The 70,147-nt window shown below is 45.6% G+C and overlaps 5 protein-coding genes and 1 long non-coding RNA gene across 14 annotated transcripts in view; 1 reads left to right on the forward strand and 5 right to left on the reverse strand.

Annotated features, from left to right (window-relative positions):
• The window catches only part of Champ1 (chromosome alignment maintaining phosphoprotein 1), a 10,973-nt gene extending 6,483 nt beyond the window's left edge, over positions 1–4,490 (reverse strand). For both annotated transcript variants that reach the window (NM_001419089.1, NM_001107329.2), the window contains exon 1: positions 4,383–4,490. The gene's annotated coding sequence lies outside the window, so the exon portion shown is untranslated. The remainder of the gene's footprint in view (positions 1–4,382) is intronic.
• Positions 4,491–9,507: 5,017 nt separating this feature from the next.
• On the reverse strand, positions 9,508–11,081 carry LOC134482433 (ubiquitin-like FUBI-ribosomal protein eS30 fusion protein; the record flags this gene model as incomplete). Its single annotated transcript, XM_063275906.1, has 1 exon — positions 9,508–11,081. A coding segment is annotated over one exon (543 nt), but the record flags the coding sequence as incomplete, so codon positions are not given.
• Positions 11,082–16,996: 5,915 nt separating this feature from the next.
• Upf3a (UPF3A, regulator of nonsense mediated mRNA decay) lies at positions 16,997–28,032 on the reverse strand. Its single transcript, NM_001012159.1, has 9 exons — positions 27,804–28,032; positions 27,324–27,430; positions 25,887–25,993; positions 24,424–24,522; positions 24,197–24,307; positions 20,454–20,509; positions 20,206–20,361; positions 18,920–19,053; positions 16,997–17,499 (listed from the first exon to the last, which is right to left on the reverse strand). The coding sequence occupies exons 1-9, from the start codon at positions 28,002–28,004 to the stop codon at positions 17,253–17,255; spliced, it is 1,218 nt and encodes a 405-aa protein (NP_001012159.1). The 5' UTR covers positions 28,005–28,032; the 3' UTR covers positions 16,997–17,252.
• Positions 28,033–32,579: 4,547 nt separating this feature from the next.
• Cdc16 (cell division cycle 16) lies at positions 32,580–56,143 on the reverse strand. Of its 3 annotated transcripts, NM_001024744.1 has the most exons (18): positions 55,946–56,111; positions 54,733–54,787; positions 54,547–54,644; positions 53,322–53,360; positions 52,728–52,868; positions 51,286–51,445; positions 50,158–50,249; positions 49,456–49,589; positions 48,054–48,133; positions 47,180–47,229; positions 46,139–46,212; positions 45,264–45,389; positions 42,121–42,273; positions 40,479–40,542; positions 38,107–38,168; positions 36,511–36,646; positions 35,001–35,091; positions 32,623–33,129 (listed from the first exon to the last, which is right to left on the reverse strand). In NM_001024744.1, exons 1-18 carry the CDS (start codon positions 55,991–55,993, stop codon positions 32,870–32,872), a joined length of 1,863 nt encoding a protein of 620 aa, NP_001019915.1. In that variant the 5' UTR covers positions 55,994–56,111; the 3' UTR covers positions 32,623–32,869. The 3 variants fall into 3 exon arrangements, with proteins under 3 accessions (XP_038950338.1, NP_001019915.1, XP_063131324.1); XM_039094410.2 differs by lacking the exon at positions 54,733–54,787 and having other exon boundaries at positions 32,580–33,129; positions 55,946–56,143; XM_063275254.1 differs by lacking the exons at positions 32,623–33,129; positions 35,001–35,091; positions 36,511–36,646; positions 40,479–40,542 and having other exon boundaries at positions 55,946–56,136.
• On the forward strand, positions 33,128–35,001 carry LOC120097557 (uncharacterized). The gene is made up of 2 exons (XR_005495085.2): positions 33,128–33,651; positions 34,904–35,001. It is a non-coding gene; the product is annotated as an uncharacterized LOC120097557 (long non-coding RNA).
• Positions 56,144–61,822: 5,679 nt separating the features above from the next.
• Cfap97d2 (CFAP97 domain containing 2) overlaps positions 61,823–70,147 on the reverse strand; it is a 24,743-nt gene continuing 16,418 nt past the window's right edge. The window contains exons 2-5 of one of the 6 annotated variants that reach the window (XM_063275738.1): positions 69,836–69,916; positions 68,714–68,778; positions 66,184–66,344; positions 61,823–62,330 (exon numbers count right to left, since the gene is read on the reverse strand). In XM_063275738.1, coding sequence (XP_063131808.1) covers positions 62,263–62,330; positions 66,184–66,344; positions 68,714–68,778; positions 69,836–69,916 — 375 coding nt within the window. In that variant the 3' untranslated portion in view covers positions 61,823–62,262. Of the gene's footprint in view, positions 62,331–66,183; positions 66,354–68,713; positions 68,833–69,835; positions 69,917–70,147 lie in introns of all 6 variants that reach the window. The other 5 variants (XM_039094840.2, XM_039094841.2, NM_001346434.1 and 2 more) reach the window with 5 other exon arrangements.

The following is a 70,147-nucleotide window of genomic DNA, read 5'->3' on the forward strand; positions in this document are numbered from 1 at the left end:
TGACTTTTCTTGAATTACTACTTTTCTCTCCCCCTTCCCCACACAAATACAATCTGTTGAGCTCATTTTCGTGGTCCTTGTATGTATGTTTTTAGGGCTAGCCACTCCATAATGGGTAACCAACGAGGTTCTGGAGTGCTGTGAGCTGAACACAGGGCCAGCACTTGCTGGCAGATGCCCAGCCCTAAGCCCCATCCTTAGCCACATTTGCATCTTTAATCCGCCTTCTTACCCCAAATCAGCTGTGTTCACCTCTTGATTGTTCAACCCCTTTCTTTGCTTACTACACAATGTTGCATTTACATTTACTAAGCGTTATCTTTATTCTGAACGCTGGTTTTTCAGGACTTCTCTCCCCATTTCTCACCACTTCCACACCTGCTCTGGCAGGCTACCTCCCCAGCACAGGAACCAGTAACTGATAAAGCTGTAACCATGACAGTAAACTCAGGCATATTGCTGAATCTTCTCTCATCATCAAGGGTAGTGATATATGCCTGCAGGCTGGCAGGGATGGCTATTCAGGAAGCTAAGGGCAAGAGGCTCACTTGAACCTAAGAGTGAGTGTTGAGGCTAGCCCAGGAAACACAGTGAGACTGTGTCTCTAAAAATAAATCTAATTTCCCATTAAGTGATATTCTACCACTTAGCAAAAGTACTGGCCCCTGCTGAGCACATGAAACACGTTCTATGACAGAGGAGATGGTGCAACCATATTCCTCCCGTGCTCTCAGTGAGCTGCAGACTACAGCATCTAAAATCACAGGATCACCTTAATTTCAAAAACAGTCAACACAAGAATTTATAACATTTTTAATTTCTGTAAGTCCTATTTTAAGTTATTATTACTCGTACTATTGGTGTGTACCCCTGACTGTCCAGGAGCTGGCTATGTAGACCAGGCTGGTCTCGAACTCATGGGAATCTCCCTTCTTCTAGTTCTCATGGTGTTTTTTCCTCTCGTACAGTCCATTTTGTTACCTACCCAAAAGGCAACCCATTCATCCTTTAGAGGGGTCACCCTAAAGCACAGGCACAATCCTTCCAATTCCCTCAAACCTAGTCAGATGCATATTTCCAGCATCCTAGTCACCCCAGACATCTCAGTTCTCATAGAGCCAGGTTCACCCCTGCAACCCTTTCCTGTCCATGGCAGTGTGTGTTCAGAAAGTACTTGATCAGTCCTCATATTGCTCAGACTTTATAAGCAAAGGAGACCCGTGCGCTCATGTCAAAACATCAAGAGTCTGAAAAAAGATCAGAAGTTCAAGGCCACCCTCAGCTCCATACTATGCTCCCGGCCTGGGAAATAGAAGCCCTGTCTCAAAATTAAAGCATCAGCAAATGCAACCGAGCTCCGGAACTCAGCCCTCACAGTGAAGGGTCTGCTTGACATCAGGCAAATAAGGAGATGCTGACAAAGGACAGAAGCAGGCATGGCAGGGGGAAGTCAGTCCAGTCAGCCAGAGGAGCCCTATCAGGCGTCTGTAACCATACCAACCGCACAAACCTAGGGTATCCTTATAGTCTCCAGCTCTAGAGAAGGTGCTCTGTTAGGAGTGTGGGCTGCTACCGAGATGACAGTGACTAAATGAAAGACAAACAAGCTGGAAGGTAGATCGTCCCACCTCATTCTGTCAAGATAGGGTTTCTCTGTGTAGCCCTAGATATCCTGGAACTCGCTCTGTACACCAGGCTGGCCTTGAACTCAGAGATCTGCCTGTCTCTGTCCCAGTGCATATACCACCACCACCCAGTAGACAGAGTCTCCAAAGAGTTGTAGCTTAATGGATGTACACTTGCCTAGCATGGGTAAGGTCAATTAGCAATGGAAAGAATAGAAGAGGCAGGGTATCCTAGTACGCTGGGAAAACATGTAAAACACATGTTGACAAGCAGTATTAAAAATTATCACTTATGAATATAAACATGTCACAAAGGAAAACTTATGGATAGTACAGACGTCTTTCTTTTTTAGATTTATTTATGAGTGTTTTGATCACATTTATATCTGTGTGTCTGGTGCTCATGGAGGTCAAAAGAGGGCACTGGATTCCTTGAACTGAGGCTACAGACTATTATGAGCTACCATGTAGATGGTGAGAATCAAAGCTGGGTTCTCTGCAAGAACAAAAAGGCCTCTTAGCAGCTGAGCCAGCTCTCCAGCCCCAGCACATTTTATAAAATGCTTTATCATGAATTGGAACAAAGTGTTTGTCAGTGGCAGCACACTGAAAAGTTAGCAATCAACACAAGACCAAAAGGACTAAGAGCCCAATCTCTTCGTTTTACAATGGAGAAAAATGCTCAGAGAGTAATTTCTTTTTAAGTGTTGTATTTTTGAGGTTTTTCTTTTTGATTTAAAAAAAAAAAAAATGAGGGCTGGAGGGATGGCTCAACGGTTAAGAGCACTGGCTTCTTTTCAAGAGTTCAATTCCCAGCAACCACATGGTGGCTCACAGCCATCTGTAATGGGACCTGATGCCCTCTTCTGGTGTGTCTGAAGACAGCTACAGTGTACTCCTATACATAAAATAAATAAATCTTTAAAAAAAGAGAGGGAAGAAAAGGCTATCCTTTAAAAACAATGTTTTCAATACAGTACATTCTGATCTCAATACAGTGCATCCTGATCTCAACACAGTGCATTCTGATCTCAATACAGTGCATTCTGATCTCAACACAGTGCATTCTGATCTCGTCCCACGCCCCTATTCTTCCCAGGTCCTCCCCATCAACCCAACTCCATGCCCTGAGAGAAACTAAACTCTTCAAGGTCTTGACTCTGAATCTTTGCTTGACAATGTGCATAGACTCCCGTCTGGATTCCGGCACTTCTGACACTAACTGTAAAGACTAAAAGTCTGCACTGGTCACTGGTGCTGTCAGCTGGTGACCCATACTTTCCAATGCATCCGCACATTAGTCCACTCACTCTCTTCCTAGTTACCGACAGTTTCGTGTCTCTATGCAGCCCTAGATGTCTTGGAGCTCACCATGTAGATTAGGCTGACCTCCAACTCCCAGAGACCCACCTTCCCCTGTCCCCAGAGTTGAGCTCTTCGATGAAAGGCGTCCAATCACCATACCTGGCCGTGATAGCCTCCTTCACTTTGATATACATGTTTCATATTAAAAATTCAACATAGAATGCCTGTGAGCTCAGTGGATATGTAAGCTACACTGGTTGCCAATCTGACACACCTGGGATACTGGAGCCTCAACTGAAAAACTGTCTCCACCAGACTGGTTTATAGGCATCTGTGGGGCATTTACTTTGATTTATAATTGCTGTAGGATATTCAGCCCGCTATAGCAAGTACTGTCCCTAGGCTTGTAGGCCTATGCTGATTAAGAAAGGGAACTAAATCAACAGTACGCAGCTATAACTGTGTTTTCAGCTCGAGTTCCTGCCCTCAACAACGGACTACAACCTGTAAGATGAAATTAACCCTTTTCTCCCCAAAGGTGGTTGATCACAGCAACAGAAAGCAACCTAGGACGTTGGATCTATTAGTCTATTGTACATACTAGTACAATTGTTCTTTATGAATAGCCTTTTTTTTAAAAAAATGATATACATCTTGACTAGTTTTGTGTTTTAAAAACAACAACACAAAGCACAAATAACTGGCACGTTTCTACACGTTTTCCAATTCTATTGACAATTCGCGTTAGTGAGGTAATTTGTAACAAGTGACACTTTCTTGTTTCCAAGTGCTGGGACGGAACCCAAAGCCTCACTCTTGCTAAGCAAGGGCTCACCATCAATCCCAGCCTAATTTAGGAAGCCCACAGTTTACATGAGAGGCAGAGTCACCTGAGTGCCGTTAGGGTTCTCAGAGTAATTTTACTGCTCAGAGTTCCTTGTGTTCTTGACAAGCATGACCCGTTTACCTGGGGGTAAAACTTCTGGGCACCGAGCGATCTTTAGTTTAAATGTGAGAGAACACTAGATTGGCACGAGTTTACACTCCACAGCAAAGTGCCAAAGCGCTGGCCCTTTCTTGGAAAACACCCTACTAGTCTGCAGCCATCCGAAAGGCTCCCTGGACAAGGCTAACCCCATATATGGTCCACGTCGGGAGACCTTCTGTCACAGGTCACAGGTCTTTAGGACCTCAGGTCAGTAGCCCTAAAGCAAATTCCTGACCGATATTGCCCCCTCCCATCCTGAGCGACGCTACGCTACACGGACAGAACCAAGATTAAAAAAAAAAAAAAAAAAAAAAAAAGACCGGCCTTGGAGGCGGAGAACAGGAAGAAGCCACGGTGCGCTCCGGCCTCCAGGCCACGCCAAAGGCACTAAAGCCCCCGCCAGCACCACGGCGCCCGCCCACCCAACCCTGCAGCCCGAACCAAGGCGCCCGCCGGCTCCTCACCCTCCGGCAAGGTGTCCTGGAGTGAAGAGGAGGATACGCCCACAGGAAACGCTGGGCTGGCCGCACGGCCTCGGGAATGGCGGCTGGACGCAGGACTAGCCGGGAAGTAACGCACGCCCGCACCGGAAGTGCCGTCGCGTGCCTCCGGGTCGCCCCCTCCCCCGGCCCTAAGGTTCCCAGCTAGGCTGGGCTTGGCGAAGCAAGGACTGAACCTCTGTCCTGGGCTTCTGTCTCTTTGCTTCCCTCTTTTTCGATAGTTTGGATTTTTGTTGCTGTTGTATTTTGTGTGTGTGCGTTTGTTTTTGTCTTTTGATTTGATCCCTTCTCAGTAAAGACGCGTTCATTGGGACACTGTCTGTACTAGGCAATAACAAAGCTCTTAGAGGACAGTAAACGGGTTTCCTGTCTTCAAACTCAAACTCTAGAAATCGGCTTCAAGTACAATTGAAATATACTCACCTTTAGTTTTAGCATTAGTCCGTTTGCTTTGAAAGATTGGGAAGACCTATTTTACCTTACTTTATATACCTATGTAATTTCTTAAGCTTTTGCCTTTGGTGGTGGTGGTGGTTTGGTTCCTTGAGTTTTGGTTTTGAATGGTGATAGAAATGAACTCAGGGCCACCTTATTTAAGCAGCCCATGCTGTCTGACACATAAAGTTAGTGACTTTTGTTTGTTTTTTTAAGACAGAGTCTCTCCCTATGCAGCCCCGAGGTTCACCTGTCTCTGCCTCTCAGGTGCTGGGCTCAAAGGCACAAGCCACCATAAGCATCCCTAACCCACTTTTGAGACTCCATGACTGCTTGCACCAACAGCCACTATCCAAGGGTCAGCAAGTTTCTTTGTCCTCTTCACTGCCACCTTCTGCATGGGTTTCTCCGTGTTTGGAGTCAACTCTTGTCAACCATGGGGCTGGGAGATGCTTGAGAAGCCAGACATAGAGTTTGGAAGCCCATGGAGTAGAGAAGAAGAAGGACCTTTCTGGCAAGTCAGGGGAGTGAGATTCGCCCTGAAAGCCTGTGTGGTGGGGCAAAGCAGCGTCTACCAGAAACCAAGGAAGTGAGATTTGAGGAAGTAAGACCTATGAGGTGAAAAGGAACAAAGCCTACCTGGTGGTACATTGTTGTTAATTGTTATGATATAAAAACACAACTGATTTTGTGTGCAACCCTATACCAAGCTACTTTGCTAATTCATTCTATTAGCTTCTGAGAGTTCAGTGTGTGCATGTGTGGAATCTTCAGGGACACAGCAAATCATATAACCAGAAAGCAGAGACACTTTTCACTCGAATGTAATGTTCTTCAGTATCCTAGTTTTGCTTCTGTGTTGCTGTGATAAAACCTAACCAAAAAGAAGCTGGGCGGGAAAGGGTTTACTTTATAAGATACTGAGGAAACTCAAGGCAGGAACCTTGAGTGAGCAGAGACCTTGGTGCTATTCCTAGCTTGCTTTCCTCCCCTGGATTGCTCGATACCTTCCTTATACAACCTAGGCCCACCTGCCCAGGTATGGAACAGCCCACAGAGGGAGGCACTCTTCCCCCATAAGTTAGCAATCAATAAAATGCCCCACAAAAATGTCCACTAGCCAACCTGATGCAGAAAATGCCTTCCTTGAGGCTCTCTCTTCCCAGATGTGTCAAGTTGACAACAAAGAATCACATCATCATCACAACTGTTCAAGCCAGAGTTGTCTGAGTTAAACAGAAATTATAAAAGCAAGACTTCTTGCACTACCCCTCATGTGAGAAGAATTCAGTCTCTCACCAGTGGGCTGTGGTGGACTTTTTATATGTGCACCTCAGGGCCGAAGTAGTTTGTCTCTACTCCTAGTTTAAAAAAAAAAAAAGCGCTCATCATGAAAATTTAATTTTTATTCAGTTATTTCTGGATCAACTAAAACGATCAAGCGGCCTTTAAAACTCACTCTAACACTATGGTGCACTGTCGTGATTGGTTTTTATCTATGGAATCAGCCTCGATTACCAGAAGATGAGTCCCACTTAGTGATGTAGCATGATCGCCCAGTGTGCTGCTAGGTTAGCCATGCTAACACTTCACTGAGAAATTCACAGCAGCATTCGTCTTGTGCTATCAGGTTTTTGTTTTATAGTATGGTCATCTCTATTTGGTACCAGAGTAACACTAGCCTCCTAGAACTAGGGAGGATATGTTCTCTCCTCTTCACATTGTTTGTGAATTTAAACAAATTTAACACATCGTGAATGACACAATTTCCTTTCATGTTGCTATACCTGTTTGGCAGAATTCACCAATAAAATACTTGTGACTACAGTCGTTATGTGTTTGGTAGATTTATACTGATTTCGCCTCCTTTTTCTTTCTTTCTTTCTTTGTTTTCTTTTCTTCTTTTTTTTTTTTTCTTTTTGAGTCGGATTTCTCTGTGTAGTCTTGGCTGTCCTGAAACTATCTCTGTAGATCAGGGTGGCCTCAAACTCAAGAGATCCACCTGCCTCTGCCGCCTGAGTGCCCGGCTCACCTGCTTGTGCATGCACATATCCAGATGTTCCATTTCCTTGTGGTGCAGTCTCAGTAGGGTTTGTGTTTCCAGGAACTTGTTCCCCTCAAACATGCTCCTATTTGCCGATGTACGATTGATTTTTAACTCACCTATTCTTCGGAAATGGGCGACGTGGTAATATTTTCAAAGAATAAGTCTTTTGCTTATTGAGGTTTTTTTAAGTTCATTTTCACAGTTTTATTCTTTTTTCTTTATGCTACTTTACATCCCGATAGTTGCTTCACCTCCTCCTCTCCTCACCCTACCACAACCTCTCCCTTTCTCCTCAGAAGAGGAGAGCCTTCCCCTGGATAGCAACCTGCCTTGTCATATCAAGTTGCAATAGGAGTAGGCACATCTTCTGCTGAGGCAGCCCAGTTAGGAGAAAGGGATTCACAGACAGGCCACAGAGTCAGAGACAGCCCGTGCTCCAGTTGTTAGAGGACCCACATGAAGACCAAGCTGCACATCTGTTACATGTGTGAGGGGCTCAATTTTATTCTTTTTAGCTTCTACTTTGTTGTTTTGTTCATTCTTTTTCTTTCTTTTTTTTTTTTTTTTTTTTTTTTTTTTTTGGATAATCCATGAACTATGTACAGTGTTCTACCTGCATGTATGCCTGCATGACCAGAAGAGGGCACCAGGTTGCTGGGATTTGAACTCAGGACCTCTGGAAGAGCAGCCAGCGCTCTTAACCTCTGAGCCATCTCTCCAGCACAGTGTTCTTCTTTCTTCAGATACCAAAAGCTGTAGGGTTACATCATGGTTTCAGGCCCTCTCCTGTCTCCTGCGTTTGTGGCTGCCTGTTTCCTCCTTCAGCGTGGCTTCAGCAGCACTCACAAGTTCTGGGCTGTGTTCTCTTTTCCTTCATTTCGAGGCATTTCCTAAGTTATCTCTTGTACGGCTCGATTTCCACGTGCATTAAATCTCCTGTGTTACTTCCGTTAAGTCCATCTTTGCTCTGTTGTGGTCTGAGATGTGTCTAATGTTCTCTTTTTAAAAACCTTTTGGTATTTCATTTGTCACCGAACATGTTTTTCTTGGGAAAAGTCCCACAGGCATTTTTAAAGGATGTCCCATGCCTTTTAGATCTACTTCCTTCACTGGATGCTCTCTGTGCTCTAGGTCCACGAGTCTGCTGTTTTTATCCATTCTATAGAGAGGTGTTGATATTACAACTGGTTCTACCATTATTAGGCTTCCTATGTATTGGCAATTGTTTATACTTGTTATAAACTACTACTGGATTGAAAATTGTCGGTTTTACCATCTTTCTTAGTTACTTACAACCTCTCTCCTGGTGTTAAAATAATCTCTTTTGATTAATATTTTACTCATTCTCAACCTATGTGTCTTTGGGTCTATAGCTGTAGTGGCTATTCCTGGTTGTCAACTTGACTATATCTGGAAGGAACTACGATCCAGAATTGGAAGGCTCACCTTTGATCCCGATCTCGAGGCTGGGAGATACAAAGGTCTGACCCGGATCTTGGTATGGAGATCTTGAGGCGATGAATCCCAGGAGCTTAAGGCAAGGAGATCTCTGAGTTTGGGGTCACCTGGGACAAAGCAAGTCCCAGACCCAGGGGTGGTGGTACACACCTTTAGTCTGGGACACACCTTCTGCTGGAGATTGGAAGACATTGGGAAAAGGAAGAACCTCATTTTTTTTCTTTTTCTTTTCTTTCTTTCTTTTCTTTTCTTTTCTTTTTTTTTTTTTTTTTTTTTTTTTTTTTTTTTTTGCAGCTGGGGACCGAACTCAGGGCCTTGTGTTTGCTAGGCAAATGCTCTACCACTGAGCTAAATCCCCAACCCCAAGCCTCACTTTTTTGACTGCCTACCTGCCTTGTGGGACTGAGTCACTGCTAGATCCATTCACAGCTGCTGCTGACCATTGCTGGAGAGTTGGACTACAGACTAAGTCATTAACCAATTCTCTTACTGTATAGAGACTACCCATAAGTTCTGTGACTCCAGAGAACCCTGACTAAGACAATAGTGAATCTGTATTATTTTTAAATTTTTGTTGTCAATTTTTGAGGTGCTGGAAACCCAACCTTTGTTGTTCTAAGTGAGGATCTTCGGCACTTTCAAGGAACTTAGGGGAGCGCACAAGCCACTGGAAATAAGGCCAGGGTCCTGTGCTGACAGCATGCTGAGTCCTGAGGCAGGTCTGAGGAATCTAGCAAATTCCCAGAAGGCATCAGAGCTGCTGCTGGGTGGAGACCCCATTGTGAGAATTCCAGTGTAGTGGACAGAGGGTTTTGCCTGACTTAAGGTTTTGTGGAATATTAAACCACCAAGGACTCAAGCAGTAGCTCAGTAGTTAAGAGCATTGGCTGCTCTTCCAGAGAACCTGGGTTCTTTAATTCCTGGCACCCAAATTGTCGGGAGCCAAGCAAAATCCAAGGCTCCCTCAGAGGTCCCCACGAAAGGACAGGGAGAACATTAGTTCTGTGTCCTTGCCAAGGGGTTGACTTGGTAAGGTCTAGTCTGGGGCTGGGGCAGGACCTACAAAGAGTTCAAGTTTCAGTCCCTGGGAAGCCAGCATTGCCCTCCCCTTTGTCACCCCTCCCTTCCCTCCCCAGGGCTGTGGTCTTAAGGTGGCTGTGACTGAGGCCTCCCGTGTTCTCTTTGCCAACACTGATTTAGCTTTCTGCTGGGCTTGGCCCATTTCCTGCTATGAACAGCATATAAGACACTGTGCTTATTTAAAGACCGTGCTTGGCATAAGACACAGCTGTGCTAGATTTCCCAATTACAAACTTGCCTATCTTCTGGTCCTTCTTCTCAGGCTCCTGTCACTGAAAAAACAATCTACTGGTCCAAGTCACATATGGTAGCTCACAAACACCTGTAACTCCAGTTTCAGGGGATCTGACACATTCTTCTGGCCTCCTTGGGCAGCAGACAAGCACAGATATACATCCATACAGATAAAACAAACAAACAAACAAAAAAACCCAACAAAGCAACATCCTACCAGGAACCCAGGCTCTGGCCATTCCTAAATCTGCTGAGTGGAGACGTCACACCTCCTTGGTCACACTTAGGAGTGCTCCCTAGAATAATAAGAGGTCCTCCACCCAGTCCTGGACCAGAGACAGCCACCAGGCCAAGTTAACACAGAGTAGTTTGTGGTCAACACCTCAACTGATCTGGACTCCCTACCCTAGTCACATGACTACAGAGGGTGGGTCTATCAGAAAGCAGAGCCAGGTGTCCTTAAGACATCCACTTTCACTGAAGAGAGAATACATGTTCTTTTGTAAAAAGAAAAAAAATTGTATACACACAGCCTATGTGTGGAGGGCAACCTTTTAGGGTTGATTTTCTCCTCCCAGCATGGGTGTTCTGAAGATGAAACTCAGGTAGTCAGGCTTGTAGGGCAAAGGCCTTTACCTGATACAGCACCTCACAGGTCCGTGGTGCCTGTTTCAGCTGATAAAGGTTTTAATGTTGTTTGTTTTCTTCCTCTAATGTAGTCCCATTAATTTTATGTTGGAGGAATATTGATAGATAACCTAAGTTATCTAACTTTTTAGGCTGAGAACACACAGCCTTACTTTAAAGACGGGGATGGATTTGGGAACAAGCATTGGTATATGGCTATTAAAACCAAGGGAGTGCTGTCAAAAACCTACAAGAAGTTCCAAAAGGTAAGCCCTTAACATTTTTTTTTCTGGGCAAAGTGGCTTTATTAGCACAGTAGGATCACAACAGGACTTAGGAATAGAATTGGGGCCCTTCTTATTGCCTAAGGTGGGCACGACATTGACAAAGCGTCGGTTGTACTGCATGTGCCTCCTGGCCCGGCCTGTCTTCCTCCTCTTCTTTTCCTGTTTGGCCACCTTGGGAGTCTGACCTCTCACTTTTCCAGCCAGCTGCAGGACACCATGAACTTTACCTCCCAGCATGCAGCCAGCTACCTCCAGACTGGTCAGGGCCTCTACACCACACTGGGCTAGGGTGGCCTCATCCTCCAGCGTCGAGCCTGCCAGAAGCACGACTTGATCTTCAGGGGCAACGCCTTCCAGTGAGGCCACATGAGCTTTGATCTGGGTGACCGTCTCCTGGCCGGTCACCTCGGGGGTGGGTAGTTCCTGAGAGTGGACAAGAGCTGCATGTTGGCTACTAACTTGAGGACGCTGGCTGCTGCTACCGTGAAGATGGAGTCAAGAAAGAGGACGCAAAAAATTTTTTTTCGGGCTGGAGAGATGGCTCAGCGGTTAAGAGCACTGACTGCTCTTCCAGAGGTCCTGAGTTCAAATCCCAGCAACCACATGGTGGCTCACAACCATCTGTAAAGAGATCCGATGCCCTCTTCTGGTGTATCTGAAGACAGCTACAGTGTACTTATATATAATAAATGAATAAATCTTTAAAAAATTTTTTTCCTTGTTAAATTATCATACAGAATTTCAAATTGGAAGGGAATGGTGTAGAAAACCTTACTTTCAGGAAAGGGGTGTAGCTCAATGGTGAAGTATTGTTTTTAGATGTTGTAGGTTCAATATCTAGCATCAAAAATACACTTAAAATCAAAAAGCTGGTTGGGGATTTAGCTCAGTGGTAGAGTGCTTGCCTAGTAAGCGCAAGTCCCTGGGTTCGGTTCTCAGCTCGGGGGGAAAAAAAAAAGAATGAAAAAAAAACATTAAAAACAAAAAGCCAGGCAGGATGGCCCATAACTTTTTTTTTTTTTTTTTGGTTCTTTTTTTTTTTTTTTTTTTTTTTCCGGAGCTGGGGACCGAACCCAGGGCCTTGCGCTTCCTAGGGGATGGCCCATAACTTTAACCCAAACCTTAAGAAGGCAGAGGTAGGCAGATCTCCGGGAATTCAAAGCCAACGTGGTCTATACAGTGAGTTCCAGGATAGCCAGGATTGCACAGAGAGACCTCATCTCAAAAAAAAAAAAAAAAAACAAAAAAAAACCAACAAAACAAACAAAACCCCCAAAAACCTACCAAAAACAAAACAAAGAAATACATTTTAACTCTATTTGCATATACTTTTGCTGTTAACTTATGACTAAAGGAATTGGTTATCTTGAGAAGAAATAATGGCATAAGTAGGCATAGCATTGTAAAAAGGCTGGGTGCTGTGGCCCATACCTTTAATATCAGCACCCAGGAGGGAGTTCAAGGCCATTCAGGAAAGTACAGTGAGACCTTGTCTAAAAAGTAAACAAACAAACAAACAAACAAACAAACAAAAAAGACCCCACCTATGTCGTTTATAAAGCATAGAGGGAAGGAGGGTTAGCCTGAAGCAAAAGTAATTACAGAAACAGAGTGTCTGTGGGTCTGAACTCAGGGTAAGCTGGAGAGTAAGGGACAGAAGGAAAAGATAACACGAGAACTGTAAGTGCAGATTTCCTGTGCCCTTCTATGAGGATAGTAGAAAAGCAGAGGATGCAATCCTACTGTTGAATAGTAGAAAACTGGGGAAAGACCAAGACTTCTGAGCTTTGCACTGGGCAGGTGTCGCTGAGTTGTGGATGCTTTAGAAACAACGTCCATTTCTTTGCTTTGTCTTTGTTTCAAGTTTGGAACAAAATACACTGAGAAACAAGGACAAAATTCATCCTGTTCATTCCTTTAGCTGCCCCTGAATGCTGGTCAATTTCTTGCCGATATTTTTCCTAAAAGCTTGAATATTTAAGAAATAACGGGGCTGCAGAGATGGCTCAGGTGCTCTTCCAGAGGACCTGGATGCTTTCCCTAGCATCGACATAGAGCCTCACGATTGTGTGAAGTTTAGTTCCAGGGTATCCAACACCTTCTGTCTTCTGCAAGAACCAGACTCAGAATGCTACACAGATAGACATGCAGGCAACACACACACAAAATAAAAATTAATAAAAAAAAACCTCATATGCCACTCGTGGTGGCATACAGATGTACACATCTGGAAACCTAGCTCTTGGGACATAAGGCAGGCGATCAGTCCAATGACCTCTTTGGCCACATAGCAATTTCAAAGCTAACCATGCATGAGACCCTATCTCCACTCACTATTACCACTCACAAAATTTCACTATGGGGCTGGAGAGATGGCTCAGCGGTTAAGAGCACCCAACTACTCTTCCAGAGGTCCTGAGTTCAATTCCCAGCAACCACATGGTGGCTCACAACCATCTGTAAAGAGATCTGATGCCCTCTTCTGGTGTATCTGAAAACAGCAACAGTGTACTTATATATAATAAATGAATAAATCTTAAAAAAAAAAATTTCACTATGGCTTAAGTGGTTTCAAATTACATAACCAGGGCTGGAGAGATGGCTCAGTGGTTAAGAGCACTGGCTGCTCTTCCAGAGGTCCCTGAGTTCAATTCCCAGCAACCACACGGTGGCTTGCAACCATCCGTAATGAGATCTGATGCCCTCTTCTGGTGTGTAAACTGCTACAGTGTACTCATATACATAAAATAAATAATAGAAAAAAACATAACTAAAGACATCCAGCTGGTGGGAAATTCTAGAGGAAACCCACAGTATTTTCAAGACAGATACTGCAGATTTCCTCATTCATGCTCAGGAAGACATTGTGTTTTTGCTTGTTTCTGCACTTCCCGTTAGCTATTACCATTTCTCTACGTACTAGATACCACGTGATGACATAGCACTCAGCAACGGAAAAACCCCGAGCCTACTTCATGGAGTTTACTGAGTTCATGGACCGGCTATACTGATGAACTGTGCGCCACAGAAAATAAACAAGCTATTACGGAGGGACACTTAACCTAATCTACGGACCAGAGGAGACTTTGGGCTCCGGGGCCTTCTGGACTCGATTGCTGAAGTAAAGCTTAAGTCTCCACGTAGAGAGGAGCGGTGATGGCTAGTGTTAACTCTCCACCTGGAAGGATCTAGAATCACCTGAGGGACAAGCCTGTGAGGGATTTTGGTTAGGTAACGGAAGTGGGAGGATCCACTCGGTTCCCAGGGACTGAGCCTCAGTCCGGATAACAAGGAGAGTGGTGTTAGCTGAGCACAAACTCATCTCTCTGTGCTTCCTGACTTGCTGCCTCAAGATCCTGCCCCCTCCCCCCTTCCCCCGAGACTTCCCGTGTGATAGGCTGTATCCTGGAACTTCGAGCCAAAAGAAACCTTTAAGTCATCTTGGTCACAAACGACACCAATATAGGCGGCTAGAGATGGGGGAGGAGCACAGAGACTCCCCTACCGGACATGACCGGGCTCTGCTGCAGCTGCAGGGAGGGGAGGGCACCCCATGGCAGCCAGAGGGGAGCAAACTCGCTCACACATTCGGAAGGGACACACAGACCTCTAAAATGAGAAAGTTGGGGTTTTTCCAGTGAGGAATCTGTGAGGCAACTAAGGAAACAAGTGGTTATCTAGACGCAGAGGTCAAAGGGTGTGTGGGTGCTTAAACTGTAACTGGGGACTGTGGCACGGGCCACGGATGTATACCACCATTCAGGATGACGGTGCTAGAGCAGGGAGGTTGCCGTTGGGACAAACAGGGATCAGCCTTGGGGATGTAAGAGCATTGTCATGTGACCCACATGAGGTGGAGACCTGCCGTAGTGGAAGAGCAGGAGAAATGGGCTCACACTGTGGGAATACAAGGAGATTCAATAAGCTCACATTGCCATAGCAACAAGCCCCTAGGCCCAGGTGTGTAGTCAGCTGCTGTGAAGGACGCTTTATACCCACGAACTCATCACTGTAGCTAGACACACCTTTCAAAGCTTGGGCTCCAAGCTCACTCTGCACTTTAAACTTTATCAGACCTGAGACACTGTCATGTGAGCATTCCTTATGGTGGAGTGCAGTTAGCCATCCCAGTGACCTTCCTTCCTGTGTACACGGGTCCGTACTCAGTGTGTAGGGCCAGAGGCTCCGATGCCAGCTCAAAGACATTCCTGCTCTGTGTTCTGGCAGACGCAGCCATGCTCTTACAATACAGTGCAACTGTATCTATTGAATACCAGAGATGCAGTCCAAGGAGTAAGGAGCAAAGACCTGGGAGATCTCTACTTACTATGACATGAGCGATCAACCAGGCAGGGCCCACTGTCCGAACTCCCGAGCTAAGCAATTGACGTGGATAGCTCATAAGGGTTCACCTTCATGATGCTTATGCTTAGAATTAAATTATTGATACTATCAAGGAGTCCAAAGACCAGAACCCAAAACAATGACCGACAGAAGACTTTAGAAAAACACGTTGTGAAAGAATTACTGAAAATGAAACATGAGGCCATCTCCTCCTAGTTCTGTGAATTCAAATGTGAACCTGCAGCGTCTCCCCACACACTCTGTAATTCTCATCAAAAGGGCCAGAAAGCAGCTGCTTCAGGGTGCAGAGACACCACAGTTAGAATAGCAGTCTCTGAAGTCAGTTAGCTTTGAAGGAGTGGCGAAGGGAGGCAGACTCTACTCCCTGGCAGCCAACAACTTTGGGGTAGCGCCTCTGCCCAGTGTTCTCCTCGTGAGGACTTTATTGGCACATCCTGCTAGGGGGTCAGCTTAAGATTCTTTGGCCAAAAAGAAGAATAGAAAATGCCTGTGGTAGGAAGTGGGCACTGGTCTGAATCTCTGAGGCAGTTACCTTAAGTGACTCTTGGAGCCTGACTCTCATTGAGGTGACATCTGCTTGTATGCAGTGGAGAATACAGTCTGATCTTTCTAAAGAGCCAGGCCTCTTAGGGAAGAGGGAACTGTGTCCAGGGTCTTTCAACAGCTCATCTGGAGCAGCGAGCGCAGTTGGTGGGCCCCACTTAAAGTTAGAGTGCGCCCATTGCTCAAACAGAAGCAGCTAAGGGGAGGGGTCAGGTGCATGTACATCTCCAATACACCAAGGTTATGCTCAGTATCCTCTAGGTTACAATGACCACAGGAGTCTTTGGGACACTAAAAGGTAGTGAGTCATCTCTTTTGGTCGTTCCTGGAAGCATTGAAAATGGATGTCACTATGGGAAACAAATAAAAATATACACTTTTTACAAGGTCATCACCTTGAATGGATCTGAAGGCTATCAATAAGTGAAAATAGCCAGCCTCAAGGGTCACATGTGGTATGGTCCCATTTAGTCACGTCCTTAAGATGCTCCAATCACAGAGGCTTGGTGAGGCTCCCAGGCCTGGTGAGCATGCGTGTGAGTGAAGTTAGCCTCAGTGGAGCTCCTTCCCTTTGCCAGCATCTTAAACAGAAGGGACAGCTCAATGACGAAGACATAAACCGCTAACTAATCTTCCTTTAGAAGAATTCCAGAAACAGAACACTGGCTGCCTTCGGAGAACTTCAGAACACAGAAGGCCGCTCTTTAGTCTTCGAGTCTGTGTATCAGCTGACACAAAGACCTGCTGTGAGGTTTAACTTGCAGTGAAGAAGGTGCTTGTCTAAGGAAACTGTAGGTTCTAGCCCCAGGAGAGCAAGTTTGAGAGATGTCCTGGCCCTGAGACAAAATATCAAGATACATATTGCATGGCTACGACCCACTTAGCAGCAGCCTTCCTGCCCACCACCTCACGGCCACCCCTTTCCCTCCCCATAAAAGCCTGCATTCCTAAGACAGGCTTTGGGGGCCGATCCCCCCTTATCTCCCAGCATGGCAGCCCTCTGTTTATCTGCCCCCCCCCAGCTCTTGGCTCCCAGATATTGGTTTATTAGTGGGGAACAGCCTAGAGGTGGCCCCACTGGTAGTGCTACCCTGAATGTGGCTCTGGGAAATGTGACTGAACAAAAGTGACCTTCACATTTCTGCCCAGACCTCTTCTGGTCTGAGTAGGCAGAGCTGACTCATCACAGAAAGCTCACAAGATCTCCTTCCCTCATCTTTTTTCTTTTCTCAAGATTTATTTACTTCATATGAGTACACTGTCACTGTCCTCAGACACACCAGAAGAGGGCATCAGATCCCATTACAGATGGTTGTGAGCCACCATGTGGTTGCTGGGAATTGAACTCAGGACCTCTGGAAGAGCAGTCAGTGCTCTTAACCCCTGAGCCATCTCTCCAGCCCTTTCCCTTATGATCTTAAGGCTGCATTTACAATATTCATCTCCAGTAAATGACTTACACTAAACAATTTTTGCTGGTCAATAAAAACCTGATTCTTTAAAAAGATGATGGAATGTTTTATTCTGAATTTAGTTCCAAGTTCAGTGCATCCCAGATGAGCACGAATGCCCTAACAGACGAGGACTTTGCAATTCCTTCCGCATGGGCATGCAAGCTGACACAGACAGTGCGACCCTGGACTGCACACACCGCAGACTGCTCTCCTCCAGCTTAGTAAGGATTTCTATTTGGGCAAAATGGCTGTGAGACGGCAGAGCACACTGTGTCCGCGCACACCTCAACAGGGAAGACGTCTGTCATACTCCTTGTGCTCCTTGCTGCTTTGCTCTGCCATCCGCAGGGACGCCCCCGTCCTGGCCCCTCTCCCCTCCGTCCTGGGTGAAGCCTTTCCTCCACTTTGGCTCCTCCTCGCTCCTTCTGGAAAACCTGGCAAACTCTGAGTGAGTGCTGTGCTTTCTGCAACTGTCATGGCATCTCGGAGTCTCAGGCTCTTTCTCTCGAAATCTTTTGTCCCTTGGTTCTTTATCACTGCCGTCCTGTAACCTGTGAGTCGATACAAATGGTTAATAACTAAGGGCAGGTAAGCGTCTCCCTTCTACCCTGAATGGGCTGTGTGAGAACGAGCCCACTGCTACAGAGCTGGGTTAGCAGCCATGGGCTCACAGCACCCGACAGAGGACACGGAGAAGATGGGCAAACAACGCTATCTGCACTGGTCCTGACCGGCAACTATACAATGGCACAGCACTAAGGTACGTGGACACAGTGGACAAAGGAGGTGCCATCCCCAGGGGTGGGAGTGGCACTGAAAGAGGTGTGGCCTTGTTGGAGGAAGTGTCACTGTGGGGTGGTCTCTGTGACCCTCCTCCTAGCTGCCTGAGGATGCTGAGTTCTCTGCTGACTGCCTTTGGATCAAGATGTAGAACTCTTGCTCTGTCTAGAGCACCAAGCCTGCCTGGTCACTGCCATGCTCCTGCCTTGATGATAATGGACTGAGCCTCTGAACCTGTAAGCCAGCCCCAGTTAAATGTTGTCCTTATAAGAGTTGCCTTGGTCATGGTGTCTGTTCACAGCAGTAAAACCCTAAGACAGCATGGTACAGCTCAGACAAATGAGTGACATTCCTAGGTGCCCAGGTGAACTGACATCTAACAGTGCCAGATGGACTCATCCACGCTATGGAAAGGTTCAAGGAGTAGTGAACAAGATGCTTGGTTTATCTGGTTCTTGATGTCTTTGCTCACTTGAACCATGGGCACAACCTAGCACATTCCCTCCGAGTCCTAGCCACATGGGAAGCAGGGAATCAAGAGAGGACCGCACAGTACTGCTGTACATACACTGTGAGGCTACAATGCTAAAACGCAGATCAAAGTGCTAAAGACTACGGAGTTGGTAATCCAACAAGTAGAAGCAGCCTTGGTGTGGGCAAGCCTGGGTGTGTGTGGCAGACACGATACCCAGGGCCTGGGCTGTGCCTGCCCCATCAAGGCTGAGCTCCCTCCAGGTAAAGATAAAGAGGCAGGACCAATGGAAGACAGAGCTGAGGAGAAGAATTATAATACTAAGGCCTATCGCTCCACCACAATAAATAAATAAATACAATAAACCAAACCAACAAACCAACCTCCAAAAGGGACCAGCCCTAAAAGATGGGGCTCTGAAACTGTCGTTGTAGGTACCTGAACCGAGTCACACCTGAGAACTTCCTGCCAGCCTCTCTGTGTCGTCCTTAGTACCACAGAGAGACTGCGGAAGAGTTGGAGTAAAAGTGGGTGTGAAATCCCAACACGCCCAGGAAAGCACTCGTAGGTGTGGTTCACACAGAAAGCAGGACTGGACAGCAGACCTGCAGACCTAAGCCGGGAGGAGGCGAGGGCAGGAGACTTCCCCGCTGAGCTCAGACTCAGGCTGCTGGGTCACAGTGTTCACCACGCTAGGTCACTGCGATAGGAGCGCTCACCTCTCCCCAGGTGTCTCCGGCTGGCTCTCCACCAGCCGGGCTTCCTGCTTCTCCTCGCCAGCACCAACGGCTTCACCTCTTTCTTTGTGTTTCTCAGTGGTCGCTTCTTCTCCCGTTTCCAGTTTCTTAAGAAGCTAAGAAATCGTAACATTGATGTGATTTACTGTGTGATTTATTACTGTATGATTTATTACTGTGGCCCAGTGGTTAACCCTTGCTGCTCTTCAAGAGCACCTGGGTTAGGTTCCTGTCACCCACACGGTAGCTCACAACCATAATTAACGCCAGTTCCAGGGGACTCAGTGCTCTCTACTGGCTTCTCCTGGTACCAGACACACATGTGGTGCACATACATACGCATTTTGCTAACCATGGACATGATCCTTACGTATTAAAAGTAACAGTTGGGGCTGGAGAGATGGCTCAGCAGTTAAGAGCACCGACTGCTCTTCCAGAGGTCATGAGTTCAATTCCCAGCAACCACATGGTGGCTCACAACCATCTGTAAAGAGATCCGATGCCCTCTTCTGGTGTATCTGAAGACAGCTACAGTGTACTTATATATAATAAATGAATAAATCTTAAAAAAAAAATCAAAAAAAAGTAACAGTTAATGATGGTTGATGCTTTCTTTATATTGTGTATTCAGAACCCCCTAAGGCATCTCAAATCCTCTGTGGAGTAAGGTGAAATCTCAGTTTTAAAGACTTCTCAGGGGGCTGGGGATTTAGCTCAGTGGTAGAGCGCTTGCCTAGGAAGCGCAAGGCCCTGGGTTCGGTCCCCAGCTCCGAAAAAAAGAACCAAAAAAAAAAAAAAAAAAAAAAAGACTTCTCAGCAGAGCTGATCCGATCCTAACCAATGGATTGAAAAATCTCTTCAATCCATATAAATAAACGCACCTGCCATGGGAAAAACTGGACATGAGGCTGAGACTCCCTTGGCCCCCTGCATCCCCCAGTGCCTCGTCCTAGCCCTGAGGTACTGAGGGGGACACTGAGGCCAGCTGGAAGTTCTCAGGTGCAACTCGCTTCAGTCACAAGAATTTAAAGCATGGATGGGCTCTTCCGGTGGTGTGACCCATTCTACATCACAGTCAGAGGTTGTCCCTGCCTCCTCCTCAGTACACAGGTCATGGGGGACGGCTGAACTCGGGGGACTGTTATAGAATGGATGTAAGGCACTGGGATAAAGGGCTAGATGGCCTACACGTGATGACCTTAAAGAGTTACGGTAGACACTTCAGTGGCGTAACCACGGTGACAGAGCCGCACTGCTCCTGCAGTTACCTTGATCCTCACGTCCTTCTCCGCTCGCTTCTGTTTTTCTGCATCTTTCCTTTTACACCTGTCCTCTTCTCTCCGCTTCCTCTTCTCTTCCTCCCGCAGACGCTTCTTCTCCAGCTCCCTCCTCCTCCGCTCCTCGCGTTTTTCTTCCCGGAGTCTCTGAAGGTACATACAGTCAGACACAAATGTAAGGCTCCTGTGTGGAAGCAGCAGGTACAGCACAGACGCTCACCAGGTCAAACGCCACCTACCTGCTTTTCTAATTTTCTGTTTTTAATATATTCCAAAAGAGGTGTGGTTCTTCTGGCTAAAGAACAAAAATTATAATACATTACACATAACTTGTAAGTTCAGATTTATTTTAAGTACTTATTTCCAATTTAACATTAAAATAATTAGGGGAAGAACACTATCTCTAAAATGTACGTGAGTATGCCCTGTACCTGGGAGCACTCTTATTCTGTTGTTACATATTCGAGTAATTTGTAGGTACTGACCACTCTGTATCCACTGACATACCACTCTTCTAAGTTCTTACTAGCATATATCAATTATGCATAATAATGGGCTACTATGACATTTCTTATACATATAAAATGTACTTTGACCACAGTTACACTCTACGACCTACCCACGACCCCGCCCTCTCCTGCTGACCCTTTTCTTCCCAACTCCTCCTCCTCCAGTCCCCCTTTGTCATTGTTTCCCAATGAGTTTAATCAGAGCTGTTTGTAGGAGGAGAATGGGTATGCAGTTATTTACTGAACCACAGGCGACTGAACAGTGAAGAGAAAGTCACACATTTTTTCTTAGAAAAGGTCATAAGAGAGCCTCAAACTGAAGAGCAGACCCGAGTGTGCTGCAGTCCTGGAGTAACTGAGGTGGCGACAACGCCACGGTTTCCTTGCATGGACAGAAGCTCTCGGTTCTCCTGCGAGCAGTTACAGCAGCTAAGAAAGCGCTTCGAGACAGACCCCAACCCTAACGAGGAGACTCCTGAGGCCTTGGCCGAGGAACCCAAACTGGCAAAGGATGCATTAGGCACTGGTTCTTCAAGAAGAGGCGCGAGACGATGCTCAAGGGGTCGTCTAAGGCCTGCGAGAACTGCAAAATGTGCTGCTGCCACTGTACGTCAAGAGGAACCACCAGGCAGAACCCCAAGGAGTCCCCTCAAAATGACCCTGGACCCGAAGCTTTGGAAGCCTTGAGGAGTCCCACACTCTCTTCTGGGTACCGTAGCAGAGATAACATGTCACGGGTTTCTGACCTGTCAACCTCCTTGTTGGGATTTATGTCTATGGAAGGTACATTAACAATAAAGCTTGCATTCATAGAAACTAAAAGAAAAGCCATAAACTATCGCTCACACAGTTGACAGAAAATGTGTATGTATGACATCGGAAGCGTCTCAAATGCTACTAATTTATTTTTACTTCTGAAGTAATGTTTACAAATTTACTTTCCTGCTATGCACATTTTCAGAATTTTTTCTTCTTCCACTGTTGGGTTTTTTTTTAAAAAAAGATCTATTTAATTTTATTTTATCTGTAAGAGTGTTTTGTCTGTATGTATGATGTGTACCATGTTTGTGCCTGGTGTCTGTGGTGGTCAGAAGAGGCTGTCAGATTCCCTGGAACTGAAGTCAGTAACCGTGTGGGAGCTGGGAACTGCTCTCCTCTACAGAAACAAGTGCTCTCGGTGCTGAGCCATCTTTCCAGCACCGATAAAACAGTCTTTAATACATGCCAACCCAATTTAAAAGTCCAAAATCAAATGCCCCCAAGTAACATTTTGAGCTCTGACGTAACAACACAAGTGGGAAATTCTATACGTACTTTTATGAGATAGGCCAGTCAAAACAGATACACTGCTCCACAGTCTTCAAATGTGAGCGCATGGCGAGAAGATGGGGATGGGCCTGCTCTACGGACCTTTAAGATCTCATAGTGAACAGGCGGGGAAGAATCCTTGGACATACCTGAGAGTTCACGTGATACTGAGGACCTTGGATACCTGGCTAGAGACACATGGTACTCAGCCTCACAGAGAGTGGGCATGCTCAGTAATGCCCACGCATTATGGCAGGAGCTATGTCGTGGATGTAATCAGTCTGGCAGAAATGAATTAACTTTAAAGAGACACATTGGCTATCAGATTTGCAAAACAAAGGATCCCAAGATAAAGTTCAATAAGACTACCTTATCTCTCCTCCCTCCTAATTACAACAGTTTACAGAGCTCAACAAGGAGATGGTGTTTGCCGTGGCCATGAAGTGCCAAGCCTCAGAGATAATCCTAAGCTGGTCCAGTCGGAAATCCTGTCCACACAAGCTTATGACTTTATTTAAACCTTGAACTTCATGTCCGAGATTCTGATTAAAGGCAGACTCAGTTAACTACAGATGCAGCCTCCACGGCCCACATCTGGAATGAAGCTCTGAGCAAGATCCAGCAGGCTGAGGCCCCAAGGACAGACGCCCTCCGTGGGAACAAACTAGGTTCCAATCCTCAAAGAGGACGTCTCAAAGTAGCCTGTAGTGACGCCCTGATGGCAAGGGGACATTTGAGGTGACTTCTGAAGTACCTAAGCTGCCTTTTCTACCTTCATAAATTTAACATGTTTGAGTCAAATCTCGAGTTTTGTCCCCGAAGTCTCCTTGTCTGTCTTTTCTAGGTATACGTGGAGCCACAACTAACTCGCCTGCCCATCTGAACCCCCCTGGTCTTTCGTTCTTTCTGCCCCGGAGCCCCCACAGCCCCCACACTAATCCAGTCATTATCCTCCTTTCTGCCAATATTTGACTTCTAAAACATGCTCGGCATAACACGACAGGCTTCTCTGGGGAGCGAGCTGTCAGCCAGACCTGCCTCTCTCTGGCACTCAGCAGCACCGCGGACATAGCGATAATGGGTGTGAATTAGCCCACGCCTCTCCCTGGGAGGTGGCAGGTGTCAGGGCTCAGCATGGGCTCCTTACATCTCAGCAGTCACATGAGCTACATGCTGTTCCTACAGAGTTTCAGACTCCGGTCTCTTCATTCACTCACTTCATTCACACACTCACTTTTAAACATCTCTTTTCTGTAACTACAAGATGCATATATTGTTCCACTGTGCAAGTAGGGGAGGAAATCGGGAAGGGAATTCATGTGGAAACCAGTAAACCGATTATACGTGAGGTGTTATACAAGTCTTGACAGGTGAGCAGGACATGTTAGGGTGCTCGGTCGTGGGAAAAAGGGTTCTGTTTTTAAAATCTGTATGTGTATGAATACTCTGCATATTTGTGTGTCTACCATGTATGTGCAGTACCCACAGAGGCCAGAAGAGGGCGCTGGATCCCCTGGGACTGCGGTTATAGACTGCTGTGAGCCACCATTTGTGTGCTGGAAATCCAACCCGGGACCTTTGGAAGATCAACAATGCTCTTAACTATCTCTCCAGACCCTCGAGGAGAGGTTTAATACTGAGACCATCAGGAAATGGGACATTTGGGTGGGTCTGAGGCTGAACTAAGTGTGCCTGGTGAAAACCAAAGGGGTCTCATGTCTGCACACATATTTTCTGAAGAGACAAACATTTCTAAAACAGAAGTTCTATGGGGATTCAAACCAGATGCTAGACTCTAGCTGGGCTCACGCACTGACAGAAGAGCTTTCTCAGATTCTTAGCTTCCTGTATGAGCCAAGTGTCTTGTCTCTACAGGCTCCCAAGGCTCACCCGCGGCTGCTCTGCAGAGACAGTAATGCTGTGACAAAAGCTCCTCTCTGAGCAGCTAAGGGCATGCGCTTGTCTGTGGCAGCACGGCCATTTTAAACAAAGGCCCTAGAAGCATAGTCTTCATCAAGAAAGGCTCAGAAATATTTCTCCATGCTATTGCTCTTTGGTAGAAAGAAGAAAATACTGTTTCCATCCAGCCTGTGATGTTAAAAAATGGAGAATTAAACATATACTCCATCAGTAAGCATCTCAATGAACACACAGGCAAAACTGACCCAGCAACTCTCTCGTCTTCGCCTCTATCTCTCCCAGCAGTGTCTCAGGACTAGCGCTGGTCTTTTCTTCCTCCAAGCTGTACGACTCCAGGAACTGTTTATACTCTGGGTCTGCAGTTTAAAACAGAACGAATGAATGAATCAGGTACCCCCCTCCAACGGTAGGTCATGCTTGGTCAGTGTAGTTAATCTACAGATTTATAAATCAGCTTTTGAAAAGGACTCACCGTCTTCGATGCTTCCGGTCTTGGCATCCTTTTTCTTCACCTTCTTTTTGGCAATCTTCTGGAATGGAGCAAACTCCACCACTGCAGGGTACTCCAGGCCTGGAAGGAGAGATATTCCAAGGGTCACTGTGAACTCCACTCTACTCGCCTTGGGAAAGCAGTATCTAACGCCGCGTCTATCTACGTGGGGTTAAAGCTTCAGATCCAACCTGCTTCCAGGAAGTGGTGAAGAGAAGCAACTCTCACGACATCATCAGGGGACTCACAGCACTACTCACCACACGCAGTGGTCCGTCATCAGGGGACTCACAGCACCACTCACCACACGCAGTGGTCCATCATCAGAGGACTCACAGCATAAAACAGCTCAGTGACAAGGGAGAAATGCACAGGTCCGTAAACACAACTCTTCCCTATTACTTCCAAATGATGTCTGAACGGACCTTCAGTCATGCCTTTTTGTTACAGTCAACTATTTTGATGTTAGGTGTTTTGTGTTAGAGCGATAACTCAGTGGTTGAGAGTAACTGCTGTTCTTGCATAAACCACATTAGGTGGCTCACCAAAACCTATACGTCCAGGGCCAGAAAACCCAATTCCCTCTTATGACTTCTGAGGACACCTGCACATAGTACACACACACACACACACACACACACACACACACACACACACACACACACACACGTACACAGAGAGAGAAGGTAGGAGGACCACGAGTCACTCAGGAGGCAGGGGAATTAATCACTGAGGCTTTAAGGCCAGCCTGAGCTAAAAGAGTCTATCTCAAAAAGGGGAGGGGGAGATAAGATGATTTCAGATGCATATATTTTACTAATATTTAAAATGAAGAGATCAGCTGAATAAAGGAGTCAGCAGTGAACTAAAATGCCCAATAGCCTGAGCCCTAAACCTGCTTGACACTCACAGACTCACAGAAACTACAACCTGACCTTCTGCTCGCCACAACGGAGAAGGGACCGCGAAGTTGTGGAGGAGAGATGGAGGAGTTCAGTATTGGGAGGGGGATGGGTGGGGAAAGAATGTCTGGGGAGGGCAGAAAAGAGCTTCCTACAGAATGTTTACAAACCTTAAGGCAGAAAATATAACACAGGGCAGTTGGACAGGACAGGGAAGGAAGAATATAAAAACAGATGCAGAAAGTTCAGGAGCAGAGTCCCTGAGGGGGAGACCGCACCGCATGCTCCAGGGCTGCTATTCATGACCATATGCCCCTCTGCAACACTTTCAAGAAACCGCAATCATGGCCAGTACTCTGGATTCCTGCGTAAATGTAACTTGGAAAAGGAACGCGCGAACACCCACTCTCCAGCAATGGTGCATTCCTGTTCTCCTCACACAGAATGTCTGGGATTCTTTGGTTTATAAGCCTCGACAGCACGCGATACAGTAACAGTAAACGTTTATGACCTTATTTGAGAAGTTAACTGAAACTCACTAACCTTTATTGCCAATGAAGATGTATCCATCAAAACGGTCTCTGAACAGCAGGATGTCATCAGGGTTCCTAAAATTAATGTACGCTCTGGAGTAGAGGTGAGGGTAGAGGCTGAAACCCGAGACAGCGATGGTTAGTAAAGCTGTACGACGCTTAATTTGGCCTTATCTTTTATGAATAAGCAAACACTTTTTTATGCCAAAGAATCACTGCTCAGTTAATTTTAACAATCTGGGTATTCCTTAGCAAAAAAAGGAAGAGGAAGAGGAGGAAGAAGAGGAGAATGAGGAGGGGGAGGAGGAAGAGGAGGAAGAAAAAGAGGAAGAGGAGGAGGAAGAGGAGGAGGAAGAGAAGGAAGAAGAGGAGGAGGAGGAAGAGGAAGAGGAAGAGGAGGAAGAGGAGGAAGAAGAGGAAGAGGAGGAGAAAAACCACCCATTAACTGAAGCCTTAATTATCCAGGAGCGCCTCTACTGTACACAGCCAAGGTTAAAATACTAGACTCCATTAGTCACCCAAACACCATGGGTACTTTTAGGGTTGTTTCTGGTACATCTGAACAAGAACAAGACTAGTCTTAGCTCCTTCATGGATGACATGTTGTACTGTTAGTTCCTTTTGGATGAGTAGACCAGTGCTTTGGTACCAAGAAACACTAAACCATTATCCCCATCTCAGCCACAGCTCTTTTCTCAGGTAGGGATCCTTCCATTCCGATTCACAGAGAATATTAAAGTTTAGAGCAATCTGTTTGTACAGAGGGTGCAAGTTTCAAGCTGGGACCGGGACTCCACTGAGTAACTCCCTGTTCTTTTAACTGTTTTTCTAAACTTCAGCCATCTGAAAACTACCTGTGGTTTTTAAATGATACCCATTTAACAATTATTTATATTTTAACTTGGATAGACCTTTTTTTTTTTTAAAAACAAAAACTGGTATCCCAAAGGAAAGCATGTATGACACAAATGAAAAAGAAAACCATAAAAGGACATAAAAATAAATATTTGAATTCCAGCGGCTCTAACTTCTGCTGGTTAGGTCAGCCGGGTGTAGCTCCCATCACCACAGGCAGGGAACCTGTCTGACTGGGTGTGTGGTGCTGACATGGACCCAGTGCATGCAATGACAGATTCCACTTCTCCAGGCCCTAAGCTCAGTTACTGGACCCTCACTAGCGGAAACACTCCAGCCTCAACGTGTCTAAGGGATGCAGTCTGGTTTTCCTCACCATACAGTGTATTAAAAGCTACGCGGAGGAAGGCATGGAAACGCAAAGGAAAAAGAGCGCGGGACCGCGGGAGCACGGAGGTTCCCTTTCGACTGATGCGGTGGCTCGGCCATTCCTAACGTGGGCGTGCACTGACAGCTGGGAGGGGGTTGCAATTGTGAGCGCCGCGGGGGTCCTCGGTCCTTCTCCCGTGGGTGTCCCGCCGCAGCCCCTTACCTGAGGTCCGCAGCCACCACCTCGAAGTAATCGTGCGCGGGTAGAGGACGCAGTTGCTCTTCCAGCTGCTCTTTGGTGAGGCCCGGGGGCAGACGCCGGAGGACAACCTGCGACGACCATCACTCAGGTGCTGCCACCCTCCCCGCCCACCCAACTCGGGGCTCCCTAGAGCACGGGGAACCGCGGCTCCCCTGCTCCGGGATCCCGGGGAATGAGACTCCCCATCACGGAGCTTCCCAGAGCCCGGGGGACCGCGGCTCCCCAAGTCGGGGACCCGGATCCCGGGGAATGCGACTCCCATTGGGGAGCTTCCCAGATCCTGGGGACCGCCGCTCCTTAATCCTAACCCATCCCACAGGCGTCACCTCGGAGACGAGGCCCCGCCCCTGGGAGGAGCAAGCCGCACCGCCCTCCTCAAGCCCTGCCCGCCCTTGGGGCTTAAAGCCGTCCTCTCGCGAGACTTGCGGGCCCCGCCCCCACCTTGCTCAGGGCCGTCCTCTTCTCCTCGCGAGGCTTGCCGACCCCGCTCTCACTTAAGGCCGGGGCCGGGGGCGCCGCCGACTCATTCCGCGTAGACTCGCGGCGGAAATGGGTCTCTGCTCCGGACAGTTTCTCCCTCCAGCTCGGGCCCCGCGCAGAAAGGACTGCGCCCAGGCCTCCGGCCCCCTCTTCCGAGCGCATCCCCACCGGCCGCCCGCCGCCACCTCCGCGAGCACGAAGCCTCGCGAGGACTAGGCAGCCCCTCCCTGGCATTCGGTGTCCGGTGTCCCCTCCCCAGCCCTGACGGGGAAGGGGCGGTGCCAGTGTTGCCCAGCGCCCGTGAACTTCCTAGGATAGGGACCACAGTGAGGGAAATCAGTGCTGCCGCTCCGAGAGCAGGTGCACGCTCCGCACATCCGGGGCGCTGCTGACCTGCGACCTGGATGGAGGCCGCGACAGTGTGGGACCGGGAGGCCCCAGGAGCCGAGAGCAGTCGCTGGGGCAGCCCCCAAAATTAAACGCATCTCTCTCCTCCCTCCACCTCTCCCCCACTCCGGCCCCCTCCCCCTCCCTCCTAGGTGTTTGGTTCCGATGAGACAGGGCTTCTCCGTGTAGCCAAGGCTGTCCTGGAGCTCACTCTGTAGACCTGGCTCTCCTGGAACTCAGAGATCCTCTGCCTCCTGAGCGTTAGGATTAGAGACATTGGCCACCACCGTCTGGCAAAAATATTTGTCTTTTGCAGACAAACAATACAGTTTTTCTTATTCGCGTTGGCTATGGTTTTTATTTATAGTAACCTTTTCTCCTTAGGTTAAGCGTAAAGGAGAACGAGAGAATTTCAGAAATTGAGATTTACTTTAAGTGCAACCAGGCTTCACAATGACGTCCCGTGTTGATTGTGGCACTCCTGAAATGTGACGTTTTAAATAAGCCGACTCAAAACCATCTACAGGGCTTCAAACATCAAAGTTCTATAGAAGCGTGTGCAGGAATAGTTTCCAGTACCTCACGTTGCAAGGGAAGCCAGGCGTCTGAGCCCACCATTTGAACCAGGTCAGTTTGGAATAACCAGTTAACGCTGACCAAGAGCTATGATGGCCTGCTAAGCTTATTAGGAAGAAAACACATGTCTGAGAGGCTGATGTAGGGAACGTGTTGTCAGGAAAAAAACAACCCATAACAGTTAAGACTGTACAAGGCCGATGGATAATAACTTGCCAAGTGAAGAAAGTTGGAACATTACAAGCTCAGAGCCAAGTTACCTTGGGCTGGCTTTAGCCCCCTTAATAAAGCCATTGACTGCCCACCTGTGTGTCTGGCCTAAGGAAAGACCAGTTGGGGCTTTCTTTTCATCAGATTTGCCTGTGGGACAGTTTCTCCACTAATGGATGTGAGAGAGTCAGCAGGTGGTCCTTGGTTGTAATATGTAAGCCAATAAGCAGCGTTTTCCCGTGGCCCTGCTAGTTCTTGCCTCCTACTTGAATTTTTTCTCTGATTTCCCCAATGATGGATGTGACCTGAGAGCTATAAGAGGAACTAAATCTCTTCCTCCCACAAGTTGCTTTTGGTCAGTATTTTATCACAGTAACGGAAAACTAGGCTAGAAATTGGTAGTAAGTAGTGGGCTATTGCCAACAGGCTGACCATGTTTTCTTGTGTGTGTGTTTGAAGACCATGGAACTCTTTGGAGTTTTGAGGCTGGAGCGCCGGAAATGCCATTGAGTGCTCAGAGCGTAAAGAGCTGTGGGGATGCGAAAGATACCATTGAAAGAATAGAGGCCTTATGAATTGTCATAGGGACACAGACATCAGGGATGTTCTTGTGGTCTTTGGATTAAGAATCTTTGGAAGTGAAACCTTTATTGGGACAAATAATGATGGACAGATACTGGAGTAAGGAGAGCCATTGTAGAGAAAAATAAGATTGTCAGAGAGAGAGAGAGAGAGCGAGAGCGAGAGCGAGAGCGAGAGCGAGAGAGAGAGAGAGAGAGAGAGAGCGCAGCATCAAGGTGCAATTCTCTGGACATACTTCTTAAGGGTCAGCACACAGAAACTTTGGTCCAGATGCAGGGAAGTTTGCATCCCAAGCAGGAAACTCGACTTGATAATGTGTACCCCACATAGGGGTACTGGTTGTGTACACTTGAAAGCTGCAAGATTTCAGAGGTCACAGAAATTAGCTGAGACAGAAACTGTAAGGAGCCAGGAGAGGCCACTGGTGAAGGTGCAGTGGAGACTCCAGCATACTGGAGATACTAGGACTGTAGGACAGTGTCGGGTGAGGAGTGGAGCCTACCTGAGCCTACCAGATCAGCTGTGCATTGTGGGTGGCAGAGCCAGCCTGAGACATGGAGCTGCCCAAGTCCCCTGGAGCCCAGAAGATCATAAGTTCCAGACATTAGATATAAACTACATACATTGCTGGGTTTTGCATTTTGATCCAGTTGTAACTGTGTTCTGGTTCTTTCTTCCCTCTTGGAATAACTACTTCTGAGCATATAGTTAAGAGACCGGATATTTTTAGTGTCACTGAAGTTTAACAAATTTTAAAAGATGGGGTCTTTGAAGGTTATACTTTATGTTGTAGTGTTAAATTCTTGATGATAAATTAGGAAAGGTTACTGTTTAATGGTGATTTATGTGTCAAGTTGATAAGAGGTCACCTGGAATAGTTTCCATCAGATTGACCCTCAGGGCAGGGTTTTGATTAAAGATTGATGTAGAAGGGTTCAGTCATCTGTGGGCAGTTCCATGTCTGTGAAAGAATAAAGATTTTAAATTATCCCCCACCTGACCCTGCTGTGAGGACAAGTGCACCTCACAGCAAAGAATAACATATTTTGGGGATGTAGCCTGGCTATAGCCACCACAAACCATCTGGCCTCGATAAGGCCTGACTCAACAGTCCTGAGAAAAATGAGAATTAGGGTCAGCTTGCCCCAGAAGCAGGGCGGCCTAGAGTTGAACTGAGCCCAAGTTACAAACCAATGAAATTGCTTTGTGTGACTGTTGCCAACTACCTATGTAATTTTCCCTATAAATACCTTCCCCTAATTGGGCTCGGGGTCGACTCCTCTGTCTCCTGTGTGAGATACTTGTCGTCCCCAGAGCTCTGGTTCCTCAAATACACCTCTTGTTTATTACATCAAGACTGGTTTCTCATGAGTTCTTGGGGATTGCGTTGTCTCGAGATTTGAGTGGGGGTCTTCCCCACACCAGTGGTCTTTCATCTGGACAGGTGGTCCTGGGTTGTATAAATGAGTAAGCTGGGAATGCTGTAGGGAAACCATGCTCAAAATATATGAAAAAGTATTTTCAATAAACATTAAATTTATTGGGCTAGAGAGATGGGTCAGCGATTAAGAACACTGGCTGCTCTTCCAGAGGTCCTGAGTTCAATTCCCAGCAACCACATGGTGGTTCACAACCATTTGTAATGGGATCTGATGCCCTCTTCTGGTGTGTCTGAAGACAGCGACAGTATACTCACATACAAGAAATAAATTTAAAAAAATTAAATTTATTAAAATAGGTAGTCAATGTATGTGTTTCTCAACAAAGCATAGAAAAAGGCTGGGAAAATATGGCTAACATAGAAGGGAAAAAGACTGGACAAACCTGACATAAAATTGCTAGTCAGAGATGCCAATCAGTCATATTGAGCATGTATCGGTAGTCAACCCAGTCTTGAGTTCCCAGCAGTTCATGTACTGTACCCACCCCAGAGCTCTCTGGATTCACTAATGAAAGACACGAGTACATTCAAAGGGCTAATGGAATTCACAAAGAACTGGTCACGAGGAGTGATACACACCAATAGAAGGAATTGCTTTTCAGTGCCTGTGGCTGTTTGTCTTTCCTTTAATTAATGGAACAGAAACTGTGGAACTAAAGAACTGGAACAGCTCAAATGTGAAAACTCACTTGTGGCGATTCTGGAACAAAATGGTCTGTTCTTCCAGTGTTCATATGGGAAGACAGGAAATAGAAACAGGCCCTCCAGTAGCCTGGTGTAGAAACCGTAGTTAAACAAGAGATCTTGCTTTAGAAAGGTAGAAGGCGAGGACATTATTATCTAGCAGAGATGTATTTTATATAGCTACAAAGAAGTTGAAAACAGTAAGAAAAAAAGTTCTTGTAAACAGCTAAGAGAGCTGGATCTCACTAGACAGAACAGTCAGACTTAGAGGAGGCAGTTCTCTTCAAGAGTCCCCGGGACTGAACTCACCCAGTCTTGGAAGCAAGTGCCTTTATCTATTGAGCCACTTCATCAGCCCTCTTTAATTTTAAAGATAGTCTCACTGTATTATCTTGGCTAGCCTGGAACTCATTATGTAGCCCAGGCTGGCCCCAAACTCAGAGATTCACTTGCCTCTGCCTCTAGAATAGGGACTGAACTTTGGGAAAAGCTGGAGTTAAGAACATACCAATCAGTGTTTTAGCCAGGACTCATGTCCCATGGTACCAGCATGTTAACAATGGGGCACACCAGGTAAGGGGCAGACAGAAGCTCTGTGGCAGTAAATGTTCCCCATAGGCTCGGGCATTGTAACACTTGGTCCCCAGATGCTGTCACTTTTGGAGGTATAAACTTGCTGGAGGAATGTGTCACTGTCCTTGCTCTTTTTCCAGCTACCACATCTGCCTGCTGCATTGCTTCTGGAGCACAGTCAGTCTGAACTCGTCCTTCAGTAGGTTGCCTTGGTCACAGACTTGTATCATAGCAACAAAACGGTAATGGACACACTCTACTAGCTTAGAAACATCTCTCTGAAGTTATTCCCAAATATAAGTTTATTGGAAAAGACACAATGAAAAAGACAATGAACATTGACCTTTATTCTGCTACATGTACTACTCTGTAGGCTCAGAAGATCAGAGAACATCTGCGGCCAGGGTCTGCTGTCCCACATTTAACGCAGGCTGCTGGTCTTTAATGTAGAGCTGTAGTTAGGAGTCACAGCAGGAACTGGGAAATTCTTAAGATGTAGCAAGGCCGCGAGGGAGCACTGACCTATGCTGGCACACGAGGGTGGCCCTGGACCTCTGTCAATTGTGTGCTGTGGCTATGTGCTGTGGTCTGACATAGATGTCTCTAGCATCATGTCACTTTCGTTCATTTCAATTTCAAAAGTCTCTTCCAAGGAAGGTCTGGACTCCGGGGTTTTAGTGGCGTTTTCCAGAGGTGCAAGCCCGGCTTCCTCTGTGTTCTGCTTTTCTACTTCAAAGTCCCTGAAATCCCACGGAGGCGAAATGATGTTTTTTAGTGTTTTCATTGTATGCACGTCAAAGTCATAGCACTTTAGTTTGTCTTTAATGTCTGCTCCTAAGAAGAAACACAGAATTAGGAGACTGGAAATTCCATCATCACTAGTTCTGCCCTGCTACTTCAGTCAACTGTGCTTTAAACATAAAACCAGTCACAGGGGAATCCATTTTTTCTTCTTTCCACCATTTTCAAAGGAGACACTTAGAGAAGTTCTCAAAGTGCATGCAGTCATGGTTCCTACATGGCTTCTGAGCTAACTGCCACCAAAGCTTGGGCAAGAGTACATCTTAAACCATGCTGATTGATGTTGGAACAGTCACTAATGCACTGCTCATAGAAATGAAGTATATTTTCAAGGTTTGTCAAAGTATGAAAACATTAGTATTTACTTGGGCCAATCTAATTAGATAGATTAGGGTCAATAATTTCTGACATAACATTTCAAACTAAAAGCTTTCAGGCTAGGCACTTTGGCAGCAGAAATTATTCCTTGTCCTTTAGATCTCTGGGCCCACTTATACTATGAAGCAGCCCTGGATGGAAACAGATTCTACACCAGCTGAGGCCCTCCACTATCTGGTGAGTCCATCATAGAGTCAGTCATACATCTGACCGCAGCCACAAGAACCGACCAGAAAGCCCCAGGGCAGAGCTCACAAGTGACCCGCAGAACTCAACCATTCATTACTGTTGATGAGACCTGTGACCCAGCAAAATTTAACTGGTGTCTCTGACAACACACTAGTGCTTTTCCAGGTTTTGCTCATTTCTAACTCTAACATAATCCAAACAGAGAAGGATAAGTAGTCCCATAGCATCACCACTAGTCGGGGCTGGGGAGATGGCTCAGTGCTTAGAAGCACTAACGGCATGGGGGCCTCTTATGTCAAACGTCAGTTCCATTCCCAGGTAAGAGATGTTGCTGAATGCCTTCAATGCCTTCCCTAACTATAGGCCATCCTTCCAGTGTTTGCCCTCTTCATGGACAGGACGCATACACACACCACCCACTAGACTGTGTATATACCTGAGCTGGTCTGGATCTTCTGACCCCCACTTCAGCCATCCAAGTGAGAGGACAGCAGGCATGCACTACCCTTCAGCATCTTTTATGCATTCTCTTCTTGCAGGGTTTTTTGTTTGTTTTAAATTCTAGACAAGAATTTCCTGACAGGCTGTGTCTACGCTGTGGTTCACACCCTCCATTCAGTGGCAGGCCTTTCTTCTTCCAGTGGTATTTTTAGTTCATTTTTTTATTTTACCTTTTTTAAGATTTTTTGTTTATGTATATGAGGACACTGTCGCTGTCTCCAGACACACCAGAAGAGGGCGTCCCATTACAGATGGTTGTGAGCCACCTCTAGAAGAATTCAGTACTACTGACCCATCTCTCCAGGCCAAGTTCTTCATTTTATTAAAGCTCAATTTATCATTCCCCCTCTATATTTATGTCCAAGTCTTTAATGTCTTTTTCCCCCACCTACTCCTAAGTCCAGATCTTAACATTTAACCTCAATGTACTCTCCGGATCTCACAGTACTTGTTCTTAAAGCAGTGCTTCAGAATAGCAATCGTATTTAAAATGATCCTATCACTATACAAGCTCTTCAAAGTATTATAAATCACTCGTAAGTAAATGAAAGGTATTTTAATCTTCTATTAAAGTGTAGATTATTATGTTGTGCTCTGTGTTATAAAGGGGACAGTCAATGATCCACTTTAGAGAAACCTCGCTATGATTCCCTCTTCTACCATACAGCACACATGTTCTATGGACGGCCAGCACTGAACCTGAAACGAGACACTAACTCACACTGCATTATTCCAACAGACTAAGTGAGTTTCTGGAATTCAGAATGCTGGATGAGCTTTCAAGCGACCAAAACAGAGGCTAACAACATGCCATCAGGAGAACAACTTAATCTCACCGATATAAGCTTCGGAATCTCCAATGTACATTTCAATGCAATGACCAAGCATTGTAACAGAAAACGTGTCGTCTCGCCTAAGACCGAGAGCCTGCCAAAAAAGACCAAGCACTGTTAGTAAACATCTTAACACAGCAGCCTCTGGAGTCCTGGATAGGTTAGCCAAGAGAGCAGTGGGTAGCTAGCTCCAAGTTTGGGCATAAGCCGATGACTGCTCACAGCAGGTGAGGGTCAGGATGGTTATCACACATCCACTCTTGTCCCTAAAGGCTGTCCCCAGCACATCAGAAAACTGTCCTTAGAGTTCTGTGAACCTTGTGCATGAACACAGTTACAGATCAGTCACTTACATTAACATTCAAATGCAAACATTTCAAAGATGATTAGAAGACCAGAAAACATTCGGAGGTCAAGCTGACCAGCTCAGCATTCCTATAACCACGGAACTAACTTTAGGACTTCATGGAGCCTAAAAATTGCTAATTAATCCTTAAAGATCAGTTATGAACATATTACACCAATGAATTTATCTTTCAAGGCTCACCTGTTCTCAAATTCTAACATTTCTGGTGTTTCTGGTGTCGTATAGCTGGTATTATCCTGCTGCTGCTGTGACCAGGCACAGCTGTCACACGAATGCCCTGCCTATGAAGGTGTAGCTAGTGTTCAGTGGCGGGGAAAGAGACCACGTGAGGGCTATGTGAAGGTAATCTATGGATCTACGTGGCAGCTGTCTAAGCCTTTTATTGACAAATCAGCACTCTGAGGGTTTTATCAGATGTGTAAAACAGGTGTCTGCAGCTTGTAAAGCCCCGACTCAGGAGTAGCTATGCATGCTGCCACCTCCTGCCTGTGCTGGAAACTGAGCCATTTATGCGTTCATATTTCACTTTTTAATGCATAAACAATGCCAATAAAAAATTTGAAATCTAGGAACAGACAAGTACAAAAACATGAAAGGAGATGATGGTAAAGTTGAGCTGCCTTTCTTTTTCTTTAGTGGTCACCAAGCTTAGTTACTAAAGCACAGCTCAGCACGCTCTGTCGATGCTTTTTCTTTATGGACCTTCAGAAGACCTGCCTCAAGCCTCCTACCTCTTAGCTGTCATGAAATACAGTATGTGAACTAAGAGAAGACTCTGTGTGATAAATACGTGGATTGTTTTCCTTCACTGACAGAAGGAACATGGGTTACTACTCCAAGTTCCAGGAGGAGGATAGAAGTCCCCAGAGGCTTCCACGATAAGTGGGAATTTCTCTCTTCTTGCCTGGACAAATCCAGATGGGACCAAGGGACGGATACCTCAATGTACACGCAGGACAGCCTCGTGCTACTTCTAATTTGGTGACTACTACACAATATGCATAATTTCTTTGCAGAGAAAAGAGTAAACACAGGGTTACTGAAGAAGTTTAAATGCCTAAATCAGTAAAAAAGTGGCCTAGAAAAGATCTTTTCAAATTAAGGAGTGCATTATTAACCAGATTAAAACACAAGCAACAGACATACTGTATGGAAATAGTCCACAGCGTTTTCGAAGTTGCCCATCAGACTGTGGATGTAGCCTATAGCAGAGTATGTGGACGCATTCTGAGGGATCAGCACCAGTGCCTGCCTGTGGTAATCCAGAGCCTCGGCGTACTTCCTGTTGGAAAAGACGGGGAAGAAGAGAGGGGAGACAACAACTGTGGGATGGAATAAAAGTGCTGTTCAAGAACATTCTAGTGTCTTTGTGAATCCAGTCCTTACTCAGAGGTGGGCAAGTGTTTTAACTCCTGGAATTATGGTTGTCACCGTCTTCAGATATATTCTCTGTGGAGAATGCTGTTGCAGGCCTTTAATCCCAGGCCTTGAGAGGCAAGGAACAGGCAGATCTCCTGAGTTTGAGGCCAGTCTGGGCTACATAGCAAGTTCTAGGTCAGCCAGGGCTATTTAGTAAGATTGTCTCAAAAAGTAAAAAGAGAACATATATTTTTTTCCTGGCATGTCCCTTAGCTGGATGAGGAACTCGAGCACAAAGTTGCCACAGCAGCCAGAAAGTCCCAGACTTCCCTACTGAGCTTCATAACACCATTCTCCCTGTGGTATATAACCTTTCTATACCAAGGGCAGTTGAAAGCAACCAACCAAAGAGTTCTGTCTTAACATCTATAAATTACTCAGAATAGTGTGTCTTAACGTTCCTGAAATATTTGCTCTGTAGAAATCTGTGAAAAGGTTTCACATTCACTTAACGTCTGGGAAATGTAGAAACTTTAACAGATAGTCAAGGCTCAAAGAAATTCTCCAGCAGAAATCTCTCCTGCCCACCACCCTCCCCCAGCTGATATAAGTATTCCACTTACTTTTGAAGCTGTAAAACTATCTTGTATTATATACAGATATTGATGTAATACCTCTAAAAACTATTTTCATTTGTTTGTTGAGACCAAGTTTTACTCTATAGTGCAGGCTGACCTTGAACTTGTAGCAGTCATCCTGGGGGCTACCCGTGTGGAGATGTGCGCTGCCACACCTAACACGCTTGCTAACTTCTGCATCATCTTGTTCCCAGACTTGCTTTAAACAAAACGGCACTCCCCCAGACCCCGAACACATACACTTTTGAAACGGGGTCTCCTTTTCAGGGCACACTTTTGAGACTAGCCTCCAACTCACAATGTAGCCATGGTGACCTTGAACCTGATCTGCCCACCTCCACCTACCATGCCTGGTGTTACACACTGCTGGGAAGCAAACCAAGGGCTTCCTGCACGTTAAGCAAGCACTCTTGCCAATGAAGTACATCGCCAGCAAAGAACACATTTGTAACTGTCACCTGTTTATAATATCATGAAACTTCTGGGGAAACAAAGCCAGTGCGTGAATATGGTTTTAATTAAACCTTATTATTTAAGTGTTTTAAAATTAATATTAAAGTTTTTAATATAAGGGAGGGAAAAGCCAGAGGTGTTATACTTTTCAGTGGGGATGTTGATGCTTGCTGCATTGAGCAGCCAATATGGGGACTGGAGTTATCACGAAATAAAAACACAGAAAGGCTATTCAAAATAAGCAAACTTTCAGTGACAGAGAACACAACTGAAAATGTCCTACTTGACTCACTTGAGTTTTCTGCAGACATGCCCCAGGTTGTTCAATAAAGGTTCCCATTTGTCAACTGTTACCTAGAACATAGAACATCAAGCCCACATCACTGTTCAGCCCGACTTGTTTGCAGTGACTCATTTCACATCCTGTATCTGCTGGTATCCCACCCGACCCTCACCCCACCCTGCTGTCCAACACGCACGAACGCACGCGCACACACACGCAGCAGAGACAGGATTTCCTGGTTCATCCAATTTTCTCCTCTACTAGATGAGCCTTCCTAATACTGGACTGTAATTAGCACAATTTCATCCCAGAGTCCATCTATGCCAAAGAAACTTAATTGTGCACTTGCTGTCTATGGTTCAGTTTGAAGGTCTGGATCTTTACGGCTAGCTGTCTTCTAAATATTCTATCTAGAAGTGACACAAGCACTTCCAGTTGAGTATACTACATCAGTGCACGTGCCTTAGTCACTCTAGCTCTCTAACCTCATCCAGATGTCCAAACCAACCATTCACTGGGCACAGGACGTCCTGGCCTCTCTGAGACTCTCTAGACTCTGTTCAGTTGTGTACCAGGCAGGCACGGCTCCAAGGCCATACACCTTGGCTTCCCAATATTGGGAGTCTGGCCCCAGCCCTACGAGCACAGTCACGCTGTCTTCCTGAAACGTTTATGTTCCCTCTCCCAGGATAATCTGCCAGCTCTCGAACACCACTTCGTGGTTTTTAATAACCAGTTAACATTCGTGCTCCATTTCCTGATATCCTCTGAATGTTAAATCCAAAACTCCATGAATGGCTCCTGCTTTTGCACATGCCTCTTCTGCCTCTGAAATGCCTTGTCCCTTATTTCTGTCTAGCTAATGTCTGCATACTAAGGATGGGGTGTATGGTGTGCCCCAGGCCCTTCCTCACTGTCACATGTACGCGATCAACCCTTGCATGGAGTATTTCCATAGCCTCAGTCAGACTGGACCACTGCTCAGATCACCTACTTGTAATTACCTACCAGTGGCTCTGAAACACAGAAAGGTTTTACAGTTTTACCGTTGCTGACGCCTACTTGGCTGGCACTTAGTAAACACATGCTAAGCAAATAATCAAAGGAACTTGGGTCATCTTTTCCAAGGTGTTGAGAACTGGATTTAGGAGCCCAGCCCATGCAAACAGAGACCCTTCTTGGGCATGAGTGTTTCTCGTTAGCTAGCTTGATTTCTGCTGTAGTTTCTTACTAAAGTAAAACAGCATTTTCCTTTCCTAAAACTTTTAACTGGCATTTTTATTCTTCAATAGTAGTATGCTCTTATATTTAAGTTTTTGTAAGATTGAAAACTGCCTATGAATGAAAAAATATTTTTAGGAGTGACTCAGGAATGTGTTTCTCAAACTTTGCTATGCATGAGACTCGACTCAGAATGCTGCTAAAAGTACAGCTTTGACTCAACAGATCTTACGGGTGCGTTTCTAACCGGCTCCGGGTGCTGCCGATGGGCCAGTGAACAGCAGGATATTTAACTGTTTCAGTGACAGAAGGTGGTGACTGGAACCCTACTTTGACAAAACACTAGAATTCAGAACGAGCCAAGACTCAGCTGATAAAACCCGCTTTACAGACACAATGTGGAACACAGCAAGGCTTGTAAGTCCAAACGATAAACAATCAAGACCAAAGCAAGCGGAGCTGTCTGTGTGGCAGGCAGACTGTCCGTGGTGGAGACTTCGAAATTGTGTCTGTCAGAGACAGAACCAAACACAAAGGAAGGGAAGCCATGAGGATGAGGTACAAAGGAAAACCAGGGTGTGACACGCAGGACAGAGTGAGACTGGACAAGTATCAGAGACAGAAAGGAGAAATGAAAAGAGCAGCCACATGCCATCTCCTAGGTGCACGTTATGTTAAAATGACCATGTATGACGCCAGTGCATATCCAGCCTTGCAAATTAAGGTTGATCACTCGCCTGCTTAGTGAGAACAGAAAAAGGTCTGAACTTGAATGGCACCTAGTTCTATAGAGCTTGGTCTGCTGCCAAACTGCTTTTTTCTTTTCTTTTTTCTGAGCCAAAGTCGAGGCTTTTTGAAGGTCTAGAGAAGCAACATTGAGTAAGAAACTATACTTGGACTGGCCGTCAGAAATTGCTTCCAAAGCACGTTGTGTGTTGACTGCTGCCCATGTCACATCCAGTGACTGCTGTTATCAGAACTGAACCCATGTTCTCTGCAGCACTTGAGTCTATAGATAATCGTAGCACTGTCTAGTCATCTGTGACGTCAGACATTAGCTGACTCTCCTCTAGGAGGAAGACTGCCTGCCTTTCCCACATCCGACAACAGATAAGCTCAGTGGTGTCTATGTGTGTACGGGCAGATATCACACACAATACCTCATTCCCAATTGCTTTAATTTTTTCCAAAGCATCGAGAAACCACTTTTCTGCTGTTTTCCATCTAAAATAGAGGAAGAGTTAGCAGTTATTCACAATTTGCAAAGACAAGACACTGAGAAAAATCTGAGTATCTCTAGTAGTACTAAAATATCATGGAACGGCTGACAATAATTGATTCCGATTATACTGCGAATAAGAACAGTATATGACAATGTATACATGAAAATGCCATAGAAACTCATCACTCTGTATGATAACTCAAAAAACAAAAACAACTAAAAAACTAAAAAAGAAAGAAAAGACTTTGGGCCAGACGAATAGCTGATCTTATGATGTTTTACTGCACAGCTCAGGATTCAGGAGACAGTCAATGCTAACGAACAGTGGTATTTCGATGCCTGTCAATGTCCGGCCACAGTATTTCATCAACTAAGCAAAGATTAACCCTCTCTATGCATACACCGTCAGCTCACTGACACCACACCTGCAGCCAATAGCACACTCACTCAGCGAGTGGTGAGCGCCTGCACACATTCCCCTGGAGGCACACGGTGGCTACTTACGGCACCAAGAGACAGCAGTAAATCTGGAGATTATTTTAGATAGTAAGTTACCACAGCACTAAAAAGACTATTAGACAGAAAACTGGGCACGATTTGGTAGGAGATTAGCCAGGACTGGTTCATCAGACTTCAGTGGACTTGGGCTTTTTTCACATCTACATGTGTGAAGATTAAAATCACTGGAGTGTTGGTTTTAGGGAACAAGAGAACAACAGAGAAAGTGACTGCAAATTTTGAGGAGGAACTATATGGCTCAGAACCATCCTGTATCCCTGACCTGTGCCCATACATCCATACATGCAGGCAGGCACAACACTCACATACATAAAATAACGAGTCTTAATTCTTTTGAGGTTACAAACCCTCTTTATAATACTTATATAACCTAACTGAAAAAAATTTAAAGGTTTATTTTATGTGTCTAAGTGTTTTGCCTAAGTGTATGTGTGTGCCAATAGGGGTCAGAAGAGGGCACGGGGTCCCCTGAAACTTGAGTTGTCATTGCTCTGAGCCCCCACGAGGATGCTAGGAACAACCCTGTTCCTCTGCAAAGGCAGCAAGCGTTCTCCTCTGCTGAGCCATCCCTCCAGCCCTGATAACCTGTTTATAACACAATGCTGTGCTTACGTTAGGTTGAGTCTAATGCAGTGTACAGTTTTCTCCTCCAAATTACCTATGCTCTAGATACTGAAGACTATAGAAAAGCCTTAATATTAAGACAATCACACTGAATAGTTTACTTTTTTGTTCTGCCAATAATTAATCACAGGACCTTTTTCATTTCAAAATGTGAAACTGTGTGAATCTAACATCTAATTGACAAAGATGTCGTCTAGGAGTTTGTGGCAGTCCATATTAAAGGAGAAGCACAGCAGTTTAATGTTTTATGGGATTCCACCATAAGAATTTCTACTTTTAAATTCACCCCTGCCTCATGAAAAAATACATCTAAAAATAAAAAATGAACTCATTTTTATAAAACAGAATCCAATGAAGAGCAGCTCTGGCCATGAAGTTTTAGGGGCTGAGGCCCCAATTCCAAGAGCCCACAGCAGGCGAAGCCCTCTGGTACTTACTCTCCATTCTGAAAGGCAACCACTCCAACCTCATGGATGACAAACGGGTCTTCCGGGGCAATGCTCAGAGCTTGGCCAAAGAACCGCTCAGCCAGTTTAGAGTTATTGGTCAAACCATATTCTAACCCAATATACAGCATTGGCAAGTGACACCTGAAAGGATTTGAAAGTTTCACATATTCAACACTCGAAACTTTGTAATACAACAGAAATCTGTCAGTTTTATATCCTATCGTTTACTTTTTTCTAACTCTAAACACAGTCCAAACAGAGAAAAAAGCAGTCAACAGAAACCGTCCTAGCAGAAGGAGATCCTGGACTTATAAGACAGTACCTTAATAGGCTAGGTTAATAGTCCAAGAACTAAAAAACATTAAGTTTACAGAATTAGTAAAAGGTATAACAACATCCCATCAGAGAACAGCAATTAAAGAAGAAAATTAATTAATTAAATGTGTGTATTATGTGTGCAGGAGCCCGTGAAGGCCAAAAGCAGACCTCAGATTCCCCAAAGCTGGAGTGGCAGGCAGCTGTGAGCTCCACTGGAAACTGAACCTAGTTTGCTGCATGAGAAATTAAGTGCTCTTAACTGAGCCATCTCTCCAGGGCCCCAAAATAGAAATTTTAAGAAAGCACCAAATAGTGATTTTAGAAAAGACAAGCAGAATAAATGGAATAAAAAACCTATGATAAAAGGGCTTACAAACAAATAGGTACAAGCAGCCAGGAGTGCAATGTGTAAGAGAGAGAATCCATCACTAGCTGATCTATTGACAAAACTAAAGCAAGTCTCTTCTGTGAGCTGTAGGTCACAGACGGTTAAGTTATCCACAGGTGAACTGTAAGGACACAGATGGTAACTTATCCACACGTGAACTGTAAGGACATGGTAACTTATCCACATGTGAACTGTAAGGACATGGTAACTTATCCACAGGTGAGCTGTAAGGACACAGATGGTAACTTATCCACATGTGAACTGTAAGGACACAGATGGTAACTTATCCACAGGTGAGCTGTAAGGACACAGATGGTAACTTATCCACATGTGAACTGTAAGGACACAGATGGTAACTTATCCACAGGTGAGCTGTAAGGACACAGATGGTAACTTATCCACATGTGAACTGTAAGGACACAGATGGTAACTTATCCACAGGTGAACTGTAAGGACACAGATGGTAACTTATCCACAGGTGAACTGTAAGGACACAGATGGTAACTTATCCACATGTGAACTGTAAGGACACAGATGGTAACTTATCCACATGTGAACTGTAAGGACATGGTAACTTATCCACAGGTGAGCTGTAAGGACACAGATGGTAATTTATCCACATGTGAGCTGTAAGGACACAGATGGTAACTTATCCACATGTGAACTGTAAGGACACAGATGGTAACTTATCCACAGGTGAGCTGTAAGGACACAGATGGTAACTTATCCACATGTGAGCTGTAAGGACACAGATGGTAACTTATCCACAGGTGAGCTGTAAGGACACAGATGGTAACTTATCCACATGTGAACTGTAAGGACACAGATGGTAACTTATCCACAGGTGAGCTGTAAGGACACAGATGGTAACTTATCCACAGGTGAACTGTAAGGACACAGATGGTAACTTATCCACAGGTGAGCTGTAAGGACACAGATGGTAACTTATCCACATGTGAACTGTAAGGACACAGATGGTAACTTATCCACAGGTGAGCTGTAAGGACACAGATGGTAACTTATCCACAGGTGAACTGTAAGGACACAGATGGTAACTTATCCACATGTGAACTGTAAGGACACAGATGGTAACTTATCCACAGGTGAGCTGTAAGGACACAGATGGTAACTTATCCACATGTGAGCTGTAAGGACACAGATGGTAACTTATCTACACGTGAACTGTAAGGACATGGACAGGAACTTATCTACATGGAAAATAAGTGAGTCAGTCCACGTAAGTGGTGACTGCAGTGGTGACCAGAAGGCAGTGAACTGTCACTGTGTTTGCAACTCCTCTACATGATTAAAAGACAACAGAGAAAAACCCAGTAGGAACCATGGTAATGGATTCACTGTGAGGTAAAGGTGTTTGACAGTAACACAAAGGAGGCGTGTAGGGACAGAGCTAAGTGAAGTGTTTGAAACTACACTGCTTTAAGATGTCACTTATCCACAGATGATCACTAAGAAAGTCACTACAAACACTAACACTCAAAAGAAGTAAAGTCCGGGGCTGGGGATTTAGCTCAGTGGTAGAGCGCTTACTTAGGAAGCGCAAGGCCCTGGGTTCGGTCCCCAGCTCCGAAAAAAAGAACCAAAAAAAGAAGTAAAGTCCAACCTGTGAACTATTTATAAAAGAAAGCAGTCACGGAGAGCGGAACCCAGACATGACGGGTAGAGAATGAACTGATGGCTGAAGTGAGTCTATCTCGCCGTGTCACACGGAACTGAATACACACTACAGTAAAGAGACAGTTTTAAAAATGACTTAACTGTAAGTTGCTTATACTTCTATTCAGACTGCAAGGGACAGAGCTCCTAACTGCTAACTGACAGGTCACACAGGGTGAACCTGAAAGGACAGCAAAGTAACAAAAGAGAGCTGGTGTGACCACATGACCAGGCAAGACAGACTGTGAGACAGGGCTGTTAGCAGAGACAGGTGGGGCAGAGACGTGATGAGCAACTCAGGGCATCACGGAGACGCAGTAATTACACCACATCAAAAACTAGCAGAGACGAGCACAAAGCAGACTTGTTAGCAAACCAGAGGGAGAAGCAGTTAGCAGCAGAGTGTACGCACAGCAGTGACACAGCTCAAACAGCAGCAGGTACAGCTGCAACAGTGGAGGGTGGGATTCACTATGAACACTTCCATCTCCACAAGCGCGGGAGACACAGGCTTCTGTGTTCAAGTCCCCCCTGGGTCTCATTTCCTTCTTTCTCATACTGACTGCAAGAAAACACATCAAATCCCTTCCCCCCATTGCCAGTTATTTTGTAAATACAGACTGTTACCTAACAGACATGTGACAGTTTTGTCTAACTCAGGCCCAAATGATAACAATATTCCTAAGAGACATGCCCTCCACTAGCAGGAGAAGCCCTTTCTGGCTGGCATTTAGTCGAGCGGAGTACCTACCCCTTCATGAGCTGTGCGGCTGTGAAATAAGCAGCCATGGCTTGGTCATGCTCGCTCTCCACAGCGAAGGAGTGCCCGTAGGCTATCCAGGCGGGCCCATAGGTCTTCTCCAGTGTGGTAGCTTTGCTGAAACAAAAACAGTATTCAAGGAATGCACTCATCCTTCAGCTTCCAGGTTTGTGTAAGTGCATGGCATGGAAAGCGTTAATAAGACCAACGGAATAAAGCGTGGACAAAGTGCAGCTGTTGTTACTGCTGCTCCATGAAAGGCATGCAAACACTTTAGGACACTAGAGCCAGTCCTATGCATACAGTCCTACATACAGTAATATAGCTGAACCCATTAGCATTCTGTATGCAACTTACAAATACTATTTACATAGCAGCCCCCTCTGTGACCCAAGGTTAACTGGTGGCTTAAAAGGCCACAGGATGTGAGCCTGTTTGCCCAGGTACCACATTGTGCACCCTGGGCGCACATTTCCTAAGAAGAAAACCAGCAGATCCTTACAGGAACCTACTTACTCAATGGTCACACAGGGTTACGCTAATCTCCTTCAGAGTTTAATGTGCTTTCTATCAGCAAAAGCTGACGGCTGACAGTGTAAAGGGAAGCAGCCCTTTCCATCTACAGTATTGCTCCCTATGCTCATGTACAAATAAAACAACGCAAGCACAGGTCTTGGAGTACACAGCCTGCACCACTGCTTTCTCTCCACTCACAGCACCCTCAGGACAGTGCACACAAGCAGTGCGGGTGAGCAGAGCATGCTTACGGGAGTCGCCATCCACGTCATCAGAGCACTCACTGCGCCACAGCTTATGCGCAGCGCTTCTCATGGTGCTCATGGAGAGGCAAAGAAAGCAAACCGTACCTGAGGTATCTCCTGGCGTGCTCGTTTTTATGGCCAACCATGAGGTAGTAGCAGCCCACCGCGAACCACGACACCTGCAAAGTCCAACGTTACTACAGCCAGACGCAGCCTTGAACTGCAGTCTGACAAGGTAGGTCAGACAGGGTGGCTTGGATTTCTCAACTCCTATACCTTAGTCTGAATTAGGGATTCTCTGAGGCCACACTCGTTACTGAGGTCCTGAACGGAAACAGATACTGTCCTTTGCCAAGGCGGCTCCCACTGAGGACAAGGCTTCTAAGCTGCATGCCTGCCTGGGCTCTGGCTTGCCCCTGGCTCACCTTTCTTCCTAGCTGGGCTGAGTTTTAGGGGCTGGATTCCCTGCACTGGTCTCAGCTTAGCTGGACACGTTTGTTCCCATGTGGGACTCAGCCCTTGCTCACTGGCTTTCGTCTTAAGGACGCACGCAGCTCCTGACCCTACTTCCCACCCTTAGCTTCTAAGCATGAGCTCACCCAGTGACTTACACATGCATACAAAAGCCATGCAACAACTATGCCCTTGGGAATGACTAACTGGGATGTTGTGCTTCTTTCTGTACAGTAGTAAAGGAGTACGTATACTTTTATAACCAGAGAGAAAAGGTTAAAGTCATTGCTTTAATGTAGGAAAAAATGATTTCATGGAATAGATAATAAAGTTGCTTGCTATTATCTAGAACTAGAAAATTCTGACTCACTGCTTTAACATAAAACAGTATTTGTGGAGCTGTTGAGATGGCTCAAGGGTTAAGAATATGACTGCTCTTCCAGAGGTCCTGAGTTCAATTCCCAACATCCACATGACGCTCCCAACCATCTATAAAGGGATCTAACGCCCTCTTCTGGCCTGCAGGTGTATATGCAGCAGACAGAGTATTCATACATTAAGTAACACACAGACAGACAGACACACACACACATTATTTGCTTGAACTTAAATATAATCTATTGTCTACATGCTAGCAAAATATTTTCTTAAAGTTCAAATAACAAAAAGGAGAAGAGAAATTGTATTACTTACAGGATTACTCGGATATAAATCCACCAATTTGTGAGAAAGATAGAAAAGTTCTGTTTTAGGAAAAAGGGAAAAATTTATTTGGTATGAATAATTTAAGTTTCAGATCTGACCTTCCATCCCTTCTCCCCACCTGGCATATGCCTTTCCTCAGCCCCCACAGCAGCACTCAACACTGGCGAGAACTGTCCAAGTGGCTAAGGGCACAGGGTGGGCCACATAAGCACGCGTCCCCAACGAGCACTTTAGGTGAAGCAGAGATCCCTCGAGAACACCCATCTGAGAGACTCATGCACCTCACGCCTCTTGACTAAACTCACTTAAAAGACTTAAGGACAAATACACTGCCCAACAAATTAATGTTTCTCAAATGTTAAAACATGGGGAATATCTACTCCCTTCCAATTTCTTTCTTTTTTTTTTTTTTGTTCTTTTTTTTTCCCCTTCCAATTTCTAAATGTCAATTTAACTGTTTGCCTATAATTTCATACTTAAAAAAAACAGGAAGGAAAAACAGTCAAAATTGATACTAATGAAGTATGATACTAACATACTCTGAGCCACAGGTTACATCTGTGAAGAGGAAAGAGAAGCAGGGAGATGGGAATTCTTTGCTCTGCCAGGAAACAGACCAGCAGTCATCTGATGATGGTAGCACTCCTGCTGTGGGTCTGCCATGTTGTATCTAAGCAGCCAGGATTTGTAATACAACATTTCAATAGTTCAGAATGCTCTTTTAAAAAGTAAAAACAATTAAAGAGTGGCCTGGTGGCATATGCTTTCACTCCCAGCATTTGGGAGGTTGAGATAGAAGGGTCAGGAGTTTGAGGTCATCCTCAGCTGGAAAGATTACAGGACTGGGGATAGAAACACTCACCATTTGCTTTATTCAACTCCACAAGAGTTCCTATGTGCACAGGTAAACAGTTTGCATGGAAAGGGTCCTTTTCCATCACTCTGAAAGTTAAAGAACCATGTGGAAGGCGGTGTGACAGCAGTCCTCATCACACACACACACCTGCCCACCCCTCCATGCTCAGTTTCTGCACATCAGGCACATGATGATGTAACTGTAACTCGTTACTTCAGTTAAAGCAATGTGAGCTTATAAAGGAAAGGCAAGCCAGGCCTCACAGTGCACACTTACATTACTAGCTACTTAAAAGGTTGAGGCAGAAGGATCACAAGTTCAAAGTCAGCCTGGGCAACTTAGTAAGACTCTGTCTCAAAATAACAAGGTTTTGGGATGTAGCTCAGGGGTAAACACTTGGTCCAATCTCCAGTATCACAAAAATAAAATAAGCATAAATAGAAAACTGGTTTAGTTGGAAAGAATAAAAATTAGCTTTAGCATTTTCTTTTACTTTAAAATTAACTAGCTACTTTAGAATTTAACTAGTCAAAGGATAGAAAGTATAAACTTTTAAATATATATATATATATGTTTACTAAAATTTTTTTTATTTCAAAAATTAAACCCCCAAACAACAACTACAGAAAATGAGAACAAAAGCCAGGTGTGAGGAGTGCTGGTGCACACCTTAATCCCAGCACTCAGGAGGCAGAGACAAGTGGATCCCTGAGTTTGAGGCCAGCCTGGTCTACAGAGCAAGGAACAGTCAAGGAAAACAAACCCTGTTTTAAAAACCAAAAACCCACGACCTCCCACACCCCCATGCTGCACAGAAATCTACAGCGTGTAACTCGGCTGCGGTGTCTGAAGACGTGCGTTTGGAGGCTGGGATCAGAGATGGTTTAGCTGGGGAACATCAAGACGGGCACCCGGGGTGCAGGACTGTGTTAGATCTAGCAGTGCTAAAGGAGGAGCTCTACAAAACCAGGACCACTGGTATTTTCAAACTATCACCTCTTGGGTTTGCGCGTGGCAACTTTGAGTCACACTTTGGAAAGAGGGACCTTCAGGGGGTTGAGGCTTGGACTGTGGTGTGGCTTAGAGGCTAACAGGTTCTCGGTGGTTGGAGACAGGGTTTGCTTCTATCTTGTGTGTCGGTTTCCGTATAACTAGCCCAGGGACACCGTCAGTCCCACCTCAGTGGATGGAGGCAGACATGTGTCTTCTTCCCAAGTAACTGCACTGAGCGTACACAGATCACTAACTTGGTGCCTGGAGCCTGCTCTTTTAACACAGCCACCTGTTCAACACTCTTCAAATGCTCAGGTAACTTCCATTACCACAGTTCACAGAAGACTGCAGAGAACGTGTCTGAATTAGACAGTACAGACTGAAGCTCACATCTGACACAACAGAGTATACTTACGCAGACGTAAGCTTGTAGCACATCTTAAAATCACAGTTATAATAGTGTCTCTCAGCCAAAGACACTACCACATCCAGATTCTCTTGCAAGCCGTCCACTGACTGGGGAATGACAGTCTCACTGGGCTTATTATACTGAAACAGAAAAACATATACACAAAATCAGCAAAGCCAAAGCAAGAAGCACTACATGTTGTACCTTAGAGGTGAGGACATCACACGAGTGCTCATGAGCCCCTGAAAACACCATTAACTTCGGGCCCTACTCACTCTCATCAGTATGTTTTCCTCTTCAATTTCACCACAGACTTCCACAGCAAGGATGTCACAAGTTTAGAAGGCAGAACTTAGGAAGTGTTTTCATATATTTACATAATCTATTACGGCACATGCTACTGTTAATAAACAGCCTTTTATTTTTTTAATTAGAGCTGGATACAATGCAAGTGCTGTGCAAACATGCTGTCCTCCATTCCAGGCCCCAGCACCCATGTGAAAGCTGCCCATGGCCACAGGCCTCTAATCCCGGCACTAAGGAGCCGACAGGGAGATGCTGGACACACGCACGCACGCACGCACGCACGCACACACACACACACAGCATTCACACATACAAAAGTAACTAATGAGGGGAAAATCGCAAATGTTAAGGAAAGATGTAAGATTTTTATATAAGGGAAATGTTAGCTCAGGTTTTCCTCACCTTCTTTAATTTGTTCTCAAATACAAATCGTAGCAATTCTTGTTCTTCGGCACAGAGCTTGCTAAGAGGCAGTGAGTCTAGAAGTTCTTTTTCTTAAAACAGTAAGAAAAAAATAACATCTTCAAATATTCATGAGAAAACAGCAATTGAAAATACTCTTCTATAGTTCTCGATGTAAATCAACTCTGGAGAAAATGAAATCCTTAAGTGTGGTTCCTACTGGAGAGGTGGGCCAGGAGGCCTCCAAATGGTTCTCATCATCGGCCAGACAAACCCCAGGCCTTGATGATGACTACACTGACAGTGTGGCCCACTGATTCACTGAAAGGCATCCCACTCACCAGGATCCGCAGCCTCTACTAGATGCCAGCAGCCAGCTTCCTATTCATCCCTGTCCCTGTTTTAGAGCCCAGTGGTTTAAGAACCAGTATTTTGGTTATGTCCATGTATGAATCCCATTCCCACACCAACCCTGTGATGTCTGCTCTCTTCATGACCCATGTGACAGAGCTGTCAGTGGCTCTTAGTCTCTAGGGTTAGAGTCCCACGCGCTGTCAGAGTCCAACCTCTAGAAGTTGCTGATTTAGCTGCTCTGAAGTTGGGACTTGGAAACAAAGGGATTAGAGTGTGGCTATGATGGAAATCCTTGAAACATGGTTTACAACTCCCCCTTAATTCACTTCTCATGAACGATTTCACGGCATTCTGGCCCTCAACAGCGCATCACACTATTTTGTGATGTGTTTCATACATGAAGACATTAAGAAAGCTAGGTCTATTTAAGCCTACTGTGTACCCTGCTCTTAATTATACAGATTTCAGAAAAGAAGACAAGCCAATAACACACACAACAACCATAAACAGACACACACACACACACAGATACAGACACACACGGACACAAACATACACAGACAGACACACACATGGACATAAACATACACAGACAGACACACGGACACACACACACACAGACACAAACATACACAAACAGACAGACACACACAGACACACAGACATACACAGACACACACAGACACACAGACACACAGACACACACACACACACACACACACACACACACACACACACACACACAGAGATGGGCAAACACAGGTGTTCCCAAACCTTCCTGTGCTGTCAACATGTGGTGTGACGTCAGAAGATCAAATGCTTCAAAGCAGTAGACGTCGAGCTTCAAAGCCTCTTTGTAACTGTAGGTAGCCAGGGTGCGATTATCTAATGCATCGTAGATTTTCCCCCTCAGAAGACAAATCGAGCTCTTTATCTGTTGGAAAACACAATTCGTTATGTGCTGAGTACAATTAATTTTTGATTTAGAGATACATACTGTTAGGACACTGAGAAGTCTTTACTATGTCTACAAAGTCACCTCACTGCCGGGAGAGCCCAGAGATCTGAGTTTGAGCTCTAGCCTTGACAGTTATGTTTTTCTGTGTGATGATTTAATCTGTCTTGGCTTCTGTTTCCTCTCCTCACTTGTGAAAAAGGGAAAATACATCTTAATTATGGAACTCTGTAAGGCCTGGAGATGTGGGTACCTCTGGGGTGCTGGCCATCCTGCTACCTACACAGATGGGCAACTAAAAACCCGGTGGCAAAAATCATAAATCAAAATTTAAAATACGGTCCCCAGCTCCGAAAAAAAGAAAAAACAAAACAAAACAAAAAACTTAAAATACAATGGACTGTGAAAGAGAACCTCAGACTCAGATAGCTTTCTCTGCAGTGTTTTAAACATGGCCTCACAAAACAAACAGTACATTACTAGTCTGCCATGCATCCATAGCAGGTAAATGAATGTAAGAGGTCCAAAACCAATCCACGACAGTAAATATATGCATTCCCAGTAGAGAATCAATGCACGTCTATGCACATAATTAATAAAGAGAAGAGAGGGGAGAGAGACCCAGATGCGTCCCATCCCTGTACTTTTCAGAATGAACAGGAGAGGAAACAGGCCCTAGCTCCTTTGTAACTGTGTTATAAAGGAGACAGGCAAGGCTGGCACAGCTCTACCACAGTAAACACCACTGGGCTGTGCACTCTAAATGGGTGAGCTGTATCTGTATGGTGTGAGCTGTACCTCAGTTAACCACTAAGAGTAAGAAGCCAAGTTAATAACCAGAGCATGTAACTGTTAATGTAAGTCTCTTTCAATAATACAAACTCCAACACAGCTAATAATATTATGTGCAGTCAAGTAAATAAAAAATTCCTTTCTGTAAACAAATGAAGCTAATTAAGATTCCTCTTCATATGTCCAAACCACAGAGAGGAGAGAAAGATGTGTCCACCCACTGTGTGCAGCTCCAGGTACCACTGTGTGCAGCTCCAGGTACCTGTGACGTCCTGGCTCAGCCTGGAGGACATCCACAGCATTACAGCTTCAAACTGACGCTCAGTCAGAAATGTCTGGCAGACTTTGGTTACTTTCGATAAGCAGGTAACTGGAATGTTTCATGCACACGTGTAAGGGTTTATTTTTTGCCATGCAAGACAGGCATTTCCTACTGCTGTAACTGAAACATGCTAACTGCATCACTCACGGAGGACTGTGACATCTCCCAGTCACTGGAAGGGTCTTTGGAGCCACTGTCATCCTTCAGGTACTTCTCAAAGAGCCTTCTGTTAATTGGTTCCTCCATATCAAGGATGTCTAGAGCCTGCTGGTACTCTTTCGCAGCATACTGTGAAGAAAACACAAGTGTCGTTCACCCCAGTGTCTTCTAGACTTTTTAAAAAAAGATCTATTTATATATATGAGTACACTGTAGCTGTCTTGAGACACACCAGAAGTGGGATCCCATTACAGACGGTTGTGAGCCATCATGCGGTTGCTGGGGATAGAACTCAGGACCTCTAGTTAAGGGCAGTCAGTGCTCTTAACTGCTGAGCCATCTCTCCAGTCCAGCCTTCTAGATTTTTAAATGGCGGTAAATACTATACCCATTATTTAAATGCCTAACGTACAAACTAAGAGTCAGCATCTTAGAAAATAATACTAAAAAGGACATACTTCATGAGATGCTATGCTAAGCCACCATGTTTCAGCTTCTGGAACAACTGCCACCCATCATGAAGGATGCATACTGTCCACAGTCACATGTTCACCAAATAAAGCAGAAACTAAGCTCACTTACGTGGCATCTAGCTGCAAGGTATCGGCAAGCTTCATACAGCTAGAAAAGAAATAAATGAAAAAGTCAAACACTTTACATGTATAACATATATGTATATATGTGGAATGTGAAACATAATACACACCTGTACTTCAAAAGGAATCTTAAATGTGAACTGGAGAGTTGAAGAATTTCTCCTTTATAGTTTTTTTTTTTTTTTAAAAAGCCCAAGTCTTTTTCGCCCGTATCCATCAAAAACATGTTAAAGGCACTGAGGGCTTAGGGGAAGTTATGTGCCTGTAATCCCAGCACACAGGAGGCTGAGACAGGAGAGTTGCCCTGATCCCAAGAATTGGAAACCAGACTAAGAAAAACAATGAGACCTGATCTCAAAACAAGTAAACTGGACTGAAAGCCAGCTTAGGAGCGAAAGGTACTGAGGGCCAGAGTCTGGTCCCCAGAGACCCACATGATGGGAGAGGACACACTCCCTCAGATGGTTCAGGTGATACATACACACCACACCACACACACACACACACACACACACACACACACACACACACACACACACACAGAGGAGAGAGAGGGAGAGGGAGGGAGAGAGATGCACATGCTGTATAAACCAGCATAATATTAAAAAGCAAACTTTTAAACCATAGCAAAGCAGAAACACAACAATGAGAACCTAGACATTAGACAGGCGGGCAAGAGAGGGGAAATAAAAGACTGGGATTTGGCGTGAGCGCTTTTCTCTTGGGCTGAAGAGATGGCCCAGCAGTTAAGAGTGCCTGCTGCTCTTCTAAAGGACACACGTTTACTCCCACATGGGGCAGCTCACAGTGCCTGGAACTTCAGTTCCCAGGAACGCAATGTGGTCTTCTGGTTTCTGGAGACACCCACACTCATGCAGCACACACACAAACACATTTAAAAAAAAAATCTCTTAGCCAGGTGTGGTGGGCCACACCTTTGATCCCAGCATGAGGTAGAGGTAGGGGTATGTATATATGTGAGTTTGAGCCAGACTGATCTACAAAGTGAATTCGAGGACAACCAGGCCTGTTACATAGAGAAACCTTCTCCACACCTCCCCCCCCAAAAAAAACCCAAACCAACCAATAAACCATTTTTTTCACATAAAAATAAAAAATTTGAAATTTTAAAATTTCTTTAAAATGTTAACTTAGTAAGAACCTAATGCCATTTTGGACTGCGGGAGAACCGAAGTTCACACAGTACTTACTTTGTCCAGCTTGCGTGACCGGAGTGCATGGGCTGCTCTGTGGTACTGTGCTGTGAGGTAAAGACACTGAGCCAACCAATAAACATCCTGGGGTTCCTCTGAGGGGCAAAATTACACAAGTGGTCAGAGGCTCATGGGGGAGATTTCTAAAGATTAATTAGGGGAAATAAATTGCGTATCACTCACCATGAGAGAGTGAAGCTACCTTGTCTGCCCAAAACAGAGCACTTTGATACTGTTGCTGCATATAAAAAGTAAACACAGGGTGACTACCGTTGCCCCCACAGTTCTGACACATGTCTACTAATATAATATAAACCCATACACCAAATCAACAGCTCACTACAATACCTCCTTAGATGTTGCATGGGGCTCACCAATCATCTGTATTTTACAACTCAACTAGTTCGGGAGTTTTAGTTCATAACTGTAAGAACTTCATAGATACAATTCAAGATAGCAGTTTAACTCACACACTACCAAAAAGGTATCAGCTAGTATCTAAAACAGTAGATAAGAGATGACAGTGCAGTCATCTAGAACTTCTGGTCCTGACATTTATGTAATAACACTGTCCACGAGTTCAAATGAAGTCCAAAGTAGAATTTAGTAGAGCACTAGATCCAAATATTTCAAATTAAAACCACAACATATTAACAGTCACCGATCATGGGCAAAGTCGCCCCCTATAGTCAACTCTACCAAAACAATCTGACAGCAGACAGACACTCATGAATTTGTCCTGGTGGTGCTGATTCCCGGCTCTTACTGCCTCGGCCTCAGTTCCCCAGGATACATTCAGAACAGGCTTGCCGAATGGGTGGCCAGGAGAAAGCCTTAAGGACCCAAGAATCTGCTCAGAACAGATGCCCCCAGAGTGGAGAAGAGGCCCACATTGTCCTCTACATTTCAGTGCCAAAGAAAATAATCACAAAACCGACTGCCTGTTAACACTCTGCCTTCCAGCAACGTGCTGCAAACATTTGGGTCAATCACTTAGCATCTATTCCGTTTCCCATTTATCGGGAGAGCAAGCATTTTAGCAAAGGCCAAATGACATCACAATGACGTGGACCCCCCCCCCCAGAGACACACCTTCCCTTAAACACTCCCTGCTGTCCACTCGAGGGAAGTGTGGAGGCTGAACATAGAGCATTAGGTATTGTTTCAAGTCCTAATTGGAGAGCGCTTGTCTGTATTCACAAGTATTCTGTCAAATAAGATCCCCAACTAAATCCTCTCAAACATCCCACGGCCCAGCCAGATTCCAAGGCCACAATGCAACCCTCCTAACCCCAACCCCGCTTCCACAGTTCAAGCAGGATCTGAGCGATCAGCTGCGCGCTCCCCGCCAGGCCCCACCGCCCCGAAGCCCAGCGTCCGGCCACCCGCCGCGCACCTGGTCCAGGTACTGCCGGACGCGTTTGCGCAGCGGCTCCAGGTTCATGGCCGCGAGGCCAGGTCAGGCACCCGACACCCCCTCGAGCCTCCGCGCGCCCCCGGGTGTCGATGGACCCAAGCCCGCCGACCACCACCCGGATCAGACCCCGCGCGCCACACGGCACTTCCGCTCTGATAGGCCCTACCCCGGAAGTCCCCTGCAAAAGCGTCCCCTCGGGTGTGTGCCCACTCTATTGGTTCCGTGGCAATCTGGGTGCCACTACCTCCCCACCCCTTGTTATTTTTGAGACTGAATTTTTCTCTCTGCAGTCCTGAGAGGCGCGCGCACACACACACACACACACACACACACACACACACACACACACACACACACACACACACACACACACACACACACACACACACACACGGTGGTGATCCAACCGTACTCATTGACTTGAGGTGGGTATGTGGCCAGGTATAGTTGACCATATTTACAGATGTTTCCATTCACTTTGTGAATAGAATCATTTTATAAAGAAAATTTGTGCTGTCACCACAGATGGTAAACATCAGAGACAGTTATCTGGGAAAGTAGTGGATTAACATTCTAACACTCTGTTCTTTTTATCTCACCTCCAGCCAAGAAAGCTATAAAAAAGAGTAAACAAAGACAGTCATTCCAAAGTATAATATTGCCTTTCTGATAAGTGGTCAGCCTTACTCCTGAGGTTATGTTGGTGTGTGTCTCCGTATGCATCCTGCACTTCTTCCTTGTTATCTTTCTGTGCAGCTGGCTTTGCATCGTCCCAAGGCTGCCAAGACCTTCATTCTTCCAGTAGATACACTTGGAACAAACAAACCATTACCAGTGTGTACACGCTGAGCTATTCGCAATATGCACTGTAGATTCTTTTCTACAGTACGAAGTACAAGTGTACGCTTACAGAATATTAAGGTGCTCCATCTGCCTTTCCTGTCTGTGGTGTATCTCCCTGAATTGTCTGAGTTTCCCATAAGTCATCTTTCTGTAAAGCCTCCAACAATGTTATGGAGTTCCCAGATACAATGACCACAACATATCCTACCTCGCATACCTTCTGTTTCCTTTCTGTACTTTGTATGTGAGCCTAATTTCAAATGTATCTCCTTTTCCACAAAAGAGTGAGAGATACAATGTTCATTTGTTTGCTCACGGGAATACTTTAAACACTGTTCCTCATCTGAAGCTCCTTGTTCTTTGTAATGTTTTATAGCGTTCTCCAACTGGTGGTGGTGGGTTCCATGCAACCAAGCAGAGCTACAAATGTGGCCCAACAGAATGGTATAACCTTTCTTAAAACATTATGGGGCTGGGGATTTAGCTCAGTGGTAGAGCGCTTGCCTAGGAAGCGCAAGGCCCTGGGTTCGGTCCCCAGCTCCGAAAAAAAAGAACCAAAAAAAATTATGAAGTTTGTATGTGGTTTGTTTTGTTTGTAATGCAATTGTGCATTTCTCAAAGGTGAGCTTTGTGCCCCAGTGTCAACAATGCCTGAAAGTTTCTTGTCACATGCAACGAAGTAGGCTGAACTATGTTGTAATTCAAAGGAACCTTTATCTCTTGCCTGAGGATGCTCAAGGACTGGGCCCTGGGTGCTCAGGAATTTGGCAAAGCAATACTCTACGTTTATTTGGGAAGGTGTTTCTGGATGTGATTAATTTTGAACCAGCAGAGTAAAGCAGAGACCCTTCCCCGTGTGGATGGACCTCTACATCCAACCTGTTAAAAGACTAAATGGCAGAAATTCAGTCTCTGCCTGGCCATTCGAGATGGGATGTCAGTGTCTCCTTGCTGTGGATCCAGCCTGCGCTCAGGCTGAAACTTATATCTAGCCCTGTACTAATCATGTTTCTTCTCACCACGACTAGATAAGAGGCAACGTAAGGGAGGAAATGGTATACGTTAGCTTATACTTTGAGGAGACGTTATCTGTCATGGCAGGGGAGGCACAGAGGCAAGGGTGGGAGATAGCTAGTCACTTTAGATCTACAGCCAGGAAGCAGAGGGATAAATGGATGCTGGTGCTCCATTCTAGTACTTTCCTCTCTGATTCAGTCTGAGACTCCGGTCTACAGGACAATTCCACCCACATTCAGGATGAGTCTTCCTTCTTCAGTCAAATCTTTCTGGGAATGTTTTCACAGACAAACGAAGAGCTCTGTTTCTGTGGGGACCAGTTCAGACCAGTTGACAGCCAAGATTAATTGTCATGGTTCTCCTGGGTCTCCAGCTGGCTGAATATAGATCCCAGGCATATAGACCTTGAATATAGACCTTGCGGCATCCATAATTGGGTGAACCAATTTCTTCTCTTCTACTAAGCCTCTCTTCTTATCTCTCTTCTCCCCAACCTCCTCCCTCCTGTTTCACTAGAAAACTTAACTCCATACAGTGACCATTTCCTCCAGGAGGAAGAAAATGAGCTCCCTGAGCAGGTGATATGATTTCTCCTTTTCTTCTCAGTGGTAATGGTGAGAAGAGGGGAGAGAAACCGATCAGGCTGTTTTAGGATACGGACCTCAAAAACCATCAGTTCCATTCTGGTCCTTGACCAGAAGGCAAAAGTGTCCTTGCCAGAGGCCAGAAATGCCAAAAATGTTTGGGCACCGCCCTAGTTCACTTTTCTGTTGCTGTGATAATCTCCATGATGAGAGTCTCAGCTAGGGCTTCCATTGCTGTGGTAAAACACCACGACTATAAGCAACTTAGCGAGAAAAGGGCTTCATTCATTTTATACGTCCTGATCCCAGTCCATCATGAAGGGGAGTCAGGGTAAGAACGGATACCACAGCCATGGAAGAGTGTCGCTTGCTGGCTTGCTCATCCTGATTTCTTACTGCATCCAGGATGTGCGAGCCCTGTGCTAGCACAGCCCACGGTATGAGATGAGCCCTCTCATGTCGATCATCAATCAAGAAAATGTCCGCCCACTCCCAGGCTTGCAAACAGGTCAACCTGATCTGGGTAATTCCTTCTTCCCGAGTAACTGTGGATTGTGTCAAGTTGTGAGCTCTATGTTGCTGGTATCTTTTTTTAGAAAAGATTTGTGTGTTTATTTTACATGTATGGGTGCTTTTGCCTTCATATATGTTTGTACACCGTGTGTGCAGCAGCCACAGAAACTGGAAGGATATTGGATCCTCTGAAACTATAATTACAAATGGTTGTTAACCACCAAGTGCACTGGTTCTCTCCCTCACCCGAGACCCTATCCAGTTCCTCATGTCGTGGTGACCCCCCCAGCCTGTCTGAGCTGCTCTTTATTTGACATAAGTAACCAATAAGATCACATAGATATCTAACATTTTCTGTCTGCCAGGGTTGTTTTCTTTTTCTTATTATTTTATTTTTATGCATATGGGTGTTTCACTTTCACACGTGTCTGTGCCAATGTGTGCATGCAGTACCTACAGGGTCCAGAAGAGGGCACCAAATCCCTTGGAACTAGAGTTAAAGATGGTTGCCAGTCACCCCGGAAGTGCTGAGGTTGCAACCCTGTCTTCTAAAAGAATAGTTTAATGCTCTCAGCTGTGGAACCATCTCTCCATCCCCCAATTTATTTATTTATTTATTTATTTATTTATTTATTTATTTATTTATTTATTTATTTTTTAGGATTTATTTATTTATATGAGTACAGTGTTTCTGTCTTCAGACACACCAGAAGAGGGCATCAGATTTCATTACAGATGATTGTGAGCCACCATGTGGTTGCTGGGATTTGAACTCAGGACCTCTGGAAGAGCAGTCAGTACTCTTAGCCACTGAGCCATCTCTCCAGCCTCCCCAATTCATTTTTAAAAGTCCTTTTTTTTAAAGGTTTAAATAGTGAGTTTAACTCAAAGTATAATCCCTTACTAAGAGAATCGTGTCGACATTCCTAGGTGTGCTTGGAGTTCATACTTGAGTGGTTTAGTCTGCCCACCCACGCCTTCCAGTTGTCTTCCTTTATTAAAAGCTTTGTTGCAAACATCAGTCAAGTGAAAATCATATCTTGGAAGCACTTAATTACTTAGTTTATCCTTTCCTTTCCTAGGATCTATCCCATGGTTTCATTGAGACCAGTGTAACATTTGCCTAGATTGGATACAACTGAACTTCTGGGTATTTCATTTTAAAATCTCTACATTAGCTTGGCTGTCCTGGAACTCACTATATAGACCAGGCTGGCCTCAAACTCACCTGCTCCTTCTTGGATTAAAAGTGTCCATCTCCACACTTGGCCTCATTTAAAAAATCTTAAGGTTCTCCTCAAATACTAACTAGCACAACATGCCATTTCAGTTCCTTTCCAAGTTCCATTCTGTCAGGCGCTCTGGCCGTCCTGTGGAGGCACTAGCCTCGTTTGCAAGCCTTCGCATGAGGGAGCTGCCCTCATCTCAACATTGTGTTCTTCTGAGATACCACTGACAGAATCCCACATGTTCTTGACTATAGTAAAATCTCTAGCAATAGGTTCCAGAATGTTCTGTCCCTCCTTTGATGTGAGCCCTGGGTTATCCACCTGATGATATACACACACAAAGTGGAGAGGATATTATAGTTAACAACACAGGAATGTCAGCCTGGGCCTTGTGTCAGCCTGCCCATGCTTCTCAGGGACAATGACCTGGTGGGGTGACTCCGGCTGTCTAGACAGGAGAAATTTTGTTGTGCTGGGGGAGCTCTGGGGAGTTCACCAATCTCTTCACTCTTCTGCCGTCCTGATACTGCATGCCAAAGAAACCTCGACAGTGCCTGAGCAAGCCACTCTGTCTAGCGGAGCATCTGTCACGCACAGTGCCATCCTTGCCACAGAGGGCTCCGTTTATGCTATCTGCAGGCCATGCTCTCACAGCACTTTGTGAAGACAACCAGTCCGGCTGGTTATCCCTGAGGTCGTCTCGGTGCAAAAGCCAGCAGAAAGGCATTTTTGTGTCCCCAACCACTGAGCCATCTCTCTAGCCCCATTTATACAACTGTGAGCTTGTGTGTGTGTGTGCGAATGTGTGCGAGTGCATTGGCCACTTTGTTGCGTTAGAGCCACTTGCATGAACATACATGGAAGTTCCCTGAAGCTACACCAGTGAAGAATATGATACTCCGCCTTTCCAGTAGCCATGAACTGCCAGTAGTCCTTCAGGGAAGGACGGGGCATCATAGGCCTCTTCCCTAACCACAATTAAATGCTGACTAGCCCAATACCACCTAGGTCTTGTATAGATAGCCACAACTGTAGTGAGCTCTTGTGTACAGTTCTGTCACAGCCAGAAAATGACTTCTTTTCGCTGCACACCTCCTGTTGCCTTATTTTTACCCCTTCTGTGATGTACCGAAGGGCTCTTAGGAGTCTGGGAAGTGAGCACTAAGCATACTACTGACCTTCGAGTGCACATTTAAGAGTTTGAGCATAGGGGCTGGGGATTTAGCTCAGTGGTAGAGCGCTTACCTAGGAAGCGCAAGGCCCTGGGTTCGGTCCCCAGCTCCGAAAAAAAGAACCAAAAAAAAAAAAAAAAGAGTTTGAGCATAAAGAGATGAAATTAGCATGCACGTGCGAGTCCACACACAGAGAGCAGAATAACTGGACTTCTCTGGAATGGCTGCTCCCAGCTTATACAGAGCTTCCTCCTCACTTCTGAGGCCCCAGAACCCCCACAGACCTTTGCTGGATGAACAGATGAAAGTGTGCACGAGGTTTTTTTTAACTTACATTTGCGGCAGATAGGCTAGCAGCTCATTGTTAGATAATAATTTAAATGTGATCTCACCTGAAACCGGGGAAAACAGGCAGATTTGGGACTCTCAGACACTCCTTAATCGCTCTGCAAGACTCACTGGGTCCTTACCTTTTGGGTCATGTATCCTGGATCAGGGTTAAAGCTCTCAGTTTGATTTATTTACATACTTGGTAAAATGACAGTCACAGAGGTATTTTTGTTTGTTCTGTTGTTGTTTTTAAAGAGAATTACATACACCCGCCCAAACTCATGTTAACTCAGAGAAGTAGTAACAGCTAGAAAGGAGAGTCGTCTAATTCAAATCCTGTAACTCGCAGAGTCACTCTGCATATTTTGTTTTTGGTTATCGGTCCAAGAAACACAGTAAACAGCCGTGCTGTGTCATCTGGCGACGGCCGTGACCGTGAAGCTTCAGAGTGCCGCGTCACAGCTCCCACAGCCGTCCCCAGAGCCAGCGTGATCTCGGATGCTAGACCTGCACACCCCACATCCCCACCCCCACCCCTGGGAGACACAGGAAGGCCTCATCGGAGCTTCCAGGCCCTGGTCTTCTTTCGGTGGTTGGGTCGTGAACCCTCACCCCTTCCGCTTCAGGCTGCGCATCCAGATGAGGCTGTGGCCTTGTTGGGCTTCACGATCAGCTCCTGTGGGACAGGAACAATCATATTCCTTAGCCAAGAACAGGAAAACACGCCAGCTGTCCAGAATGCACGGAGGATGAGCACCTCCCTCGGCAATTTTTTTTTATTTAGAATACACTACATAATCTTTTGTTGTTGTTGTGTGCGGTTTTGGTCATTTGAGACAAGGTCTCACATAGCCCAGGCTGGCCATTTGAGACAAGGCTGGCCTTGAACTTCCTATGTAGCTGAGTCTAACTTTGAATCCCGGATCCTACTGCCCGTTATCTCCCAGTGATTCACACCATGTTCGCTCACATCTTTATTTTACAGTGCCTGGACTGAAGTGTAGTCACTCTATATTATTAAAGCCACCCTTTAAAATGAATAGTGGTTTGGAGATATTAATACATGTATAGCTATAATTATGATATAATTTGAGAACATTATAATCACCAACACTTCACAAACCATAATCCTTAACTACTTCTACCCCAGTTCTCCCGTCCCAGTTTCCAGTCACACTAGGGTTTGCCCGTCTGGGCGTCTCCTACACGTGACCTTCTGCATATGGCTCTTTCACCAAGGTCTCTAAGCTTCACCCACGAGGTAGCAATGTGAGACCTCATGCTTTTATGGCAGAATAGTATTCCACTGACAGATATACCTCCTTTTTGTCTGCTCAGTCCTCAGTGTGGACACGAATGTTAATAATGTGTACAGACACGGGTGCGTGTAAGTTTTCTGTGTGTTTGTGGCCCTGGTTCTCTCCTCTACTTAGGTTTGCACTTACTGTTTAATTCTTTAGAGGAGTCAACGGTGTTTTCAAAGCCAGCGCATCACCACCATGCCTCCCAGTTTCTCCACACACTTCACAGGCATCTGCAAACATCACCTGCTGTTCCAGTCAGCTTAGTGAGTGTGAAGTGTGAACTCTGGAGTCTCTCGCTGGTATTGACTCCTACTTCCCCAACAACACTGGATGGTTTTTTGTTTGTTCGTTTGTTTTGGGCTCACTGGTCATTTGTGTATTTTCCTTGGGCGTACGTGCCGTCAAACGATCAAATAGTTTCTGCTATTTCGGTGTTATTGTCAAGTCGCTTCTCACAATGCATCAGCAGACCAACCGCTGGTTTCAAGGTGTCACCTGAACCCCAGAATTTTGACTCTCTCTGGTAGAAGTATGTGTGAAGGACAGAAACTAAAACTTGCTTCGTTTTGTTTTTCAGGGCGAGGAGCTTTCTAGCCTGTTGTCAACGGCTGCTCGCTTAACCTTCACATGAGTGCGTATGGGTGCAGGAGCTGGGGCCTACCTGTCTTTAGAGATGGGGACCATGGAGCTGCCTTGAAGAGCCTAGAGCACGTCTACTGCTCCACCGTTCAGCAGTTCGTTCATTTCGTTTTCTCACTGTGATCATTTCTGGCTTTTGCTTGTCTTCTGGTATTGGTGTGGGAATGGTAGAGGCCGTGTGCCTCCACCAGCCTAAGCCCCGGGAAGCACCAAGACGGTCAGTGGGTTAGTGGATGCTCTTATCCTCTAACATCCTCCTGATAGCATGGTGCTTTCTTTCGTTGGAGGTGGGATGCAAGCAGTAATGTGAGGGAAGCTGCTGAAACGGCTAGGAGAGGGTGGTCTCTTCTGGCATGCCTGTGAGAAGCTCAGGGCCAGCCAAAGTTCTAGATAAAGCTGGCCAGCAGGGTGCATTCCAGGCCTTTAGTCCTGTTAAATGGAGTCCTAGTCTTTCTTACACCTGCCATTTTCAGATAACATTGTTACGTGTGTGTGTGTGTGTGTAAAATTTGACTTTTATAAAAGGCCAGGGCCCCTTTCAGACATGGTGGCACACATCTTTAATACTAGCACTTGAGAAACTGAGGCAGGCTGATCTCTGAGAGTTCAAAGCTAGCCTGGTCTACAGGGTAAGAGCCTGTCTCAAAACAAAACAAAACAAAACAACAAAAGGCCAGGTCACCTAAGAACAAGGCATTCCATATCTGGTGCAGCCTGGAGCCCTGCTTCCCTCACTCTCTCCAGTGGACACACAGAGGGAAGGTTCTGGAAATGCCTAACATGGACTGAAAGGCTCTTGGCAGGAAGCTGCCTCCCAACCACGGCACAGCTGTTTCCTGCCTTTTGCAAAACGAAAAAAACAAAACAAAACAAAACAAAAAAAACCTTCCGGAGCCACTGACAAATCACCCGTAGGCCCAGAGCTGAACACTGGAGGAGGTGGGGTTGCCCTGAAGAAGTTCTCCCATCCCAAGGGAGCCACTGCAGGGCCGTATTTGTCCATGAGCCAACCTGGCAACATCCTACATGGAGTGTGGAGTGGGTGGTAGCTGCCGGGGACCGTTTCCAAGCAGAATAGCCTTCCCTTATGTCTCTTAGCTTACTCATCAGCTTCACAATTTCCTTTATGTAAAGTAGAGAGACGAAGATATTCCAAGTAAGGAAATGAATGGCTGAGCCGAGCATTCCTTCCAAACATTTTCTAGACATTTTCACTGGAAAATAAAAATATGGCTCCGAGAAATCTACCTTATGAAAAGGGTGGAAGAATGACAAACCAAACAACCAGAAGAATCAGAAATGAGGAGAAAGAGTAGTACTCAGTAAAAGCTCTGGACTCATCGAGAAGCCAAAGTCATCTTTGCCCTTAAAGGTGGCCTCAAATAAAACTAATGCAGAAACGTTAACAATAAGGCATAAACAAAAGCTTAACAGGGGTAGGAATACTTTTTAAAAAAGTTTTTAACTTCCGATATATTTGGAAAAAAATGAAAAATTAACTTTGAATCCATGCAGGGCATGCATGCTGGTAATCTTAGCAATTGGGAGGCTGCAGTAGAAAGATTTGGGTTCAAGATCAGCTTGACCTACACAGTGAAATTCTGTCTTAAAACAATCTTTTGATAACTAATTTACACAGTGTCAATGCCTTGTTTTCTACAGAAGCACATGCTAATGCTCTGTAACTAAAACCAAGGTTTGAAACAAAATGTCCAGGTTTTCTATGAAATTAGAAAGCAGACTAAATTTCCCCAGTGCTTTGCTACTTAGTAATTGCTTCTTATTATATGCATCTTTGCAAATGTACTTGTCCTAATGCCTCAGGGACTTAGAAGAAATGTCCAAGCAAAAAATTGGAGGGCCATATGCTAAAAAAAAAAAAAAAGAGCTAAGTGTGGTGCTTATGGGGACAGTGGGGACTAAAAAAAGGCCAGGTGTCACTGGGAGGGGTTCTGAGGGATGGAATCTTTGGGATGGGTCTTAATCAGGGCACGTTCTATGTCCTAGAATATTTAATTTGGTATCTGCATTTTCCCCTAGAATAGACTTGATTCTGAAAAAAAGCATCCGGCATAAGGACAGTGAGTGACAATTTAAAACCCCTAATAACTTTGATTCATTGAGACACCTGTAAGGATGATGAGGACAGAACTGAATTGTTCTTCATTCTCAGTTATGGATTTCCCAGTGATTTTTTTGGTTAGGTGAAGAGGAAGGGTTTAGAGTATTAAGTTTTCTGGCAAATTCTTCCCGGTTATAGGTTTTTATTTTTGGTCCTGGATTTCGAGTGGAATAGCCGCTTCAGGTTTCATAGTGAGATTTGTACCGATTTGATGGGTACAATCTGTCAAGTCACTAATTTCACCGGACTCTTCCCTGAACGTATAGCCAATCAACTGAACCAATTTTTATCTCTGTGTAAATTTGAGAAGCTTCACTATGGCTTCTGTGACTTGAGGCATTTATTTCCTGAGTAATGGACCAAAGACACTGGATAACCAAGAATCCGGGAGTACATGCGCAGTGACTCTGACAGAGTCAGGAACTTTAGATAGCCGCACTTTCACAAGAAAGAACTACAGGTACCTTTTCTCCAGGTGTGTCTGCATGTGCAGGGACGCGTGGCCATGGCAGTCCAGTCCTCCCGCCATCTCTGTGCTCCATACCAGGGCTCTGAGCTTCTGAGTCTTTCTGGAACGGCTTGATTTTGTTTCTGCACTTTCATCAATGCCTGTTCTCTCGATTTCCTGTTTAGACTCCAGAAAGGAATACACGCATACCTTTCATATACCAAGATTGTGGGACAGAGAGCTTACTCTGCATTCACAAAAGGAGCCCATGTGTCCTCAGGCCTGACAGGCTCTTTTAGTTAATATCAGAGGTCTTGTTTGAGTCCGTCCCATCGAGAAACATTCAACAAAACACTCCTCCCCGTCCCCATACTAGGATGCCTTTGTCCATCAGGGAGTAGGCACTGAGCTCATGAGGTGAAGATGCCATGCCCCTATGGGCAATGCTGAATAGAGCCTCAAAAGGAGAGGACAGTTGACAGCAAGAAGAGGAGGAAGGCCCGGCACCCATGAGGAGAAGCATAACAGCCAAGGCCTGAGGAGCCTAATCTGTTTTGGAAGTGCTAAATGCTTCAAACCAACTGCAGGCACATGCGTGGTTTAGAAAGCTCACTGTGGGAAGAACCAGCCTCAGCTCCAGCAGGATTCCCAAGGCGGGTCTTGTGTGGATCAGCTTGAGGTAGGTGCAGTTCAAATATTGCAGCTTCCTCTCTCGATGCAATCAATAGCCTAAATGTTCCTTCATGTGTACGTGTCCTCGTGACAATGTGCAGGACCTTTAGATGGCTTTTGTTTTACATCTGTTTAATTCTTGTCACCGATTTTGCTGGTGGCATGTTCAAGAAGTACCACCTCTTCCCTCAGGGGGTCCCTCTCTGGGTGACTGATTTGCATTCCCTATTTTCTACTGAGTTGTCGCTCTCTGCAGACAAATCGTTTTTTTTTAAAACACAAACAACCATTGTATCCTTATTAGTACCAAAAGCAAAACAAGCCGAGATGCTCATTGATAGGTGAAATAAATAGCGTATGGCCTCTAGGAGAGGGTGTCACTCAGCAGCCCAAGGTTGACCCAACACCGTCCTCAACAATGTCAATCTGGACAGGGGTGGTGGTGCACTTAATCCCAGCACTCAGGAGGCAGAGGAAGGGAGAGCTCTGTGAGTTTAAGATTAACTCACTACATAGCGAGTTCCAGGAAAGCCAGGACTATGTAGAGACCCTGTCTTAACAACAACAACAACAACAACAACAACAACAACAACAACAACAAAAATAGCAACAAAACAAACCAATGTCATTCTGCAGAACATGTGTGCAGTCCCAGAGCCAACCACATCCAGTGTGACCTCTAGGGCCTGGCTGTCATGAAATTCCTGGCCAGCACCAGAGGAACCGGGAGCAAGGGTCGTTTGCACCATCCTCACTAAGGAGAGGGTTTCAGTGTGGGGCGTATCGAACCCATTAAACCGTATACCTTAGCTGTAAGATACTGCTTATCAAGGGTCAAGTGTATCTCAATGAAGACAGAAAAGTTAAATCAGGAGATTTGGTAAATCTCTTGTTCTTAGAGAAATCAGTTTCTCTAAGAGTGTTGGCTTTTCCTTTTTCTCAATACGATATCTGGCTGTATTAATACTATCTAAATCAACTAGTTTTCTCTGTCCAAGAAACAGAAACGATCCCCCAAATTAGCAGCCTCATTCCTGGCACCTTTGCCTCTTAACTGAATCAGGTGGCTTGGGTGCCTCATGCCTGTGGTTTAGCTTCTGATGTATCTGGAAACTTCTCTAAAGGGTTAAAGAGTCCAGGATTTCAGCAGCAGAGCCCGCATTGCCAGGACCGCCATGACTCTGCACTCAAAGGGAAAAAAGACTACAGATATCTCCTAGTGCCCACGGCTACCAAGGATGGAGCACGTTCTTTTGCAGACGCAAGGGCAAAGGACTCAGTGTTTGCAGGGTGGTTTCGTGGAACACGAAGGCCTCATCCTCTTGGGAAGCAAAATTCTAAGCTGAGGGAATCACTGGTTTCAGAAAGCAGCAGCCGCAGAGAGGGGACAGCCACGCCTTTGCCTTGGTATCAGGTCTTCCGGAACTAACACTGCAAGGCTCTTGGGTGCTATGCAGCTCAGTCACACCCTGCTCCCTCCACAGTGATGGTGACGTTGGCCACGTTGTGTAGTTTCGCCATACCTCAGTTTCCCCTCTATGAAACGGGAAGAACCACAGCCTCTACCTCGCCTGGTCCTTGTGAGAATGGTGGTTGGGAAGGCTCTGTGGAGAGTGCCTGGCTCTCAGCAGGCATGCGACAGGCTTGCTGTCATTCTGGGTCTTTTCTTGTGCTCTGATATACCTCAGAGCCTCAAAGGAAGGTTTGGAGTCAGGGAGCAAGAGGGCCCTATGAGCTCGGCTCTTATGATCAGAAAGAATGCCTTGCCCCTGGGTTGCCATGTCCTTGTCATCTGCCCTGGGTCACCATGCCCTTTGTCCCCTGTCCTTGAATGCAGGCCCAGCCAAGGCGGATGTCAGGGTCCCTTCTGTTACCTTCTCCATGTGAAGTTATTTTGCCCATCAATCCGTCTCCCGGTTTTCATGGCGGAGGCCACCCTCTGCAGAAGCAGGTAGTTGTTTCTGTCAATGATGGAGAGTCTCTCTTCCTCCATCTGTGGACCCAGGGAGACCCCGTAGCACAAGGTGCCTCCACTCACGCTTCAAAGCCACACCCGGTAGGTCCCCAGCAGGAGCCAACAGGTACACCACAATACTAGGCCCTGAGACGAGGGCATGGGTGACCACTATACCTTTGGGCTGAAATACTATACCTTTGGGCTGCAATAGCAGCAAGGAGACATACTGTCTCAAATGTGTAGGTCGTCTGCTAAAGTGACATGTGGTGGTCATGCCAGCAAGGGAACTATCTCAGGAGACATGCTGTGCTGTTCAGTAGAAAGGTGGTGTACTTAATTCCAGAAAGAAGATAAGATGATACTTATAGTCACTTATAGTGTGTGTGGTGTGTGTGTGTGTGTGTGTGTGTGTGTGTGTGTGTGTGTGCATGCATGTGCCTTTTCATGTGCCTCTATGCCTCGGCCTGTGGAGGTCAGAGGTCAGCCTTGGGTGTCCATCTTCACGGTCCATTTTGCCTGAGAGTTCCTGTTTGCTGCTTTATGTGCCATACTACTCGGCCCACAAGCTTCTGGGGGTTCTCCTGTCTCTCCTCCCATCTTGCTATAAGGGGGCGAATGCCCTGCTTTCTGCTTTTAAACTGACTAACTAAACTAACTGACTAACTAAAATCAGCTCTTCGTTCAGCTGATTTATGATGTCACCAGGTTCAGTTTGCCTTGGGGGCATCCCTGCGAGCATGACTACACATCGTTCACTCTTACCATGGCCTGCACCCCAAGAAATACAAATCCAGAAGTGGCCAGGGGTGTCAATTATCTGGGGTTGCACAGTACAAATTACCCAAGACTTATCTGTCTGCGTCTATGACACGATGGGGCAATATCATTGAAGGCTCTGGTACAAGCACTAGCTCCCTGCCATTAGGGCAGAACCAGTTCAGTTGGCCCCTTAGGTGACACCTTGTCCACTCATTTCCCAGGCTCCGGCGACATCACCTTGTAGGCGGGAGGCATGGCTAGAGGAGCCGGGGGCACTTACCTTCAACTTCTTGAACTTTAGGTGGAGGTGGCTGTAAGTCTGTGGTGGGCGGGTGTCCACGAGTGGTTGGGCGTTCTGGACCTGCGGCACAGAGTGGGCGGTGAGACTCCAGGGGCAGTTTGAGCAGGTTCTGCAACATCCCCGTTAGGACCATGTGCAAGAGATTCCAAATAGCCGCAGACAGGAAGTTCTCACTGAGACTTGTGATTTGACTTGGATTTCAGCCACCCTCAGGAGGGACTCGGTAGCCCTCAGAGGTGAGCCCATGCTCTGCTACGGGGTGGGGAATCTATGGATGCAGGGTAAGGTGGT

This window comes from Rattus norvegicus, chromosome 16 (assembly GCF_036323735.1).
Source record: "Rattus norvegicus strain BN/NHsdMcwi chromosome 16, GRCr8, whole genome shotgun sequence".
In the NCBI taxonomy this organism is placed as follows: Eukaryota; Metazoa; Chordata; class Mammalia; order Rodentia; family Muridae; genus Rattus; species Rattus norvegicus.

Coding starts and splice junctions, on each gene's coding strand:
- Cdc16 (NM_001024744.1), bottom strand. CDS start 55,993: ATGAACCTGGAGCCGCTGCGCAAACGCGTCCGGCAGTACCTGGACCAG. Junction 51,446..52,727: donor GGGAGATGTCACAGTCCTCC/GTGAGTGATGCA, acceptor GTTTTCCAACAG/ATAAAGAGCTCGATTTGTCT. Junction 35,092..36,510: donor CTGTGGACTATTTCCATACA/GTATGTCTGTTG, acceptor CTTTTTTGGCAG/GCTCTCGGTCTTAGGCGAGA.
- Upf3a (NM_001012159.1), bottom strand. CDS start 28,004: ATGCGCTCGGAAGAGGGGGCCGGAGGCCTGGGCGCAGTCCTTTCTGCG. Junction 20,362..20,453: donor ACAGAAAATTAGAAAAGCAG/GTAGGTGGCGTT, acceptor ATGTACCTTCAG/AGACTCCGGGAAGAAAAACG. Junction 19,054..20,205: donor AGAAGGACGTGAGGATCAAG/GTAACTGCAGGA, acceptor ACGATTTCTTAG/CTTCTTAAGAAACTGGAAAC.